The 72089-nt window shown below is 39.9% G+C and overlaps 5 protein-coding genes and 2 long non-coding RNA genes across 7 annotated transcripts in view; 3 read left to right on the top strand and 4 right to left on the bottom strand.

Moving 5' to 3' along the window:
• Positions 1–3425, top strand: part of LOC109188722 — a 5002-nt gene extending 1577 nt beyond the window's left edge. Inside the window, exon 3 of the long non-coding RNA XR_002055481.1 lies at positions 3415–3425. This is a non-coding gene — a long non-coding RNA (uncharacterized LOC109188722). The remainder of the gene's footprint in view (positions 1–3414) is intronic.
• A 3716-nt stretch (positions 3426–7141) lies between these two features.
• On the top strand, positions 7142–9064 carry LOC109188707. Its single transcript, XM_019339336.1, has 3 exons — positions 7142–7151; positions 8483–8940; positions 9029–9064. Exons 1-3 carry the CDS (start codon positions 7142–7144, stop codon positions 9062–9064), a joined length of 504 nt encoding a protein of 167 aa, XP_019194881.1.
• Positions 9065–17541: 8477 nt separating this feature from the next.
• Positions 17542–20197, bottom strand: LOC109188675. The gene is made up of 5 exons (XM_019339301.1): positions 20089–20197; positions 19306–19887; positions 18402–19145; positions 18144–18311; positions 17542–17961 (listed from the first exon to the last, which is right to left on the bottom strand). Exons 3-5 carry the CDS (start codon positions 18939–18941, stop codon positions 17689–17691), a joined length of 981 nt encoding a protein of 326 aa, XP_019194846.1. The 5' UTR covers positions 18942–19145; positions 19306–19887; positions 20089–20197; the 3' UTR covers positions 17542–17688.
• A 4652-nt stretch (positions 20198–24849) lies between these two features.
• LOC109188676 lies at positions 24850–41651 on the top strand. Its single transcript, XR_002055472.1, has 3 exons — positions 24850–25093; positions 28764–28765; positions 41641–41651. It is a non-coding gene; the product is annotated as an uncharacterized LOC109188676 (long non-coding RNA).
• A 169-nt stretch (positions 41652–41820) lies between these two features.
• Positions 41821–42363, bottom strand: LOC109188706. The gene has a single exon (XM_019339335.1). It carries the CDS (start codon positions 42361–42363, stop codon positions 41821–41823), a length of 543 nt encoding a protein of 180 aa, XP_019194880.1.
• Positions 42364–46458: 4095 nt separating this feature from the next.
• LOC109188704 lies at positions 46459–50328 on the bottom strand. The gene is made up of 5 exons (XM_019339334.1): positions 50112–50328; positions 49644–49874; positions 48135–49517; positions 47230–47996; positions 46459–46662 (listed from the first exon to the last, which is right to left on the bottom strand). The coding sequence occupies exons 1-5, from the start codon at positions 50326–50328 to the stop codon at positions 46459–46461; spliced, it is 2802 nt and encodes a 933-aa protein (XP_019194879.1).
• Positions 50329–66555: 16227 nt separating this feature from the next.
• LOC109188703 (putative late blight resistance protein homolog R1A-10) lies at positions 66556–67344 on the bottom strand. Its single transcript, XM_019339333.1, has one exon. The coding sequence runs from the start codon at positions 67342–67344 to the stop codon at positions 66556–66558; it is 789 nt and encodes a 262-aa protein (XP_019194878.1).
• Positions 67345–72089: the final 4745 nt, after the last annotated feature.

Here is a 72089-nt window from a genome sequence, read left to right as displayed (position 1 = left end):
TTAGGCAAAAACTTAGGTAAAAACAACTTAGCAGTTGTTAAAGTCAATATAGCACATTATTAGGGTAACATAGATCCATGAACTACAGAATGTAGGTAACACACAGATAAGTGTATATTAAACTGCCCAAATGTATTCTGCTACAAATGTATAATTCATTTCCAAAACAGATAAGTTAAACTAACATGCATCACAAAATAAAACAATGATATGACAAAAAAAATTACGAAAATGGACAAAAAAATATAGCTGATGAACTCATCTGTTAGGGATTTCTTGAGCTAGGGTTTTTAACCAACATCGCGAAATCACGTAGACGAAGAATCGTAGATGACAACCCAGTTTTAGAGTCTTCTGTAACAAAAAATGGGTAAATAATCTGAGATTAGAGGTTGGATCAATGGATTAGAGGCTTTGAACAAATGTTCGCGATAACGGAATTATAAGGTTTAACAAAGAGTATAACAAGGATAACGGTTGAATAGACGGATTTTAGAATCATTCTACAACCAAAAATTGGACAAAGAGCTGGAATACTAGAGTAGAGAGCAAGAGAGAGGGGAGGGCTGCAAGTGATGACAACATATGACTTTTATACTCCAGTCTGTTGGGTGGGTTGCATCTGTGCATTTGGATCAGTCAGCATCATCTCGGTTATGGGCTTGAATCTGTTCTTCTAATTTGGGCTGTAGAGATGAATATATATAAGCCTAGAATAATTAGTTATGTTATGTGGATTGGAATGATTTTTTTAACTTACAAAGTTAGATTGTCTAATAATAGGATAATTACTTATGTTATGTGGATTGGATCATAGTATAAAATGTATATCAGCTGTAAAACTTTATTATTATTATTATTGGTGATGTTACTATTGTATTATTTTTAGTTTTATTATTATTAGTATTAACATGTACTGTATTATTCATAATTTATACATTTTAGTTAATATTATATAGTTTATTCAAGCTATACAATGTTTTTAATATTATAAAATTAATGTATAGAACAATTGTTGATAAAACAGTTGTTTTTTGTGGCGATTTCAGTCAAATTTTACCAGTCATTCCAAAGGGTACCTGACAGGATATAGTTCGAGCGAGCATTAGCTCATCATATCTCTGGAAATCCTGTAAAGTTTTAAGGCTTACTAAGAATCTACGATTGAGAAGTGTTCAATCAGAAAACGAGGGTAAGGAGATCGAGGAATTTGCAAAATGGATAGCTAATATAGGTGACAGAATAATTGGTAGTCAACGTGATGGTGAGTCCGAGATTACTGTTCCAGAACATTTGTTGTTGAAGTGCGAGGATGACCCTATTGCTACAATTGTTGATAGCACATTCCCTAATTTTTGACTGGGAATTGGCGATTTGTCATATCTTAATGATAGTGCAATTTTAGCTCCAACATTGGATGTGGTAGATGCCGTTAACCAATATATGAATGATCATAATCCGGCTGAGGGTAAGACATACTTGAGTTGTGATTCTGTGTGTAAGTCAGATTCAAATGTTAACATGTTAGCGGATTTGCACACTTCGGAATTCTTGAATGCCTTGAGATGTTCTGGAGTACCAAATCATGCTTTTACCTTGAAAGTTGGATCACCTGTTATGCTATTGCGAAATATTGATCACACACTAGGATTATGCAACGGTACAAGGTTGATTGTTACAAGGTTAGCTGACCACGTGCTGGAAGGCCAGATCATGTGCGGTATAAATGCAGGAACCAGAGTATTGATTCCTAGAATGTCACTTACACCGTCAGATCCAAGATTGTCTTTCAAATTTCAACGAAAGCAATTTCCTTTGATGCTATCCTATGTCATGACAATCAACAAAAGTCAAGGACAAACACTTGCTAAAGTGGGATTGTTGTTGAAAAAACATGTCTTTAACCATGGACAACTGTACGTAGCTGTTTCAAGAGTTAGTAACCCCAGGGGTTTGAAAATTTTGATTTGCGGGGAAAGTGTACCATGTCTTAATACGACTAAAAATGTTGTGTACGTACAAAGAAGCCTTCAGTAATGTATAATAACATTCAAGAATTTATTATTTAAAATTTAGTATTTTTTTAAATACTATGTTTCTTATTCTTATTATATTATACGTAATATTCTATGTATTATATAAGTAGCCATGCATCACATTATTTCAACAATAAAGTCTTCAACAATGTATAATAAAATTACTATATTCATCAATGTGTAATAAAATCACAAGTTTTCATTTCACATTTTGTCAGGTTCAAATAACTATATTCTATACTGTATATATATCATACTATATATATAGCCGCGCATCGCGCGGGTTCACCTACTAGTTCAGTTAAATACCAAAAAATTAAAATATTTTTTGAAAAAATAAGTCATTTTCTAGAAAATATTTTTTAAGGACCCCATTGTATATATAGTTAGGTACGGTGAAGGTCACATTTAAAAAAAAAAAAAATTTAACTTCAAAGAAATTCTTTTTATTTTTTACTTTTTCACAACACATGAAACATGTAGAGAAAAAACTATCACTACTAAATATCAATAGGTGTTTGTAAGATAAAGATTTCATATTACGACTAAAATCTCAGTCATATACACAACAAGAAAAATCTAAAGCTTCCTACACCATAATCTCATTGCATGATGTATCCCTCTGCCACCAGTAACCTAATTGAACATGACACACTACAAATAAAAAAAAAAAGAGGACATGTACTGAAGATGAAAACAATGATAATGCTACCCAAAAGAGAATTAAGAAGAATTAAAAAAAATTTTAAACCAAAAAAGTCGTATTTATTTAGACTATCGCTTTAAGACTAAGTATTTAGACTAGCGTTATTACAAAGTTGTAAACATTTATTTTAGTAACAATTATAATCAATCTCTCATATATAATCTTGAATTTATATACTTTAAATTTCCGATTTAAATAAACAAATTCAACATTTATTTACCTGCATAAACATCTGCTATATAATATTGTATTGATATACTTTGAAATACTTATTTAAAAATAATCATTGGACATTATCCCATTCGCGCAAAGCGCGTAAAAAAACTAATGATGTAATAAAGGCCAATAGTGCGCTAATTTGAAATTTGAATACACAAATACACAATGTTCTTGGTTAACCTCGACTGACAAAGAACCTATGTTTGCTCCTATAGTTATTTAGATCCTAAGTTACAACAATCCGATTTAGATAAGTGGTTTCTTCTTCTATTAATGGTATACTGCTAAAACAAACATCTTTTTATTATTATATCATACATATAAGTTGCATGCTAGTTTGTATTATCTTGTGCACAACAATATAATTAAGACACATAAGCTCGATAGTTTTCTTTTTGACTTCTTGATAAATATTGAATGTATATTTCCTAGATCACTTTATTAGTTCTCGAGCATGTTTGGTTTGAAAGTGATGCTAAAGGTTTTTTTATTTTTTATTATTTTTTTTTTTGATGCATGACAAGAGAAACGTGTCACCATTTTTATGTGTCTATGCATACCTTAGGCCATGCATTGCTACTATTATCTCTCTTAAGAGTGAAAATGTTGAAGTAGATGCAATTGGTTTAGTAAATCTACAACCCAAATACTCTTTGTAAAAATGTTGCTCTTAAAATCTCCTACTGTAGAGAGAGTTGTGGATCTACTAGTTTCTATAGTCTCTTGCCCAACGAAAACTTTGAGGTTTCCTCTTAATTTAAGTTGTCAGCGGTAATTGCTTGTTGTACCTTTATGGGCATTGCATTGTCATCATCATTATTGTGTCGTCGTCGTCAGCATGTTGTTGCATCTTTTGCAAAACATTTTAGAATACATTATTATACCACACTAAAAAAAAAATACTCCATTCGTCTCATTTTATGTGTCTGGTTTGGTTAACGAGGCTTGGCTGAAGTTATTTGTAATCCAATATTTCATAATATTAAGTTTAGTATTAGTATAAAAAATTTATATATTTAGAAACTACACTAAAATTATGTACTATTAAACACAACAAATTAAATTTAAAAATAAGTAAAAAATACGAAAGAAAATAAACAAAGAATAAAGAGTTGGTTTGACCAATGAATAGTAGGTAGGACAAATGAAATGAGACAGAGGGAGTAATACATTATTATAATTTAATATTTTATTGCCAGCATTTGTCACATATACTGTCAATTCAAAATACAAAACAATCACAATCAATAGTGATTGCAAATTTCTTTTGTCAAAACAACAACAACAACGACAACGATGACGACGACGATGACAAGAAGAAGAAGAAGTATCACAATGCTACTACTCCAATCTCAATTATCTAATAAATAATAATATCCCCTAAGAAAGAAAATAATAGGACAAACTACTCCTTAACCTTTTTTTTTTGAAAGTAACTACTCCTTAACCTTAATTACCCCATTAAATTAAAGAAGCGAAAAGCTTGCATATGTTACTTCGATCTAATGGCTAGTTGTTGTTGAAGAAAATCTGTATGAATTTCAAGAAGTGATTTTATAAGTGAACTGCGTGCTAACAGATATAAAGGAATGAAAATTGGATCGGAGTGGTTTCCCTCTCGAGATGCTACTAGAACTCGAGAGGGATGTTTTGATATAAAGCAAAGCTAGCTTATGAACTTATTTTGATATAATTGATTAGTTGAGTTGTGCTTCGGGAGCATAATATATTATTTATAATTCGAAGGAAAAGTTCTCAAAATAACCTTGAAGTGTGATGAACTTAGCATGAACTCATGAAATCAGATGGCTAAGCAGTAAGGAAAAGGAGTGTATTGAAGATGAATGATGAGAAGAACTGTTGTGTTTGTTACAAGAGAAGAAAGAGCACACAGCTTAGGCTATATACGCAGGAGGCAGTTATAACTGCTAAACACAAGGGGAAAAGACCATAAAGCCCTTCCTTAATAACTAACTTCAACTACCACACTGTTGACAATATGTAGACTGCTCCTGCTTCATCAACTGCTTCTAGATTCCTTCATCACCCACCGGTAAGCTGGAGCATGAAGATCCTAAAGGCCCAGCTTAACATGAAAGTGATCAAAGAAAGGCTTAGCTAAAGCTTTAGTAAAACCATCAGCCACTTGATTGTTTTAGGCAACAGATAATAGCTTAACTATTCCATCATGCACTTTTTGTCTCACAACATGGCAGTCTATTTCAATATGCTTAGTGCGTTCATGAAAAACATAGTTCTCCCCTATAGCTATAGCAGATTTGTTGTCACAAAACAAAGCAACAGGGGTGTCAAAGTTGATCTGCAAGTCTGCCATCAAATACAGAAGCCACTGAATCTCACAAGTGGTGGAAGCCAAAGCTCTATATTCAGCCTCAGAAGAGGACCTTGAGACTGTGACTTGCTTTTTAGCCTTCCAAGATATCAAAGATTGTCCAAGGTAGATACAATAACCAGTGATGGATTTCCTTGTTTCTATACAGGAAGCCTAATCTTAATCAGAAAATGCCTGCAGCCTTATAGTGGAATCTGCTGGATAGAACAAACATGTTCCAGGTGATCCCTTGAGATATCTTAGGACTCTATGAGCAGCAACCAGATGAGTGTCCTTAGGCTTATCCACAAATTGACTTAGTTGTTGAACAGCAAAGGATATATCAGGCCTGGTGTTTGTGAGATATAGAAGTTTTCCAATCAATCTTCTAAAAACTTCAGGTTTGTCAAGAGGCTTTCCTTCCAAAGAAGTTAATCTCTGTCCAGTGTTGAAAGGTGTCCTTGCTGGTTTAGCTTCCAAGAAGCCATTCTCTTTCAGAATCTCCAAAGTGTATTTTCTCTGGCAGAGATTGAGACCACTGGCTGTTTTGTATGCTTCTATTCCTAAAAAGAAATTAAGATGGCCTAGATCCTTGATTTTGAAAGATCTATCTAGGAAAAGCTTTAAATCATCAATCTGTTTAGAACTTGGCCCTGCCACTAGGATGTCATCCACATAAACTAATAAAGCTGTGAATGATGAACCTGAGCCTCTAATGAATAGTGAAGGATCAGCAGAAGACTGGGAAAAACCAACTTCCAGCAGAGCTTTGGTTAGTTTGGCATTCCACTGCCTACTAGCCTGTTTAAAACCATATAGGGATCTTGACAACCTGCATACTTGTCCAGGCTTGTTACTCTGAAACCCTGGTGGCAATAGCATATAAACTTCCTCATCTAAATCACCATGAAGAAAAGCATTATTGATATCTAACTGTTGAATATCCCATTTCCTTGCAACAACTATGGCTAGAAAAGTTCTGATTGTGGTCATTCTTGCCACAGGAGAAAATGTCTCCAAGTAATCCACTCCCAATTGTTGTGTGTAGCCCTTAGCAACCAGTCTTGCCTTATACCTCTCTATTGAACCATCATCTCTATGCTTCACTTGATAGACCCATCTGCAGCCAATAGGGACTTTCCCAATTGGCAAATCTGTTATGGTCCAAGTGTTATTCTCTACTAAGGCTTTTATCTCAGCATTCATTGCTTCCCTCCATGGTTTGTGTTGTACAGCCTCAGTATAAGACTCAAAACTTTTTTATTTCCAAGGCTACATTGAGACCTTCTAAATTGACCAAAAAATTCAATTGAATCGTAATATTAAACAAATTAGGTGTTATTATTGATTGATTTGGCTAACAAATGACCTCCAAATTCTCTTGCACGGTGATGGTCCAGGCCAATCGGTTAAGAAATTTACTTTGCACATTTCCTGCTGGAAAGATCCTAAACTGCAGCAATCTGAGGGGCTTGTGTATGCACAAGATTGGATGAGGTTGGCCATGTTAGAATAATAATAATAATAATTATTATTATTATTATTATTATTATTATTATTATTATTATTATTATTCTATGGCTCATAATTAAATATTTATTAATATTTAATAATGAAGATAATTTCTGTGATTGGCCAGTTAAGAAGATAAGAATGCAGTTTCAACTGCATATCATCAGGTTTACGTTGATGGAACGTATTATTTATATTTCATATATATATGAGACTCTGGTCCTCTCCCCAACCTATCTAAGAACTAAAACTCTTCATCAGAGAATTAGATTAAGTGAATGCTAAAGGTTTGGAGAGAGAAACCAAGTTTCTAACTCAAGCAACTACGGGAAAACAATGGAGCCAGGTATGTTCCCTGAAAACTATTTTACTGTATGTGAAAAACATGTGTCCTGAAGATCTTGTATTAAGTAGGTATGACTTACATGTGGTATCATGAGCCTGGTTGTAGAACATATATTTTTCCATATATTATGATGAAACAACTTATTTACCCAGGTGAAATATGCAGTGATAATTACAGTGATGATTACGTATGTGGTGAAGCATTTTCGTATATGTTTGTTGTAAGCATGTATGTACTTGCCAAATCTTTCACCTGATGGATTAGAGTTACATACTGCATATGCATTTGCCGCATGGTTTTCTAAAGAAAAGAGGGTGTCATTCGTTGTTTTTTATGCTTATATATATTATGAATTTCCTACTGTAATTTGATGATGTTAAGTTTTTCGTATGGTGCAGTATATGTTTCCTCATAAATATTAATTAATTTGTTTACAGTATCATGTTTTCTAATTAGATAGATTAGAGCATAAATGATTAAACAATATTAGAATTTAAGGCACCTTAATGAAGTATCTTATACTGCACATGTTTATAATTATTGTGTTTGCAGCATGGTTTTTAAAAGGATGAGAAATCATGGTGCATGTGTTTATGGCTTCCGCAATATTATTGCAGATTAATTTGTTAATTAATTATGTGTTAATTGTGTATGTAGATTAATTTTCTAATTCTCTGTAGCTAACATGATTGGTTTGTATGGTGGTTTGGAACCTTGTCCTTTAAATTTGAGATGAGGGGTTCAATCCCCACCCGTGTAAATGAAGTAAATCATTTGGCTTGCATTTTAGTTATAATTATGTATGTGGATATTTTATGATATTATTTATTATATCATATCCACTTAACTTGGTATCTAATTATGATTAATTTGTTAGTCACCAAAGTGGCCAAATTATAAAGTTTTAATAGATATCAAATTTAAATAAAATTCAATTACCCATGATTATGTGATGCTTATAATGAGATAACATGATTTTATTTTCTATAGTATTGGGTAAATTGAAGTTTAATAATTTTGAAATATTTAAGAGTCGCCCAAAGGTGATCAATTATTTCATAATTATAAACATAATAGTGGTTAATTATTTATATTTGATTGGGTTATGCAGCATATCCAAAGATAGCAAACAAGTCCAGTCATAATATATTTAATAGCCAATTATATGAATTTTTTTTTTGCATCGGATTATGTTTAAAGTTATATGTTGTTGGATCACCCAAAGGAGACCTTCAATGTACTTAATTGTTTATGATTATGTTGATTAAATCTGTTTATCTGTTTATGTATTGAAATATAATTAATGTTTGAGTATTTTATATTCATTGCAGCATCTAGTTGTGTTTCAATTCATTCGCAAGCTGCGTCTATTGTTAAGTATAATGGGCTGAATTTTGTTGAGTGGCATGAACAAATCCAGTTTCACCTCGGTGTTTTGGATCTTGATCTAGCACTCTTGAATGACAAGCCCGCTGCTATTAATGATAATAGCAGTGATGATGATGTTGCTTTCCATCAAGCATGGGAAAAATCGAATAAACTCAGCTTAATGCTTATGCGAATGACACTTGGAAACAACATTAAGTCCACAATTCCCAAATTTGACAGTGCTAAGGATATGTTGAAACATGTGGAGGAAAATTCACATTCTGAATGTGCTGATAAGGCCCAAGCAGGCACTCTTATGAGTAAACTAACCAACATGAAATTTGATGGTTCGTGCTCCATGCATGATCATGTTACTGAGATGTTGAGCTTAGCAGCAAAATTAAAGTCCATGGGAATGGACGTGAATGACACTTTCCTTGTACAATTTATTTTAAACTCTTTGCCTCTTGAGTATGAGACATTCCAAGTGAATTATAATTCCATTAAAGATAAGTGGAATGTGTTCGAATTGCATGAAATGCTAACTCGAGAGGAAAAGAGGCTTAAGAGACAAGGAATCCACTCAATCAATCTCATGGGTCAGTCAAGGGCTGGTAAAAAGTTTGGAAAGAAGAATCAAAAGGGTAAGAAAGGACCAATGAAGGTTAATGAGTCCTCTTCTCAAATCCACAAAAAGGAACATAAAAATGACAAGTGTCATTTCTGCAAGAAATCTGGACATTTTCAGAAAGATTGCCTTAAGCGTAAGGCATGGTTCGAAAAGAAAGGTATACATTATATATCAGTATGTTTCGAATCAAATTTAACTGAAGTTCCCTATAATACTTGGTGGATAGATTCTGGTTCCACTACTCATGTTTCGAATACTATGCAGGGATTCCTTATGACCCAAACCATAAAGCCAAATGAAAAATTTGTGTTCATGGGGAATCGTGTCAAAGCTCCAGTAGAAGCCATTGGAACTTACCGTTTAATTTTAGATACCGGAAATCATTTGGATTTGTTTGAAACTCTTTATGTTCCTTCAGTTTCTAGGAATTTAATTTCCTTGTCAAAACTGGATTATTATGGTTTTTCCTTTAAATTTGGAAATGCATATTTTAGTTTATTCAAACAAAATCATTTCATTGGTTCTGGTATTCTTTCCGATGGCTTGTACAAACTAAAGCTTGACAATCTTTTTGCTGAAACTCTATTAACCCTGCATCATTGTATTGGAACTAAACGAAGTTTAGTGGATGAAAGATCAGCTTACTTGTGGCATGAACGTTTGGGTCACATATCTAAGGAAAGGATTCAAAGACTTGTAAAGAATGAAATCCTTCCCGAATTAGATTTTACTGATCTAGGTATTTGTGTGGACTGTATTAAAGGAAAACATTCAAACCACACAAATAAGAATGCAGCCACAAGAAGCACACAGCTCCTTGAAATTATACACACTGATATATGTGGACCTTTTGATGTCCCAACCTTCGGAAAGGAAAAATATGTCATCACATTTATTGATGATTTTTCACGTTATGGTTATGTCTATTTGTTGCATGAAAAGTCTCAATCAATAAATGCCTTAGAGGTATTTGTGGATGAGGTTGAAAGACAATTGGACAAAAAGGTGAAAATTATAAGATCCGATAGGGGTGGTGAATATTATGGAAGGTATACTGAAAATGGACAATGCCCAGGTCCATTTGCTAAGTTTCTTGAAAAACGTAGCATTTGTGCTCAATACACAATGCCCGGTACGCCACAACAAAATGGCGTTGCAGAAAGGCGTAATCGTACATTGATGGAAATGGTTAGGAGTATGCTGAGTTATTCTTCTTTACCCTTATCATTGTGGACATATGCTTTAAAAACCGCTGCCTATTTATTAAACAGGGTTCCTAGTAAGGCAGTTTCAAAAACACCATTTGAACTGTGGACAGGAAGGAAACCTGGTTTAAGGCACCTTCATGTTTGGGGATGCCCAGCGGAGATACGCATTTATAATCCACATGAAAAGAAACTGGACTCAAGAACAACTAGTGGGTTTTTCATTGATTATCCAGATAAATCTAAAGGGTATAGATTCTACTGTCCTAGCCATACTACTAGAATTGTTGAGACTGGAAATGCCAAGTTCATTGAGAATGTTAACCTAAGTGAGAGCGTTGAACCACGAAAAGTGGAACTTAAAGAAGTTACAGTGCAAGATTCTCTGATATCTTCTTCTCAAATTGTTGTTCCTGTGCGAAAAATTACTCTACCTAGAGTTACTAATATTGCTCATCCTGCAACGGTTGAACAATTTAGTCACTTGCCTGAACAACAAATTAATGATCAAAAGATTAATGATCAACCACTCCATGATGAAGTTGACAATGAACCCACAAATGATATTCCTACAGACGTAGCATTAAGAAGATCTCAAAGACAAAGGAGATCTGCTATATCTGATGATTATGTGGTTTATCTTCAAGAATCAGATTTTGACATTGGTATTGATGAAGATCCAGTTTCATTTTCACATGCTATAAATAGTCCTAATTCTTCTAAATGGGTCGAAGCCATGAAAGATGAGTTAAAATCAATGGAACATAATGAAGTGTGGGATCTTGTTGAATTGCCTAAAGGTTGTAAGCCAGTTGGCTGTAAATGGGTTTTTAAGACCAAACACGACTCAAATGGCAATGTCGAACGATACAAGGCCAGACTTGTTGCCAAAGGTTTTACTCAAAAGGATGGTATTGATTTTAATGAAACATTTTCACCTGTTTCGAAGAAAGATTCATTTAGAATAATTATGGCATTAGTAGCTCATTATGACTTAGAGCTACAACAAATGGATGTGAAAACCGCCTTTCTGAATGGAAATTTGGAAGAAGAAATTTACATGAACCAACCTGAGGGTTTTTCAATTGAAGGAAAGGAACACATGGTGTGTAAACTTAACAGATCGATATATGGACTTAGACAAGCTTCCCGACAATGGTATCTTAAGTTTAATGATACTGTAACGACCTTTGGATTTAAGGAAAACACCGTTGATCAGTGTATATATCTGAAGGTCAGTGGGAGCAAGTTTATATTTTTGATTCTGTATGTCGATGACATTTTGCTTGCTACTAATGATCTTGGTTTAATGCATGAGACCAAGCAATTTCTTTCTAAGCACTTTGAAATGAAAGATATGGGTGAGGCATCCTTTGTGATTGGAATTGAAATATTTCGTAATAGATCACAAGGAGTGTTAGGATTGTCTCAGAGAACATATATTAACAAAGTCTTAGAAAGATTTAGAATGGAAAAATACTCTGCATCAGTTGCTCCAATTCAGAAGGGAGATAAGTTCAGCCTTATGCAATGCCCTAAGAATGAATTGGAGCGTAAAGAAATGGAAAATATTCCTTATGCATCTGTCGTTGGGAGTTTGATGTATGCTCAAACATGTACCCGACCAGACATTAGCTTTGCTGTTGGGATGCTTGGTCGTTATCAAAGTAATACTGGTATGGATCACTGGAAGGTTGCAAAGAAGGTATTAAGGTACTTGCAAGGTACAAAGGAGCACATGCTCACTTATAAGCGATCTGATCACCTTGAGGTGATAGGATACACAGATTCAGATTTTGCCGGGTGTTTGGACACAAGGAAGTCCACATTTGGTTATCTATTCCTTTTAGCCGAGGGAGCTATTTCTTGGAAAAGTGCGAAGCAGACTGTCATTGTTGCATCCACTATGGAAGCTGAGTTTGTGGCATGTTTTATGGCCACAAATCATGGATTATGGCTGCGAAATTTTATTTCGGGACTTGGAATTGTCGACAGAATTGCCAAGCCGCTGAAAATTTATTGTGATAATGCCGCAGCAGTCTTCTTTTCTAAAAACGACAAGTATACTAGTGGTGCTAAACATATTGATCTGAAGTATCTTGCCGTTAAAGAAGATGTTCGGGAACGAAGGGTATCAATTGAACACGTAAGCACTAGATTAATGATTGCAAACCCATTAACTAAAACATTGCCACCGAAGGCATTTTGTGAGCATGTTGAAAGAATGGGCGTTATTGGAAACTGTTAACATTATGTTAAGATTGTGTTTTAAAATATTTGATACTTAGAGCTCAAATATAGTTTCGTTTCTGTATTAAAGTATCTTGTTTAGTTTATGAAGTATATATACATGAATGTTTTATTATGTTAATATAAACAGGATTTGTCTTTGATAAAGACATTATCGTGGACCATTATGAAAAGTTCATTATAAATCATATTGAGTTTGAAATTAATATTGTGATACATGGAAGGGACTGCGTTAAATTAGTGACGTATTACCGCCATGATTCTTATTAATTTCTAACTTAACGATGACTTATGTTCTGACCAATATAACGAAGGAATTAACTTATACTGTGCATATTATGTTTCAAGTTCATTATTAAATTTATGACTTATGAGCCAAGTGGGAGAATGTTAGAATAATTATTATTATTATTATTATTATTATTATTCTATGGCTCATAATTAAATATTTATTAATATTTAATAATGAAGATAATTTCTGTGATTGGCCAGTTAAGAAGATAAGAATGCAGTTTCAACTGCATATCATCAGGTTTACGTTGATGGAACGTATTATTTATATTTCATATATATATGAGACTCTGGTCCTCTCCCCAACCTATCTAAGAACTAAAACTCTTCATCAGAGAATTAGATTAAGTGAATGCTAAAGGTTTGGAGAGAGAAACCAAGTTTCTAACTCAAGCAACTACGGAAAAACAATGGAGCCAGGTATGTTCCCTGAAAACTATTTTACTGTATGTGAAAAACATGTGTTCTGAAGATCTTGTATTAAGTAGGTATGACTTACAGGCCAATCAACCAATCTCAACTTAAGAGAATATAGATTAATTGAAAGTGAAAGATTAGAAAGAGGTAAACTAAAGTGTAAATTTGTATATTCCATTTTGCATGTTTGTAATTGTAGTTGTAAGTTATAACTAAACTAGTATGTCACCTATGCGATGCATGGACTAAATATTTGAAATATTAAAATTATGTATGTTATTAAAAATATATTATTAAATTTCATATATAAAAAAGTGAATACGAAATTTATTCTTTTATAAATTTTTGTATTTAAAATAAAAATTGATATTTAAGCTAGATAATTACTAATAAGAATTAATGTAATATTTGGTCATTTGTGGTCATTCGAGTATATTGATTTTGCTGCGTTTAGTTCTAAACTTTCAAATTGATGACCCGTGATCTTTCGACTTTCAAATTGTATTGATATGTGATCCACGACATAAATTTTAAATATGAAAAAACGACACTTTTAGCCCCTGAATTGTTTTACTTTTTGAAATTTGATCCCTATCAATTGATTTGAACAAATTTAATCCTTCAATTGTCCAAAGTATGTCACATTTTATCCCTGAAATTATATAATTACAAATTCTATTAATAAATATTTTTATGAAGCTATATTTGTCAATTTAGAAGCTTCCCTCTCTATAGCTACTGCTACCCAGAATGTTTTACATGAATTCAAACACCATCACTATACTGGTGTACGACCCAGTTGTTGGTTCTTGAAAAACACAACAAAATTTATTTTTTATCAAATAAATATTCTTACTGTGGTGTATCTATTCCATTCATGGGAAGAGATTAGATGCATTGCATACATGCAAATCACTTTCTGCATTGGTGCATAGATAGGATTCTTAGTTCCTGCCACTCCATCTCTAAGCTGCTTTCTATATAGAAAGGAGTTCCGGGGCACAACCTATAGATATTTCATAAATATTGAATCATCATTTAAATTTATATTCATTGAATCACCTGTGAAACATTGAAACTCCACCAAAATAGCTCCTGTAATTTATCCTTCTTTTTTATTTAGTTTAGTTTCATCACTTTATACTTTCTATTGTTTTACACCTAAATAATAGTGTTTCACATCTCTTGGCACATGATGAAATTGAATTCTGATGCTATCTACAGACTACTGATGAAGTTCTCTCTACCGAAAAGCAGAATGCTTACCTTGATTTTTGAAGGAGTAGTGTGTATCACCTGCACATTTTTGCTCATTTATTGTCTTGATCTCAACGTTCGCAATAGGTTTTTCATAGTGTTAGAGACTTAGTGGCTGCAAACAAATTGAAATATATATAAGCGTAGCACACAGTGATGTTGAAACTGACGTTGTAACACAAACGATCTGTAATGCAGTTCGGGCAAACAATCCTAATCTGCGAGGCACTTCTCAATTTGAGAATTTGCCTAAATTCACTAAAAGCTTAATATTTAAAGTACACTATTTGGAACCTGAGACTACACAATAGAATGATCTATCTTTCCTACCAAACTATTGAAACCTAAACACATGTACTACTTTCTAGGGGAATTTAGTATCCTATTCTCAAAGACTCTCGTATCTCACATGTTGAATGCTTGGGTTCTGTGATAAAAGGACAACCCTATTTATAGTAGCTACTTCTAACAGATTTGTGAATAATAATGCTATTCCTAATCAAACTAGAACTAGAAGATCTTCAATAACAATTCCTCTTAGAACTAGTATTCTTCCATATCAATTCCTTTTAGGACAGTATTCCTTCATAGAACTGGAATCCTTTTTGCACATAAATTTGACAAGGTCTTTGAGTCAACACAAATGATTTCAAAATCTTACCAAGACAAAGTGACAAATAAGAATTTTGTATTTTGATTTCTACTTTTGCATCAAAGTCCATACTATTATTTTTTGGTGGATTCCCTGTAGATAATTACATAGCATTGGATATCAATTTTGGTATATACTGACCATTAAAATATAATTTTTTTTTTATGCAGAATAATGTAGAGAATGACATGTACCTCTTCATCACGGAAGGTTTACAACTTCTCTTCTTTTGATTTCAGAGGAACCTTTCCTCGCTTTTATTTTTGAAGGTTGATAAATCACCGACAAGAACGTACAAACTCAATCTGGAAAAGAACTCTTAAGTTCAAAGGAATTTTTGGATTTGCTATTCATTCCTTCGCTAATTATCTCTGTTTTATATATGCAGAATTGAAGTTGATTTAGCATAATTGAAGTTAGGATATTTGATGAAATTAATTATTATAATATTATATTTGGTAAATTGGCAATGATTTTTTATAATTGATTTAACATTTTTGTAATTATGTATATAAAGTAAAGTATATGTAAAATAAATTAGCAGAATTGAACTAATTTGAATTAATTATTATAATATTATATTTGATAAATTGGCAATGATTTTTGTATAATTGATTTAGTATTTTTGTAATTATGTATATAAAGTATAAGTAAAATAAATTAGCAGAATTGAAAGAATTGAACTAATTTGAATTTTTGGGGTGAAAATTTTTGGGAATGAAATTAATTATTATAATATTATATTTGGTAAATTGGCAATGATTTTTGTATAATTGATTTAGCATTTTTGTAATTATGTATATAAAGTATATGTAAAATAAATTAGTAGAATTCAACTAAATTTTTGGGATGAAAATTTTTGGGGAGAAACTCATTTTGCTTTAATATATATAGAGATAGATATAGAGATTAGTAAATTGTCAATTTGCTATGTATGCAGTATGCTCGAGAAAATTACCGATTTGGTCCTTCGACTATGAGGATTTCACCAATTTGGTCCTCGACTACCAAAATTACTCAATTTGGTCCTCGATTATGACATTTTTACCCGATTTGGTCCTAAAGTCAAACCAGTGTGATTAAGGCAATAAATTTGAGGATATTTTTGTAATTGCACATTATGTCATTTTTTGGCTATCCAAGTTTATCCCACACTTTACCTTCAGACAAACATAAAAAACTTCTTAGTGTAAATAAAAAACCCTAATCGCACAATCCAGTCAAAAATTGGAATAATGAGTTGAGAAATCATCTGGAATGCTTCAATATTTAAATCCACTACACAGTGGTCAAAGTCTCATTTCTCTAGTGTAGCGGATTTAGATGTTGAAGCATTCCAGATGATTTCTCAACTCATTATTCAAATTTTTGACTGGATTGTGCGATTAGGGTTTTTTGTTTACACTAAGAAGTTTTTTGTTTGTCTGAAGGCAAAGGAAGGCAAAACGTGTGATAAACTTGGACAACCGAAAAAGGACATAATGTGCAATTACAAAAATATCCTCATATTTATTACCTCAATCACACTGGTTTGACTTTAGGACCAAATCGGGTAAAAATGTCATAGTCGAGGACCAAATCAGGTAAAATGTCATAGTCGAGGATCAAATTGAGTAATTTTGATAGTCGAGGACCAAATTGGTGAAATCCTCATAGTCGAGGGACCAAATCGGTAATTTTCTCCAGTATGCTTGTAGTAGTCAGTAACTTGGAATTTGTTTCAAAATTTGTAATTTCAAATTTTCTTTTTCCAAATTTTAATTATCCAATCTATTTTCGAATATACGACGAATTTACAAAAATAATTTCACAAATTAGGAGTTCAAAACACAAACCAAAATTTGATCAAACAGTCTTTCCGTCCGCCTGAATTGTTAGAACCAGACCGATGCTCTAGCCTAATCATATGTAATAATATTATCATACACTATGTTCATAATATTTGTTATATATATATATATATATATATATATATATATATATATATATATATATATATTATATTCATAGATCTAAACCTTAATATCCATAAATATTAAATTGAATGCATTTCATATGTATTTACATTCACTCTAGCTATAATAGGTTCAATTCATAACGTTCCTTCTACGTCTTATTCTGCAATTCAATCCTTACTATGTTCAATTGTAGCATTGGCGACTTGTGTTCGATCAATTAGGACTTCTTCTATGTTTCCAAATATGCAAAGCTAATAACCACAAAGCTACCTTTGAACTAAATAAATAATATTCTCTTGCATATTAAAAGATTGGCAGTCTGATATAGACCAATGTTGTCTTTCTCTACCAACAAATGTTGTTCAGTAACTTAATATATCACAGGGGAACAAACAATTAATTAACCTTAAATCCAAGTACAGTTGTGACAGTACCTTCAAACCTAGTAAGCAATCCCATAAACCATTACACACTACAGAACTTACATACTAAAGAGACATCTTAATTATTATATGTAAACAATTTCTGCTTTTGTAGAGGCACAAGGGAAACGTAAAAGTTCCTGCATAATTTCGAATTCTTTATCGGGGCTAATCCAACCTCGAGCAATGACAACCTTCTCAATTCTTGGAAAGCAAGCAAGTAACACCTTGATAGATTGCATTTCAGACCTCATCCCAATAAAATGGCTAAACTTCAAAGTGCGAAGCATTTTCTGTGTTTGAGCCACACTACTAAGTTCCTCCATAAGCACAAAATCCTCTGGATTTAACTTCAAAAACTAATAACAGAACATAAAATTAAATAATCAATCAGGTCATAATTTGCATAACAAATTTGCATTTAGAAATGCAACAATAATGGAATCAATCAGAATTTTACTGAGTAGTTCATCCATATATATATATATATATATATATGTGTGTGTGTGTGTGTGTGTGTGTGTGTGTGTGTGAAGATCACCTTCACACGCCGTATATCTAGTTCGCATAATTTCGGACATGCCCGCATCAGTTGTATGAATGGATTTATATCATCTCGCAAACAGCTAGCAGTTGATATACACAGCTTGAGGTGTTCAACGTTTAGTGCAAACGGTTGTCCCACTGTATTAAGTTCTTCAATAAACATCTTGGAAATCGAGAGAAACACAATTAGATCAATTCCTAAAAAATATTTTATAAAAACATAAGTACATAAAAAATGGTGAAGGTAATATACCTCAAGGTAACGAACGGGACATTTCAAATCAAGACTTGAGATACATCCCAAGTCGAAGTTAGGCAACATAACCTTGGGGTTATGCCAACTCCAGTAGTCAAATGATACAACTAAACTACAACGTTTAGGAGCAGCAACAATGTTAAAATAAAATATGTTTTCACAATTACGAAATGAGAGATCCTCTAGCATAGGAAGATAAACAACATAATCCGAACAATTTTCATGCACAAATTCAACATATTCAAGATTAAGTGATGTAACATTCGGAAGTACATAGGCATTTGCTAGTTCAACAACGACATTAGAAAGTTTCAATCTCTTCAGTGTTGGGCAAGAAAATATCCAATTCGGCACCAGGTATCCTGAATCTTCAAAACAAGAAATGTCAATTTCTTCAACACCATTCTGGTTGAGAAGAAGAAACCACTGATTCATGTTGTCCTCCAACAAATTATCTATATCCTCTGAGAAAGGGAAATCCACTATTTCTCTAGAGAAATCGAAGACAATTTTGTGAATAGATCCATTGTGCCGCATGAGAATTTTGTTGACTACTTCAAAAATAGGAGATTCCGAATCCGGACCTTCAGCATCGGAATATTTAAGACATATGTAAGCCAGAAGGAAGATAAAATTGCAGCTCTAGCAGCTTCTTGAATTGGCAAAAATCCCATAATATTGTCAAGTATATCGGCCAGGAGTTCACTAATTCTGTCTTTTTTCGCCATAATTCCGATAACTCTGACAAGCACAAAATGAAAAACGAAGAAATGAGAACATAGTTCTATAAAATCTGAATCGGCAAACCTAGTGCTTCTCTGAAATCAGAACATAATATGAATTGAAAACAAACCTAGTGCTTCTTGAATTGGCAAAAACGAAGAAATCAGATGTTACTCACAATTTACTTGTAATGAAGGGACAATTTGAGAGGAAAGGATTAAGGTAGTGTGTAGAGTGGGAGAGTGATAAGGGCGGCCAAGAATCAGCTGATAGATGCAATGGAATTGAAGCTTCAATTCTGCGGCTTTTAAAATCCCAAGGGATGGGAGTTATTGCGCTTAGCTTCCTTGTGCATCTCACAAATCACAACATGTCTTCACGGAGTACAATTCTTGTCCTTGTCACATGTATCATCTCATATGTTATCCTATGTATCTTCCGAACCGTAATTGATGATTCATGGTTTGCTAAAATAAAAAATCTTAACCATAACTGCTAGTTCAAACTTTAATTGTAATCTCTTATACAATTTAGAACTGGGTTGTAGGCCTGCAAACATGCCGAGCCAAGCTCAATAAAAATATGATGGATCAAGCTCAAGCTCAAGCTCGATCGAACCTTAAAATTGAAGCTTGAACTCGCCAAATTTTTATATAGCTAAGCTCGGCTCAATTGGCTCGAGTGTACGAGTTCGAACTATCTAATACAATCTGTCATTGCACTCAAACTCAAATTATTGAAAGATGCAACTTCAACATCCCTACACCACGCCACATCTAATCTCTCAGTAACAAAAATGCAGTAAATTAATAGATAAATTTTTTTTAAAAAAAAGGACAGTTAAGGATTGGGAATAAACAGAGAAAGAAAATGGCAGCTCTTCTGCACTACAGAGAAAGAAAATCGACGATGGAGTGAGGGAGGGAGGCAGCTATCCATAATTTCAACGAAAAAGACTTACCCAAATTCGCAGATTCGTAGGGTCGTCGGAGTGTTTGGCAGAGTCGCTCAGTCGTTCTTCTGGTCACTAGGGATTTAGGGATTTTAAAATTAAGATTTTAGAATTTAGGAATTTAGATTTTTAAGGATTCAGAGTTTGAGGGTTGAATTTTTAATTTTTAATTGTTAAAGGGTAGTTTTGTAAATATTATAAATGATCATTTGACTATTGGATTATTATTCTTTTTAGTCATGAACTCTTCATTCGTTAAAAACATGTGTTTTGACTTTTATTTTTATCACAAATTAGTATTTTTACTTGTGCATTGCGCGGAATGGATTTGTATTGTTATAATATTTTAAGAATATATGAAACGATATACAATTGTATAAATTATAACATCGAATATTATTATTATATAATGCAATTGAAAAATTGAGTTAGATCGATTATGTTTTCTGATGTTATCATTGCTTGAATTCAAGCAAATAATTGTTCAATTAATAGCTAACATGTAGATATACGCATCAGGTGCTTAAACTTTGAGATTTTATATATCAGTGTTTATGATTTGTATTAATTGGACTAATTAGCTCGTTGTCTAGCAACTCAGTTATACAAAATATTTGTACGGAAGATATATATTTTCTATGTAGATATATAACAATTTTATCACCTTTGTATAAAAAGAAAACATAATATCACTGGTTTGAATTACACATTATTAAAACATCTTTGTAGACGACATTGGTAGTAGTAACAGATTTTTGTCCATCCTCGTGTAGAGCTAAAACCTTCAAGCCATCAGGATGGGTGATTCGGGAAAAAGTCACGTACACCTAAAGGGTAATCTCGTATCAGAATGGGTGAGAAACATTCGAGGGATAAGAACTTTGGTTCCTTGATGTGTCTCATTAACCAAGAATCACTTGATTTGGACATTCCTAGGCTGAGATATGATAAAAAAATCGAACATTGTCCGAAATGAGCAAAAATTACAATGTCTTGATATTTTGCTCCCCTTTTGTTTTGATTTGCCTAAGTGACCAAAACCATTGAATAAACCACTCTTAGGATCCTTTGGAAGTGTTTTGTTCATCCTCTTAGCTTCAACTTGGCTCCCACGGACTCCTAATGCATCCTAAATGCTTCATTTGACTCTAATGTCCACCAAATAAAATGCCTGAAAATACTCATCTTTGTTTCTAAACTTGCAAAATAACATAATTTAATCATAATCTCATGAAATTTGGAATGATCTATAAGCAAAATGACTTAGTGAAAGTGGAGAAAATATAGACAAATAAGCACTTATCAATAATTTTTTTTTTTTTAAATAAGTGGGAAGATAGATGTTAAAGTATATATTTGTTAATCATGATTTTTTATCTTAATATGTTCTAAGTAGCAAAATTAGTAAATTCTAGTTCTAGTATCACCATATTAAGGTTTTTTTTTTTTTTTTTTAAGTAGTTACGGCAATAAAAAAATTCTATCTACCTTCTTCTCTCATTTTAAATAAACATCAAGATCTCTCTTACCCGTAAAGTTAAAAATAGGTGCGTTAATGTTCTCAATATCATCATCTTCCTCATCGATCTCTATCCCTCCTATATCCTCTATTACCTCTTCTTCTCCTCCATTCCCTCACTTGTACTACCCTCATCCCTTCTCCCATTAGTTCTCACATTCACCCTCTCAATTTGCCTCTATGTTGACCTTAATTTTAATGATTTGGTCTCCTATCTCCATCCATTCTCTCTATTCGTGTTCAACCCCTCAATCACATTGGTCATTTTAACAAATTGTCCCTTAATCACTCTCATCATGAGGCGCATGTCAGATTTAGAGTGTGTTTGGTTTGCACATGGGAATTGAAATTGAAATGAGAATGAAATACTTGATAATGGTAATGAATTTTGGTGAAAGTATTTTGTATGATTGATAGTAGTGTGCGTGAAATTTGAATGATTACCAATATTGATGTTTAGTTGTGTATGACCCTATGATGAGAATAAATATTTAAAAAACAAAAATATAAAAAATCAAGCTAAGGAAATTATTGATTGTGTTTATTTGTGTGCATTTCCAAGTGAACCTACCAAAACTATTCATGTATCGAAAAATGATTTATGTTCTACTTTGAAGTTCTCTTTAAAAACTCAAAAAATGATTTCTTGAGTTTTTCAATATTTAGATACATAAGGAAAATGAAGTCAAAGGAAAATATTTATTTTAGTCAATAAAAAGTTAAATTTAGCAGAAAATGTCTTTCTTTTTTTTTTTTTTTTTTTTTTTTTTTTGAATTCTTTATTTTTCATCTATCTTTCCTATCTTCTTTTTAAGTTAGTTTCTTAACTATTATTATTACCACTACAATCACAATTACCATCATACCACAACACAACCACACCATCACGGCAACCAACACCACCACCACCAAAACCATCACACCACGCCTTGTTGCAGATCATGGCAATAATACAGACGATCAAAGTTTAATTTTTTCAGCGTTGACAATTGATTGATTCATGCACACCCCGAGTCAATTAGCAGTGTCCAACGGCTACGACCACAGTTGCCATTGATTCGTCGTCCACAACAATTTATCACAAAATTCGGCGAGAAAATTTTTCCAGATCTAGCTTAAAGAAAATCAGGCCACACCCACCAAGAGAAAGGAGATGGCATGGAGGAGGACTATATGCGGAAGAACCCCTCTAAAATTCACAAATGGGTTGCTCAAATAAGTTGGCACGTGGGATTTGACCTTCCTACTGATCCAAAAAGGAAAAAAACAAACCAAAAAAAAAATAAAAAAAAAAAAAACAAACAAACATAGAGTTATATTTTGAAACCATATATATATTGGAGTAGATTTTTAGTATTAATAAAATACATTTAAAATTTTGCGTTATACACTCAAATATTTCAGTAGAAGGATTCTAAGTATTATATTCGAATAGAATGCGTGTACAGAGTAAATATAAAGAAAAGAGTTACAGTAGAGAAATATCAATATTACTAGTATATTTTATGCGCGATGTGCAAAAAATAGGTGCCCAATATTAATACATTATATTAAAATTTTAAATTTATTTAGATTTTAGATATTTAAATTATTCTAAATAATAATAATAATAATAATAATAATAATAATGTAAATCATTTTTATAAATTTGATATTTATATTTTATGTAATAATTAACATATAACTCAAATATATAATGGGTGGAAGATTGGGAGTTCGAGCCTCAGTGGAGGCGTTATTGGTTCTTTGTGTTTTAGTAGGTTGAGAAAGTATATGAACAGATACTACATTGTAATAGAGCCAGTAGCATTAAAAAAAACATATAACTCAAATATATAATGGGTATATATTATTATTACTGAAGAAGATAAGAAAATATATGGTGGATGCATGTGCATGATAACAATAGTGGAAAAGATAACGGAAGTTATAATGGTAGGGGTATGTTTGTCCAAAATATTTTAGTGTACAACCTTTATAGCATAATGTACAAAAAAAACTTAACGAAAAAAACGGACATAAATCAGGGGTATAACTTTCATTCACACTTATTATGTTTTTAGATTATTCAAATTTAAAACATAAAAGTAATATAATATCAAGTTGTGATTACTCGCTCTATGCATCACTTTGGTCACACTCCTACTCTCTTTCTCCTCCTTTCTCCTGATCTTTTTAGTTTAGCACACATGGCATCAAATTTCCTCATCCCGGCATGTACAACTAATTTGAATTTATTCCAAGTCTCATTCACAAAGTTAATTGGACTCACGCATACCATATGCCTCTGTCAATCATTTCAATAAACAAGAAAATGGATTTAGTAGGACGTACTCTTGACACACCAAAAGCATTTTGCATGTTTTGTCTAGAATGTGTTCAATGCAAACTAAGTAATAGAATATAACATTTTTCTTTAAAATATAATCCTAACTCTATTATGTTACCACCAAAAAAAAAAAAGTGATTTGTACACATATCATTAGAGAAACAATATGAAGGACACAAGATGTATAAACCCATGTTTTGATGAAAGGTTTTATATGACTGACTCATAATATAAATCAATCTTGTATTCATTATTGTACAAACATGCCAATTTAAACACCAAGTCAAAATGATAATGAGAAAATTAAAGTGAAGAATTAAGTAAGTTAATTTCAGTTACAATTTATCTCGACATTGAGTTGCTCGTTTCCTATATCCCGTGCAGATTCCTCAATGTCCTTCACCCAACTTTTAACAGTGGAATTGCAATACTTCACAACGATCCTTTTCAGTGTAAAAACATCATCAAAACTAGAACGCGTCAGCCGTAAGGTGTCACAGAATTCCAAATGCAATTGCTCAAGGCAAGGAAAGGACTCAGCAGCAGAACTAATATTCCAAATTTCAATATAAAAAAAAAAACTAATTGGAGGATTTTTGAGTTTGGGGAATTTGGTTTCCTCCTCCACAATCCATTCTAGTCTTCAAACTTGCAATGGACTAGTATTAGATTCTCAAGATTGGGAAGTTGTGCAATTGTTGAAATTGCAGACACCGAAAGAGTAATACCTTGCAAATATATTTCCTTAATACTTGATGGAAACTTGCTGAGTGGAAAACTTCCATAATCACCGCATAACTGAAGAGTTTCAAGATGATGGAGAAAGTCAATTTCAGGAAAGCCTTCATACCTTGAGACCACACAACTCAATTTTTTTTAGATATGGAAGCCTTCTCAATAAATCTTCATGCATTGTAGTAAGAATACATGACGATTCCCAGGTTTGCAATTCTTTTGAACAAGCAGAAATTGCTTCAATCATAACTGATCTTGTTTTCTCCATGCATGACTTATTGCAACTGCCACTACTAAAAATAATCATATGTCTCAATGTACTCATATTCCCAAAAAAAAAAAAAAAAAAAATTGGCAAATGCACCTTATTTGATTGCAACTTTAATGTTATGAGACACTTAAGATTCCGTAGTAATAATGGTGAGACATCTGTAAACACAAAAAAGCAAACTTTGTATATATTCACAAAATTCCGTGTACAGCGTGTGTATAATTTAATGCAGGTACAAAATCTCTGTCTAGTCCTCTGATTCTTCACTGACGTTATCTATCGAAGTGCCTCGGGATTCAAGTAGCGTAGCCTCCGGGATTCAATTGGCGCGTGCCTCCGGGATTCAAGTAGCGTAGCTTCCGGGATTCAAGTGGCGTAACTTCCAACAACGAGGGTCAAGAATTTAGAAGTAATCAACCCTGCAAAGTTTCAAAACACATGCAATGGATTCAAGCTGCTTTAAGATCCTCAAATGTCTTCAAAAGACGTCAAGATCTTCGAGACAATCAATTCTGCAAAGCTCCAAAGTACCTGCAATGGATTCAAATTGCCTGCAAAATCAACAAAAATACCTTCAAATCTTCAAGCGTTCTTCAATGCCTTCAAGCTCTTCAAATGCTCTCAACTCCTTAAGTCTTCAAGCTTTTCAAGCTTTCAAGTGTGTTTTGGAATGAAAACGAAGGCCCTATTTATACTAAAAGCTTAACCAAAATTCCTCAACCTACTCCCCTTTTTAGTTAATTAATTAATTAATTAATTAATTAGGAAAATGAACCTTGTCCAAGATCAAGTCTAGGTTCATTATCGTATAATCAAATTCAAATTCAAATTAAATTGTAATTATCTAATTCAAATATAATAAAATTAATATTATATTTAAATTATAATTATAATTTAAATTCAAATATGAAATGGGCTTGGGCCAACTAATTAATTAATTCAATGGCCCAAATCAAATCTAATTGGGTTAATTAAATTAAATTAATTTCCATGATCCACTTTCAAAAAAATTTCCATGATCCAATTAATCTGTTGGTCCCGATAGGGTGGTGAAAATCTAGAGGGGGGGGGGGTGAATAGACTTTCAAGCTTTTTCAAATTAAATAACTCTTTGGTAACTTTAACTCTAAGTAACAAGTAAATAGAGTAAGTTTGAACTGCACAGCGGAATAGTAGTAAAGAGTTATGCCCAACCAAGAAATTAAATGTGCATGTATAAGATAGATAGGTACATGTGATAAGTAAAGTGTCAGAGATATCTTGAATATATATAAAGGAGATGGTGCACTCAATATATAATAACAATATTCAAGATTGTAAATAAATATCGTGTCACGTCGTCCGTGTGACGAATGTTACATGCAACACGTCAAACTTGCTTAGAATAAATCAATATTTAAGCTCGAGAAGTTTGAGTCACATGCATACGTGAGAACACACTAAACCCGGATGATTAAGATTAACTGTGAATAGCAAACGGGTTAGTCGGATGAGATAGATAGATATAGCAAATAATGTAAGTGCGGTATGTAAATGAGAAAGGCAATTTATAGAGGTTCGGAAGTGGCGTAATCTTCCTAGTCCACTTTTCTCCTTTCACGTCTAGGAGAAATTCACTATTTTCCACACACAGTTACAATAGTGAACAAGTGCTACACAGGCACTTCTTCCGGATGTCTTGCACACAGCTACACCCTGCTCCGAGTGTCTCGCACACAGCTACACTCAACTCCGAGTATTTCGCACACAGCTATACTCAACGCCAACTAAGTGTCTTGCACACAGCTACACTTAGCAACTACGAGTGTTTTGCACACAGCTACACTCACTAGAGTATTTTGCACACAGCTATACTCTTTCTACAATTTACAAATACAAGGATTTGTATTTCTCTCTCCAACTAAATTTGAGACTATTCAGACTAAGTCTCTTAGAATATTTTGAGCACTAGCACTTTTGAGCTTTATCTCTTGATCTATCTTGTTCACTTGTATCTCTTTCTTCTGTCTTCAAGTCTTCATGGCTTTTTATAGTCAATCAAATATATCCGTTGGAGTAGGATAATTTGATATTTAAAATTTGAATCTTCATAGCTTGATATTTTGTTGACAGTAGTAGATCTTCAATCTTGATTTGATTTGTCAACTTGCCTGACAAAATAATATTTTATCACAACTTTGATTTTCTAGTTGTTTCTTAAAATATTATTTTAATTGTCAATTTGAATATCCAACGAATCTTTGAAATAAATTCATTTGATAGAATTTATTTCTAGGATAAGTTTTTATATTCATGCCTTCATAAATATTTTTCCGTTCTGATCAAATGTCTTTCAGGCAATTTTAGAGTCTCGTGGCATGTGGGTAGACTAAGAATAAATTCCTTCGAATTTATCCAATTTCTGATCATCTTGCTCTTTTGCCACATTGTGCTCCTTTGACTTGAACATCGTGCTCTTTTGACAGCATTGTGCTCCTTTCAGATTTGGTCACATTGTGCTTCTTTTGACACATCATGCTCCTCAGCACACATTGTGCTCCTTCGAAAATCTGCTTTATAAAAAATAGATCCTTGGGGGGGAATCAATCTCGGGTGTGATCGTTTAGAATAAGGACCTCTACCATTTCGCCGTTAGGCTCATCCAATCATTCCTTGCAGCGCCATTTCTTTATGCTTTTTTCACGGATGAATACTCGTAGGACCAAAATTAATTTCCCAAATTAATTTTGTTCTTCCTATGGTAGATTCCTTTTGATTTCAATATTATGATTTATGATGCTTGTACTAACAGACCTAAAAACTAGGGGATCTAAAGTACATTTGGCTCATCAAAACTTACAAAAATATTCCTATCATAATCAAATTGGCCCAATCATCAATCTCAACATTAGCCCAATAACACTTTAATCGGTCCATTTATCGGGTTCAAATTTTTGGTGTCTACAAATTGCCCCCTCGAGACTTGCCGGGACATGCCGCTTAATGTGCTTGGAGTGAGAAAGTCTCGAAATTTTAACACATGGCCATTCAAATCCATGGGAGTGTCTTATAACATCATGAGCCCAAAATTATTCATTGAGCCCAAAATTAATTTAGGATGAAGCTGGTGAAGGGATATTGGGCTCATACAACATTTATTGGCCTACGTTGGATACTCCACAACCCAAAATTGAATTAGCAATGCACTATGGTTAAATCCATCAGGACCATCTCAATATTCTAAATTTACTAAGATCAACTTCTCCTCTGGCAAAAAATTTGAGTCCTTCAAATTCTAAGCATACCAATCTCATCCGTAATCCCAGCATCACAGTTGAATTCAACCACACAACCATAATTATAATACCATTAGGATTCTAATCCAACTCTAACCTCCTTCCTCACAGTACACTATAAATATGGCCTAAACATACCCTCATCCACACCAATCAACGAGATAAAGATCAGGGAAGAACAACTCTACTTCTTAATCAGGTAATTTCTCAACTTCGTACCCTTCTTTTCCTGTATACATCTTTTATTTGCAGGAACGGGAATACAACCTGGGAGCAAGCATGAATGTAGGAAGCAATCCCACAGACTTCATAGAACAAGAAACAACGTAAAAGGTGCCAACAAGTAGAATGATCACCGGAGATTGCTGGAGCTGCCCGGTGGAATTTTTTTTGTTTTTGTTTTTTTTTTTTGAAGCCGCCAGAGTTGATGAAGACCGCCAGAGTTGATGAAGACCGCCGGACTGGCTTTTCCTCTTGTTTCTTTTGACTGTCGTAGGAGGCTCGTTGCTATGCTTCGCTGGAGAGTTTTTGTGTTTTTTTTTTTTTTTGTAGAAGTCGTCAAAAGGTAGAAATAAGGTTACCAGTCGTCGATGGCTTTGTCTTGTTCATCTTGAGGTGGAGGGAAGTTTTTAGCGATGGAGGTGTCTATGGACTGAACTTGTGGTGGATCCATATATGTACAAATGACTCTACAGGAAGTGAATGTCTTGGGTGGCCTTGTACTTCCAGTGTGGGGAACAATTCCAAGGAGGGAGGTATTGGCATAGTGAATAAACACAATCACACAGAGTTCTTCGTGGCCGGAGTTTTTTTTTTTTTGTTTTTTAGGAGGTCGCCGGACTGCTACCGTCGCTCAACTAGGACCACGCCGACGGAATCCTGACGCGGTCACCAAGGATTCTACTGCCGCTCAACTAGGACCATGCTGACGGAATCCTGATGCGATCACCAAGGATTCTACTGCCGCTCAACTAGGACCATGCCGACGGAAAGTCTTGCGCCGTTGGGTGTCGCCGAAGGTTTTTTTTTTTTTTTTTTTTTTTTTTGCAGACGTTGCCGGAGGCCGTCGGAGATCGGTCGCTGAACTGTTGATGTTCGCCGGAGGATTTTTTCTTCTTTGAATGCCGTGGGAGGTTCGTTGCTACTCTCGTCGGAGTTCCCCGCAGAACTCACCGGAGATCGTCGGAGTTGATGAAAACCGCCGGACTGCTGCGCCCTGAAGTCTTCCTTTTCTCTGTCAACGTTACTGGAGATTTCCAAGATGTCGCTGCATGCATGTTGACAGCAACAGCTTGCTGACCGTCGCGAATCGTTGGTACGGAGTTACTTTTGTTGTCGCAGGATCGCGTCACAAAGGCTTTGCTTCTCCTGACTCCCGTTGATGTCGCCACTGCAACTTAGGTAAAGCCTCATTCACGGACGCTACTCAGCCCCTCGCCGGAGACCGTTGCTGCCTTCACCGGAATTCGTCGCAGAGGGTCTGCTCCTGGAGATAGATTGAAGCTTACCACTAGAGCCTTTTTTTCATGCTACTGGGAATTGATGCTGCGAGACCAGGAACCATGTATGTTGATCTCTGCTGCCACCGCAGGTGGATCTTCGCACCACCGTCGTTGCCGACGAGAGATAAGTAAGAAAAAGGAGAAAACAGAGACCTGCAGAATGGACGATGTGGTGGTGCTTTAGGGTGGGAATGTGTCTTGAAAGTTAGGAAAAGCTTCAATATTGAATTATTGTGATGGTGACAACACAGCCTGCCACACAACACCAACACTTTACTTTTTTTCCTTTTGCTTTCTCGTGCTTTGTTTCTTTTTTTTTTTCCTTCCTGCTTTTTCCCTTGCTTTCTTTTGTTTTGTTTTTTGTTTTCCTTCTTTTCTTTCTTTCATTCTTTATTTTTATCCTTCCTTCTGTTTCGTTTTTTTTTTTTGTTTCTTTTTTACTTCGTTTTTTTTTTTTTTTTTGCAATATTCTAACAACAATTGTAATAATACCATATAATAATAATACTTTTTTTTTTGAAAGTAAAACCAATCAAATAATCAAAGCAAAAGCTGCAACACAAGGTGGTGGGATAGCCTCCCACACGGCAAGACCAGAGTGTGAACCTGTCGCCCGAGCTAACACGTGGGCTACTCGGTTCGCTGACCTCCTGACATGGCGAACTCGCACATTCCCAATGTCAGTCGCAATGTCTCTACATTGCTTAACTACCATACCAACATAAGACAAATCTAAACTTCTTGAATTAAAACCAACACATAAATTCAAACAATCTATCTCAACAAAATAAACATGTACGGGACGATTCTTCAACCAAGATAGAGCCTCCTTAAACGCGAGGGCCTCCGCAAGATAAGCGTCTATCACACCGGGCAAACTCCCAGCATATGCCGCTACAAAGTGACCATTATGATCCCTTAACACCACCCCAAACGTAGCAAAATGATCATGCAAAGCAGCATCTATATTACACTTCAAAGTACCCTCTGGTGGCGCCACCCATACATGTGACGTGATCTGTTGTGCTACTGCATTAGAACCTGCCAATCCCTCCCAAGCACTTGCCTCACTCACAACAAACTCACACATTTGAGTCAAAGTCCAGATTTTTCCATTCCACACTACATCATTCCTTACCCTGCACATAACCCAAAATCTACAAGCCATGAGAACTACTTGCGCCTCATCCTGGTGGTTTAACGCCATGTCCACAAATTGATCCAAGCTGCCGCCATTTAAAATATCAGCCACACCCCAGAGTTGTAGCGCCATTGGGCATTCGCACAAAATATGAGTAACGGTCTCTTCTCCAGCCAGAAACAACGGACATCCACCTCCAATGAACACTCTCTTTTGTTTCAAAACCTCCTTCACAGGCAGGATTCCCCTCATACACTGCCACAAAAACATCCTAACCTTCGGTGGCACCTTCAACCTCCACAACTTACGCCAAGACACATTACTCGGCTCTTGATGTACGGCATTGTGTTTAACTAAAAGCCTATACCCATGTTTCACTGTGTACTGCCCACGGAGATCATTCCTCCAGTACCACGCATCACTATGCTCCAAAGCGATCGGCGTACTCAGAACCCTTCTAACATCAGCAGGCAATAACAAATCCCTCAAAAGATCCTGGTCCCATGCACCATCAACAGTCATTAAACTCGACACCGTGGCATGTCTCAGCTCGTCATAACATTCAGTGCCCAAGCTTGGGTTCTCCACATCCGCCAACCAACTATCTCCCCAAACCAAAGTACCCCTTCCATCTCCAATCCTCCGACCTACCCCATCCCTCAACAATTGTTGTGCCGCCACAATGCTTATCCATAAATAGCTGGGATTATTGCCCAAAGGAGCCGAAAGAAAGCCCACATTAGGGAAATATTTCGCCTTTAAGATCCTGCAAACAAGAGAGTTAGGAGTGGTAAGTAAACGCTAGCCCTGCTTAGCCAACAACGCCACATTAAACTCATGCATCCTCTTGAAACCCATCCCCCCCAAGTGTTTTGGCTTTGCGAGCCGAGCCCAGCTTAACCAATGAATCCCCCTCCTATCCGACTCCCCATTCCCCCACCAAAAGCTGTTCATAGTACTCTCTATAGCATTACATGTGGCTTTAGGCAACAGAAAGACAGACATAGCGAAGATCAGCATTGATGAAGCTACACTCTTCAACAAAACCTCCTTCCCCGCTTTAGACAAAAGCGTTTTTTTGCCACGCAGAAACTCTATCCCTCACCCGCTGCTCTATATACTGGAACACTGCCCTATTATCACGCCCCAGGAAAGAAGGCAGCCCCAAGTAATTACCAAAATGCTGGACTGATTGGACACCGAAAATACCAGCTACGTAATCCCTCATCTGAGTAGCTGTATTATGACTAAACAAGATGTTGGACTTACCAGAATTGATAGCTTGGCCCGAAGCTGCGCAATAAGCTTGTAAGCAGTTCTTAACCTCCAAAGCCTCCACCCCATTCGCTCTGAAAAAAAACAGACTATCGTCCGCGAAAAATAGATGGGAGACTGATGGTGCCCCCCGTGCTACTCGGACTCCGTGTATTGATCCACTTGTGTAACACCCCAGATTTTCAAGACATTTAAAAACTTATATAATAATGGTAATATCTCATTACATCCCAAAGTATAGCATAAGTGTACGGGGTGCTATGCCACACCTGGGCTAGAGAACCCAGGTGCACAGGATGTCTAACTAATATCCTCTGAATATAAAGCATAACATGGAACGCAGGCCGAAAGGGGAAACTATTCTACTACTACGCTCCAGTTCTAGCGGCTCCAGTGCTCTAATCCTCTGTGCCTGAAAGCCAAATATATTTGTACAGCGAGAGATGCTGGTAACCCACTCCAACGCGTTGAAATACAATACATATAGATATATATATATATATATATATATATATATATATATATATATATATATATATATACGAAAACCATTTTGAGCATGAAGATACATCCTACGAACTCTAGCTTTTAAAACCGGGAATGACTCGACAGATAAGGTTGGGCACGAGTAGCAGTTATAACAAGCATATGCAGTTCACAACAGATAAGGCAGATAAGGCAAATTATAAACAATAATCATAACCCAACATAAACAGTCCCCAACATAAAACCCATAGTCACATCCCCCAAGACACTCATAACCACAACTCATCCATATCACAACACATAGCACACTTTGTTGGCGCCACAGGACCAATCGCATGCCCATACATGAGGGTCAGCGCATATAGCTCTGACACGGCCCCGCAGCACCCTGCCCCGTATCGCAACAGGGAGGGGTCGATCGCAACCGACCGATGAACTGCAGCTCATCATAGTGTTTGATCGCAACCAAACAGTGGACCGCAGCCCAAGAGAATGTCATCTGACCGCAGCCAGGAAAGAGGACGAACCGCAGCTCGTATAGAAACGTTTGATCGCAACCAAACGGTGGACCGCAGCCCAAGAGTATCAATCTGACCGCAGCCAGCTTCTGAACCGCAGCTCAGGATAACCAATCCGATCGCAACCGAATTGGGGTAACACACACACATAACACATAGCAAGCACATGCAACCCACATTACACATTGGGAAGGGGGAGAAAGCGTATAACAAAACCTATGCGTGATCCATCACATACTAAGAATAGTCCTAAGGGGGTCATACTTCTTCCACCTAGGTCAACGGGATACCAATTCAACTAGCATGCAATATAATAGACTCATAAACCTACGAACGGTACCCGAAACATCAAACTAGACATAGACACGATAAACGGAGTCCGTTGGGACACCACGGGGGTCGGGGGACATCAAACGGGGTAGTCGGGGTCCCGAAGTGGGATAAATTCCAGCGGGTAGCCGGTGGGTGGGGGGCCACCGGCCGGCTGCCCGCCGGAATGTACTATTCCGGGCAGCGGGTCGCCGGCGGGCAGCTGCCCGCCCGCCGGCTACCCGCTGCCGGGCGATGTTTCACGGCCGTGGGTTGGTGGCGGGCCCCTACCCCCCACCTACCCCCCACTGACTCTTTTCATAACTTTTACGCCCCGGGAACCATTGTGGAACCCGAAACCATGCTTAGACACTTTACAACGCAATTAACGATAACACGTAGACAATTAACGGATCAAATACGAGAAACGTACGGCACATAACCTATCATGCTTTTCTAAACATAATCAACACCCGAACATGCGATTTCCCACCCGATACACTAAGAATAATATCACACGATACAACCTAGGGTTCTAATCACTTTTATACCGACAAGAATACGATTCGTCTTCTAATTACAAGATTCGGTAAGAATAACACATAAACATCAAGAGCATCACACAATCATCAAGAACAACGCCTAATCATCAAGAATTCCATATAATCATCAAGAACACCATAATTATCAAGAATCTCCCAATATCAAGATTATCAAGATCCCTCATGGGATCATCACATCAAACATCAATAATAATCATCACATCTTGTCAATACACAATAATATGGGGGAAACCCTAAGGGGGAATCATAGCTATGAAAATAGGTTTTGTTGAGACATGGGTTACCTCTTAGCCTTAATTAATTCCTTGGCTATGAAGGATCTTTCTTTAAGCTTTCTTGATTTCTTGATTTCTCCTAGGGGAATTCTTGGAGCTCTTTGGGTGGTGAGAGATTATTGTGGTGGGTATTCTAGATGCCTCCTAAGTTCCCTATTTATAGATCTAAGGTCTTATCTAGGGTCTAATCCTATTGGGATTAGGGGTTGGGTTTAGAGGTGAGGGCCCACGGACTATGGTGGGCCTATTTCCCTAATTAATCATTATAATTTATTCTTCCTCTTGGGCTATTTTATTAATTAACCAATTGGTTTTAGGGGCCGTAACACGGGGTGTTACACTCTCCCCCCCTTACAAGGGGCTTTGTCCCCGAAGCCCGGTGTTATAGTCCATCCTTTCACCCCTAGACATCTCGTATCTCGGCCTCCTGATTAGGAATGCGGCCTTACGTTTGCCTTGGCTCGGGGTAGGCTGAACTTTTGGTGGTGTTGTGATAGAGGAGTTCCGGGTGTACCTCGGTTCCCTGCGCTGGAACTGGATGCCCCACGAGTGCCCAAGGCGGCCTCGATCGCTGCTACCCTCTGATCGAGTACGCGTGTGGTGCGAATCAAGGATGAGAATCCTTCTTCCATGATTTGGTTCTGTCGGTTGAGTTGTGCGAGAATGCGCTCATTGACCGAACCCTCGTTTTGTCCCCTCGGGTCCTCTCCTGACCGTGGGTGCACTGACGGATTAGGCCCGTCGTCCTCTTCCTGTTCCTCATTTCCCTCCGAGCCCCCACAATCTTGCATAGCTCTCTTGAGCTTCTTGTTGGAGATGTCCAACCGGTCAACCAATTCTCTCCGCTCTTCCTCGGGTTTTTGGCAAATTTCTTCGAGGGTGAGGTAATGTCCCCCTTCGGTGTAGTAGATGTCGTTGCGGCGGAGGTTTTGGGCATTGAAAACCATACCATTGGCGATTTTGACCTCGGTGTGGCTTAGGTCCACCCCTTTCTTTTCCATGATCCAGCTTAGGATCATCCCGTAGGGTAGACTAAGCCGGTTGTTTGTCTTGCAAAATTCCATGTGCTTTAGCATGAGGGCCGGCAGGTTGAACTTGATTTTATGTTTCAAGAGATAAGCAAAGGTGCACTCTAGGCTCCCCACATCCTTGCTTTTGTTATTGGTGGGCAAGAGGCTATCGGTTACAATCATAACCAATATCTTTTGCTCCGCCGATAGCCACTTTCGGTTTGGTCGAGTGGCCGAGGTGAATCCGTCCTCTTTCCCGAGTAAGTACCCGAGATAGTCCTTGTACCCCGTAGTTGGGGTGTCGATCCACCCTTTCCGGTCATAGTTAGACACACCCGTGGTGGTCAATTTCAAGAGTTTGGCCAAGCGGCCCTCGGAAAGCACAATTTCCTTGCCACGGACTTTGGTGGTGACTTCTACCTTGTCACCTCGTTTGGTGGCCACAAGGTGTTGGTAGAATTCTTTTACCAAGTCGGGGTATGTATCCCCTTTGATGGCGAGGTAAGTGTCTAAGAGTCCTTGATGTCTAAGCATGTCAACCAATTCTGGAGAGAATTGGTCGGGTTCAAGTGCTTTACCTCCGATTACGGTGTAATCGGCATTGCTCCACTCCGGGGTGCGGACTCCGAGGGGTTTCTTTGGCATTGTGATGTTCGTTTGTTGGTGACGTTTTCCGGCGATCTTCCGGCGAGGCGGCGGCGGGGCTCCGGCGTGTTTTTCCGGCGAGGTGAACGGCGCTCCGGCGCGTTTTTCCGGCGAGCTCCTAGGCGTGTGTTTTCCCGTTTGCGAGGGTGGACGACGATGCGGTGGCGGTTCGGCGTTGGTGTGGTGGGGGCGAGACGTCGAGGTGGCGTTGTTTGGGTAGCGGGGCAGCGGGTCGCCGCTGGGGGGTCTCCGGGCGGCGGGCGGTGGTCGGCTGGGACGGCAGCGCGACGGCGTGGCGTTGGCGGGTGGCGTTCGGCCGGCGGCGGCGATCGATCGGCGGCGGCGAGGGGTGGTTGTTGGTTTCGTTGGGGTGGGGCGGTGAGGTGTGTGAGAAAGAGTGGGGGACGAGTGGGAAGAAGAAGGGGAGGAAGAAGAAGAAGGGTTTTTGATTTGGGGGTTTTGTGGGTTTTAGGGTTTTGGAGGGGTTTAACAAGGGGGTGTTCCCTTGAGGTTTCAAGAAATACTCATGGCTTAGTGGTTGGGATTTGGACTTGTAAATGTGAGGTCTAGAGTTCAATTCCTAATGGTGGCATTAGGCATTTCTTTGTGGTATGGTTTTTGTCCTTTTCCCTGTTTCGTCCTTTAGTGGGGAAAGGGTTGGGTTGATGGTATAACTTGTGCTTTACCCTCGTAGTGGAATCGAAATTCAATCAAAAATCTTTTTTCCCTGTTTCGTCCTTTAGTGGGGGAAGGGTTGGGTTGATGGTATAACTTGTGCTTTACCCTCGTAGTGGAATTGAAATTCAATCAAAAATCTTTTTTCCCTGTTTCGTCCTTTAGTGGGGGAAGGGTTGGGTTGATGGTATAACTTGTGCTTTACCCTCGTAGTGGAATCGAAATTCGATCAAAAATCTTTATTCATAATACTTTCGAAATAGCTAAGTTAAGTAATGGTCTAAACGATACGGGGGGATGGTTACAAGGGGTGTGACGGTTTATCCTAGACAAAATTCGTTTTCTGGATTTTCTTCTGTGGGATCCGTATGGTCCTCGTCTTCCAGGATCGGGTTTCCCCCTTCTAGGTCTTCTTCGTTTCCGAGGTTGGCTTGAGTGTGGCTCATAACGAATACTTTTCCGGGAGCGCCGTAACCCCCTTGGTGACCGGTGCCCCCGTGTTGACCCACGGTGGCGGGGCGTGGTCTTTGGGGTCGAGTGCACTGGAAGGCCTTGTGTCCCTCCTCTCCGTAGTTGAAGCATCGCCAGGGGTTAACCGCGCAATCCTTGCCTCTGTGGCTTTTGTTGCACCTCGGGCAAGGGAAGCTTCTTGGATTAACTTCATTGTTTTCCAGGGGCGGTCTTTGGTTGGTCGGGTTGTTCGACCTCGTGCTGGTGTCGTTCCTAGTTCTTTTTACTGGCGGTGCCCCACTTCTGGTGTTTCTTCTTCGTATTTATTCCTGAACTCCGCGTTGGAGCAGTTGGATTCGGTAGAGATTCGCGGCACTGCAGTAAGCCTCGTTGAGGGTCCGAGGTCTGCTTACCACTAGCGCCTTCCGAGCTTCGAAGTTGAGGCCCGATACGAATCTCTCTATCTTGGTTACCTCGGTGGGGACTAGCTCTGGCGCGAAGCGTGCCAGTTCGAGGAATCATTTATGGTATTCTACGACGGTGGCCGTTCCTTGTTTTAGATGAAGGAACTCTTCGTACATGGATGCTTTTACGTAGGTTGGATAGAACCTCTCTCGCAGTCGTGTCTTGAGGTTCTCCCAATTGAACCCCGGTTCTTGTTGATAAGTGGGCCCCTCGTGGATCCACCAGAGATCGGCCTCGTGTCCGAAGTAGAACGAGGCTATCTCTACGCGGCGCTCCTCCGGGTATTCTACTACTCTAAAAATCTTATCAAGGGTTCGGATCCATTCTTCTAAGACCGCGGGATCTTCTTCTCCCGAAAACGTGGGTGGTCGGTGCCTTGAAACTTGTCGGGCGACGTCCGAGTTTGCATTTGATGGAGGCGGTGGGGGCCTGTTGTTGCGAAGGGCCGCATCACTTAGTGCCTGTGCGACTTGTGTTAGTTGCTGTAGAGTTTGGGTCAAGGGGTCGTCAGTGGCGGGTTCTGGAGTTCTTGATTGCCTTCTGTTCGGTGCCATGCTATCGTCTTTCTGGTCAGTGTTTATAAGAACGTTAAGTTAGAGTTCGATGCACTTCTTGTGAAGTGATAAGTGGGGAAGGGCTTTAGAATGGGGAAGGGTAAGGTGTAGGGAAGTTATGTGTAGGTTTCACAATCTCACCGCGCGTCCTAAGATTCCTGAGTCCTATGTTCCTAGGTACCTAGAGTTCAAGCCTAACGTCCTAAAGACCGGTCTTCAGAGTCTTTCCCTAGGGTCAAACTTAGGCTCTGATACCAACTGTAACACCCCAGATTTTCAAGACATTTAAAAACTTATATAATAAAGGTAATATCTCATTACATCCCAAAGTATAGCATAAGTGTACGGGGTGCTATGCCACACCTGGGCTAGAGAACCCAGGTGCACAGGCTGTCTAACTAATATCCTCTGAATATAAAGCATAACATGGCACGCAGGCCGAAAGGGGAAACTATTCTACTACTACGCTCCAGTTCTAGCGTGCTCCAGTGCTCTAATCCTCTGTGCCTGAAAGCCAAATATATCTGTTCAGCGAGAGATGCTGGTAACCCACTCCAACGCGTTGAAATACAATACATATAGAGATATATATAGATATACGAAAACCATTTTGAGCATGAAGATACATCCTACGAACTCTAGCTTTTAAAACCGGGAATGACTCGACAGATAAGGCTGGACACTAGTAGCAATTATAACAAGCATATGCAGTTCACAACAGATAAGGCAGATAAGGCAAATTATAAACAATAATCATAACCCAACATAAACAGTCCCCAACATAAAACCCATAGTCACATCCCCCAAGACACTCATAACCACAACTCATCCATATCACAACACATAGCACACTTTGTTGGCGCCAAAGGACCAATCGCATGCCCATACATGAGGGTCAGCGCATATAGCTCTGACACGGCCCCGCAGCACCCTGCCCCGTATCGCAACACGGAGGGTCGATCGCAACTGACCGATGAACCGCAGCTCATCATAGTGTTTGATCGAAACCAAACAGTGGACCGCAACCCAAGAGAATGTCATCTGACCGCAGCTAGGAAAGAGGATGAACCGCAGCTCGTATAGAAACGTTTGATCGCAACCAAACGGTGGACCGCAGCCCAAGAGTATCAATCTGACAGTAGCCAGCTTCTGAACCGCAGCTCAGGATAACCAATCCGATCGCAACCGAATTGGGGTAACACACACACATAACACATAGCAAGCACATGCAACCCACATTACACATTGGGAAGGGGGAGAAAGCGTATAACAAAACCTATGCGTGATCCATCACATACTAAGAATAGTCCTAAGGGGTTCATACTTCTTCCACCTAGGTCAACGGGATACCAATTCAACTAGCATGCAATATAATAGACTCATAAACCTACGAACGGTACCCGAAACATCAAACTAGACATAGACACGATAAACGGAGTCCGTTGGGACACCACGGGGGTCGGGGGACATCAAACGGGGAAGCCGGGGTCCCGAAGTGGGATAAATTCCAGCGGGTAGCTGGTGGGTGGGGGGCCACCCGTCGGCTGCCCGCCGGAATGTACTGTTCCGGGCAGCGGGTCGCCGGCGGGCAGCTGCCCACCCGCCGGCTACCCGCTGCCGGGCGGTGTTTCACGGCCGTGGGTAGGTGGCGGGTCCCCTACCCCCCACTGACTCTTTTCATCACTTTTACGCCCCGGGAACCATTGTGGAACCCGAAACCATGCTTAGACACTTTACAACGCAATTAACGACAACACGTAGACAATTAACGGATCAAATACGAGAAACGTACGACACATAACCTATCATGCTTTTCTAAACATAATCAAGACCCGAACATGCGATTTCCCCACCCGATACACTAAGAATAATATCACACGATACAACCTAGGGTTCTAATCACTTTTATACCGACAAGAATACGATTCGTCTTCTAATCACAAGATTCGGTAAGAATAACACATAAACATCAAGAGCATCACACAATCATCAAGAACAACACCTAATCATCAAGAATTCCATATAATCATCAAGAACACCATAATTATCAAGAATCTCCCAATATCAAGATTATCAAGATCCCTCATGGGATCATCACATCAAACATCAATAATAATCATCACATCTTGTCAATACACAATAATATGGGGGAAACCCTAAGGGGGAATCATAGCTATGAAAATAGGTTTTGCTGAGACATGTGTTACCTCTTAGCCTTAATTAATTCCTTGGCTATGAAGGATCTTTCTTTAAGCTTTCTTGATTTCTTGATTTCTCCTAGGGGAATTCTTGGAGCTCTTTGGGTGGTGAGAGATTATTGTGGTGGGGATTCTAGATGCCTCCTAAGTTCCCTATTTATAGATCTAGGGTCTTATCTAGGGTCTAATCCTATTGGGATTAGGGGTTGGGTTTAGAGGTGAGGGCCCACGGACTATGGTGGGCCTATTTCCCTAATTAATCATTATAATTTATTCTTCCTCTTGGGCTATTTGATTAATTAACCAATTGGTTTTAGGGGCCATAACACGGGGTGTTACAACTTGCCTCGACATGCTGCAAGATCAAAGACAAACCCTCAGCACACACAATAAATAAGTATGGCGATATTGGATCACCTTGCCTAATACCCCTGGATGGAACCACCGTACCCACATCCTCTCCATTCAACAAGATATTATACCGAACTGAACTAACGCATAGCATTACAAGGTCAACCCACCCACGGGCGAACCCTAATGCCAGCAACATACCCTCCAAATAACCCCACTCCATCCGGTCATAGGCTTTCGCCATGTCTAGTTTCAAAGCTGCCCAGCCCACTACCCCTTCCCTCTTGCGTCTTAAATAATGGCCTATCTCCCCCACCACTATTATATTATCCGTTAATAGCCTAGTAGGCACAAAAGCACTCTGACTGGGAGAGATAACCTGATCAAGCACTGTTTTCATTCGGTTTGCGACCACTTTTGCAATGACCTTATAGGCCACGTTGCACAAGGCAATAGGCCGGAGATCCGCTACGGTCTCGGGAATTTTCTTCTTTGGGATAAGAACCACATTGGTGTTATTTAGATTTGGCGGCAAATAACAGCCATCTATACAGCTTATCACAAACTCCGTCAGGTCCCTTTCGGTTATAGACCAAAAACTCTGAAAAAAAGAGGGGCACATACCATCCGGGCCTGGAGCTTTTTCCGGGGCCATAGAAAAGATTGCATCCTTCACTTCATCGGGAGTTACGGGCTCCAAGAGATGCCCATTCATCTCAACTGTGACACGGCCCGCCACACGTTGCAACAGATTACCAGTCGTAGCAGAAGCCCGGAAAATATCAGTATAGTATCTCATAACTTCCGGCGCCATTGCCGAACCCTCTAACCACACGCCCTGGGGATCCCGCAACCTTCTCAACACATTGACACGGTGCCTAGTGGAAGCAGACTTATGAAAGTAACGGGTGTTACTATCACCATCTTTAAGCAACAACTGCTTCGCTCTTTATCTCCAGTAAACCTCCTCCTATGCCAACAACCGACACAACTCCTTCTCCAGCCGCACATAAAGAACCACATCATGCAGCACACGGCTACTTCGCAGCCGTTCCAACTTAGCCCTCAACTGCTGTATCTTCCGTCCAAACTTCACAAAATATTCCCCACCCCAACGCAATAAATCCGCACCACACTGCTCTAAGCGTTGCATAAAGGACCTTCCCCCCGTCACAGCCCAGGACTGCTCCACCACCTATCGACACTCCCCATCTAATAACCAAGCAGACTCAAACTTAAATCTCCTGGTTACTCGCCGGACAGGCCTTACTTCTAAATCCAAAATTATAGCACTATGATCCGAGTTAACAGTAATAAGATTTCTGACCAATGCCTCGGAAAACATAGCACACCAATCTGTCGTTGCCACAACCCTGTCTAACCATTCCTGCACCCAACGTGCCGAGCCCTTCCCCTTCTCCCAAGTAAACTCGTGCCCTTCCATCCCCAGGTCATTTGGCCCACAGTCATGCAGCGCTGCATTAAAGCCCTGGATTAATCTGTCTGAATGTACTCTACCACCCCACTTCTCCGTATGACTTGCTAAGTCATTGAAATCCCCAATGACTGCCCATGGCAACCGCGAGCGCCTCTTAAGCCCCCTTAATAAGTCCCATGATAACTGTCTGTCTGCTTGGTCAGGGTAGCCGTAAAAACAGGTAAGACGCCACGGCTCCTGCCCCGGAAGATTTACCAACACGTCAATATGGTTCCTCGAATATCCCAGTAACGTTGCCATGTCACGCTCCCTCCATAACAAAGCCAGGCCACCCCCCCCCCTTCCGACCTTATCCACCACAAACAAGCCTTCGAACCCCATCCTTATTCTCACCCTCTCCAGGGCCGTAGTTATTGATTTAGTTTCTGAAATAAAAACAAACATAGGCAGCTGCTTGACAACCAAGCTCAGTAACTCACGAACCGTCGGTTTGCTGCCCATACCCCGACAGTTCTAGCTTAGCACACTCATCTTTGCTGGCGAGCCTGGCACTCCAGACCCACCGTAGTGATATTCTCCACAACCTCAGACATATGAGAATCTCCTCCCCCGTTGTGACTACCATCCCCGGGCTCCTCCCGACGCCGCTTCAACTCCCCATGTAACACCACCGCGTTTTCAACTTGATCTGGGGACACACTAGGCACGTCCACTGTCCCTGCCACGAAGGTCGGCTGAGCTGGTAAGTCAGACAATAGCCATTGAGCCCCTACCGGTTGCTGCTGACGTCTCCCACCAGCCCTCAACCATCCCCCATAAGGATAATCCACCGGCAATATGTTCTCAGTGTAAGCCTTCTTACAGAACTTCTCTGAGTGGCCAAGCAGGCCACAACAAAAACAGAATGTTGTGAGCCTCTCGTACTTGAACACTATCCACGTAAAGGTCCCATCACGCTGACGCACTTTCATCCGCCTCCTCAACGGCTCGGCCACCTTAACAGCCACCTGAACCCTCAAGAAACTCCGCCAGTTGCCTCCAAAATTATTCTGATCAAGCGCTATGAAAGTGCCAACGTGGTTAGCAATTTGTTTCAGAAAATCTGGCGTTGCATGGCGCCCTGGCAGGTCATGAACCTGCACCCAATAATCAACCGTATCCAACACGACCTCCTCCGGCCGAACCTGGGACGTGATCTCCTTGCACACGAACATGTTATTTTCAAAAGACCAGGGACCGTCGTCGATGACCCGCTGCAAGTCCTTATGATGAGGGAACTGGAACAAGAACAAGTTTTCATTCATCTGGAGAACCCTGACACCCATCATAGGTTTCCACACGGACGCCATGATCTGTTGCATCTGATCAAATTTGATCTGCCTCGTCGTCAAAAAACGGCCTACCAACTCATAGCGGACGGCACTGCAACCCTCCCCATCCTGGACTGGGGCGTCCAACCCCCCGGTCTCCTCCTCCTCTAGCGCAAGATCGGCCCAGCTTTTCTGCAGCTGCTCGACATCCATGGATCCTCCGTTAAAACACGATTGACAGTCTCACAAAGAAGAGATGATCGAACGGAAAAAAAAACCCTAGAAAAGACTAGGAGAAAACTCTCTAAGAAACCATAGAGAGAGAACCGCTTTTGATTTTTTATATAATAATAATACTAATATAATAATAAAAATGATAATAATAATAATAATAATTATATAATATTGTGTATGTATATGTATACAATGTATTAGTTAACATATGTAGTCCACATGTAGTATAAGTATTCAATCATTATTGCATAGATATATAACTCGTCAATTTAATTTTGTGTTATGTATATGCTATACATTTGTGCATAACATATCATAGTTATTGTTCCTTTTTTTTTTTTTTTTTTTTTTTTTTTTTTTTTTTTTTTTTTTTGCAGCGAATTTTCGACTTTGACACGTTCAAGATGGTATACTTTCAAGATCAACGACGTAACGGGCAAGAGGTCATGGTGATATCGAGCAAAAATAGCAATCATCAAGTCACACTGACGGTTAACCCACCCATAGTAATACTTGACCCGCCAAAGCTCACGGTGTCGTATCATGAGAGCAACTGGACCCCAGAGTACGAATGCCCGCCATCCATGGTTTGGACCTTGCTACCCGGAATGCAGCACCAACCTTCCAACGTCGCCCTTCCTACACTGGGGCATCGTATACTTAATGCTGAGGTCTCGTGGGGCCAAGACATAGACTTCGAGGGCGAATTCACTTTTTTAAAAGGATATTAGGAATGGGTTGAAGAAATGCTTCACTTCTCCCACGACACCTTAAAGGAGGGGAAGATATATGATGCTGTGTACGCATCATTGTTTACATATGACTGCAACATCAACATTATCAAAGCCTTCTGCGAAGCATGGTGCCCTCGAACCAACACCCTGGTCACCTCGTCTGGTGAGGTGAGCATATCACCTCGGGATTTGCACGTTCTTGGGGGACTACCACTGTCCGGTGGCATCTATGACGAACACATCCCGAGTGTCCTGGACCTAAAAATGGGCCCAAACAAGTGTTGTGAAAGCATATTCGAGGCATTTTATCTCTTAAACCAGCAAGAGGGTGGCACCCCCTACGTTCAAGCATCGCGATGGATTGACTTCTGGTGCAGAAAACCGCGAACACATCCAGCTCCTCCACCTGCATCTCAAAAGGACAGGAAATCCTGGCCAAAGAATACCCACAACCCAAGCGGAGAACTTAACAAATCCATCAGGTGGTTAGATGTGAGCAGGACGCCCTTTCTTAAACTAGGCATCTCCCAGCGTTTCGAAAAGGAAGCTTACTTGGTCGCGTTTTTATCTTGTTGGCTTTGCGTGTTTGTCCTACCAGGTACACCAACAAGAACCATTCGCCCAGAGACTTTCAAAATAGCATGCATGATGGCTAGAGGAGATAAGATATGTCTTGCGGCTCCAGTACTTGCTAGTATTTATTCTGGTTTAAACTGAATCTCAGAATCCCACTCTCCTGGTCAAATATGAGATCCTTTTCCAATCCATTACGTGTAAGGCTGGCTAGCAACTTACTACCAAACCCACTTTAAGACCCCCAGCTTCACGTTATCAAATCCAAAGATGGTCACTAATTCTGGAGAAGGTGGTGCAAGGTATTACACCGAGATGGATGCCCGTAAGAAGATATTCAAAGGGGACGTTTCTTGGATCTGCAACTCCCGCAAGGATAATAGAGATTTTATCTTTTACGACGACCATAGAGGGAGTAGGGAAAACTTTGAGTACTTCATATGTTTGCGCCCCAGCTTCCTCGTTTTGCGCCGAGGGTCTCAATGCAAAGCTAAGCCTTACATGCCGCATCGCTTCAGTCGTCAATTTGGATTCTATCAAGCATATGCCCTCGGCCTGTTGGCGAAGGATGTCCGTTATGTTTCACTCACCGAAGGATTTCGACTTCACCGCCAATATGATAATGTCAACTCCCAATCTAGGGCGACATTTCCCATGAGCCCGGCTGCTCCAAGGAAGCATTTTTCGAACGAGTACAAGGCCTGGTTGATCGATGTGAGTGAAAACCTTCTCGAGAATCATTTCACAGACATAGCCGTTAACGGAAACCCAAACGTACCTGTTGGCGAGGAAGGAACTCTAGAACAAAGAGACCAATTGACCACCTCCAGGAACAAAAAAACACCTGCACAAGAGGACATGACATCTCGGGATAGAGCCTCAGGACATGCTGTTCGAAGGAGCAGGGAGGAGCAAGTGAGGCAGCGAAGCTTGGACGAGAATGCTGGTAGTGATGACGATCAAGATCGCTGTTGGAAACGGCCTAGAGGGAGACCATTGAACCAGGTTAAGATACTTCCCCCAAACTCTTCCGTTTCGTATATCGTTGAACTTTGGCCTTTGTTAACGTACATGCACCACTTCTTACAGGATCTTGTCGAGCCACATGTTAGCAACGATGTCCAGTCATCAAATCACCAATCTTCAATGGGACAAAGTGGCGGACGCTCTAATACCCTTGAGCTCGAGGTAGAATCCCACCAGTCGACGCCGCCCTTAAACACAACTCCTCAGGAGACGCAGCCAGAGCCGTCCCAAGCCTCTATCTTCCCCGGCGAGGAGTCGTTTATATCACAATGCATGGCTTTCATTGCAGGAGTTTGGAGTAGTATCTACAGGAAGCTTAATGAGATTCCAGCTGAAAGAATTTCTTCTTTCCAAGGAAGCGTTGAAAGACAACTCCAAGAAATGGGACGGGACGGGGTGGACCTATCAATATTGAAGCGACGAGTGGCCGAGTTCTTTAACAAAGCCAAAGATTACGATCGGGCGCGGTCGCAGCTCTCGAATGCACTGCCCGTTGAAACCAAGCCGCGAAGCAAGTTCTAACGCAAGGTGTCCTTATAGAAGCTCAACAGAAATTTTCTCAAACCGAAGAGCATTTTCTTGACGAACAGAAAACCCTCAAAGACGCCGCCGATCGAAAAACCCTCCTGGAGAAAACGATAAAGGATGCGCAGGAAGAGTTGAAGGAGATTGAAGCCAAGAACACGGAACTCTAAGACCGTGTGACAAGTAGCGTACACACTCTATGCAAGTCATTATTCAATGCAATATACAGAAATATACACGGAAAAAAAGTATACTCGGAGGAAAGTAATTGAACTTGAGCATGAACAGAAGCAACTAAGTCTAAACCCGAACGAGTCACTCTAATAGAAATCTAACAAAAGAATTCACCCATAATTACAACCTGAACAGAGATGACCCATCTCCAATACATCTACATTATTCGAACAAACGTGACATAAAGGGGACACAAAGGGGTTTATTTTAATTATGACTGAACTTAGAAGAGGAAGTGTTTCTAAGCTGCCTACGTACTCCTGCAAAGGAGATCAAGTCAAACGTAGTTCAAAAGACCATTTGAATAGGTAGGGCCGTTCACAGCTTAAACTCATGTGGGCCAGGAGTTTACTGTACATAGTTTAAGCTCGTGCGGGTCAGGAGCGTCTATGACTTGGGCCTACCTATAGACAAGCGAGATGCATTAGCAGTTTAACCACGTGTTGCATTTTTGGTGGATATCATTCATTATGTAGTCCGTGAGCTTAGGGGTGATAGATCTTTAAGAATTTCCCGTTAATAGGGCCAACTCGCACACCATCTTCATCAATTAGCTTGTAAGCACCTCCTGAGTATGCTTCTTGTACCACGTAAGGTCCATCCCATTTTGGAGTAAACTTGTGCCCAGTTTTCCTTGTAATAATGATAGGTCTACGAACCGCCAACACCTTGTCACCAACCTGAAATGAGCGAATTCTCACCCTCTTGTTGAAAGCTCTAGAAATTCGAGCTTGATAGCATTCTAGACTTTGTTGAGCCTGTAACCTTTTCTCGTCGAGAGCTTCTAACTCTGCCAACCGCAACTTTACATTATCCTCGTCTGTAAGGCCTTCTAGGATAGCTAACCTTAGAGGAGGTATTTGGCTTTCAAGAGGCAAAACTGCTTCAACCCCATAAACCAGCGAGTATGGAGTGCTTTGTGTTGGTGTACGGTATGTAGTTCTATATGCCCACAGTGCTTCTTCCATCCTGTCTTGCCAATCACGTTTTGACTTCGACACCACCTTTTTTAGTAGATTGCATAGAGTTTTGTTAAAAGCCTCGGCAAGTCCATTTGCAGCTGCATAATAAGCTGATGAATTTCTTTGCTTGAACTCAAAAAGTTTGCAGATTTTATCCATCAATTTATTATCGAATGGTTTCCCATTGTCGGTTAGGATATACCGAGGGATGCCAAAACGATAGATAATGTGCACTCGGATGAAGTCTGCAACATTTTCCTTCTTCACCTCTTTTAAAGCCACTGCTTCAGCCCACTTTGAGAAATAATCGGTGGCTGCTAATATATACGAATGCCCTGCTGATAACTTGGGTGTAATAGGACCAACCACATCGAGCCCCCATGCATCAAATGGCTACGATGCTACTGTCGGATGTAGCGGTTCAGGAGGTTGATGGATAAAGTTCACATGGAATTGACATGCTTGACATCTACGTGCATAGTTTATGCAATCCTTCACCATCGTAGGCCAGTAATAACCCATCCTTTTGATGTGAAAATGTAACTGATGAGCACCGCACACTCTAGAGTGAGCTTCCTCCATCGCTTGTAAAGCTTCCTCTTCACCTAAACATCGAAGAAACACACCAACAAATGAGCGCCGGTATAGCGCGTCCTTGAAATATATGAAGCGAGGAGCTCGACGTCTTACATCTACCCTCCTACGAGGGTCTTGAGGTAACTTCCCGTCAACAAGGTAGTCAATCAATGATTGCCTCCAATCCTCTTTATCTACCTCATAGACAGAAGCAGTCGGGAGTTCAACAATGTCTTCAAGAGAGTCATCGTGTTTGAAGATTGGAGGGACCACCCATTTTTGGCACACGCGCAACCGAGCCTCATCTATAGGATGGGACACAGTTGAAGCTAAAGCAGCTAGGGCATCGGCTTGCTTATTCTGTTTCCTCGGGATGTGTTCAATCGTAGCATCTCCTAGCCAATGCAGGAGCATCTTTGCGTAACTGTTGTATGGAATCAACTCTGGCTTTTTTACTTCATAAACCCCAAGTACTTGGTTGACAATCAATTTGGAGTCCCCATATATATTAACCCTTAGCTGCTTCATATCAGCTGCAATTTCAAGTCCCAAAATGAGTGCTTGATACTCGGCAACATTGTTCGAGCAGCGTTCCGTCAAGGTAAATGAATAAGGAAGCACTTCTGCTTCAGGCGTAACAAAGACAACTCCAGCGCCTGCCCCCTCTTTGTGTGCCGCTCCATCAATGTACATCTTCCATGGAGGTAAAACTTCAACCACAAGCACATCCTCTTCAGGTAGGTCACTGGACAGCTCCCATTCGGCAGGAATTGGATGATCAGCTAGGAAATCCGCTAAGGCTTGCTCCTTGATGGACTTCTGTGGTACATAAATGATCTCAAACTGTTGAAGTAATAAATACCACCTCGCAAGTCGATCGGAAAGAACAACCTTTGCCATGACATACTTCATTGGGTTTGCCCTGGAAACTAGTCGAATTGTATGTGCTTCGAAATAATGCTTGAGCTTCCTGATGGAGAATACAAGGGCCAGACACAACTTCTCAATTGGCAGATATTTGAGCTCATTTGGCGTCATCATTCTACTTAAATAATAAAGGGCATTTTCTTTCCCATTATCATTCTCTTGTGCAAGTAAAGCACCCACAGAGCTTTCTTGGGTGGAGATGTAAAGGATCAGCGAGCGTCCTGGAATTGGAGCAGTCAGCACAGGCGGCTTCATTAAATAGGACTTGATGCTTTGGAATGCATTCTTGCAGGCCTCATCCCATACAAACGGGACACCCTTCTTCATTAATCGGCTAAAGGGCTGACATCTTCCTGATAGGTTTGATATGAATCTTCTTATATAAGCCAACTTCCCTTGCAAGCTTTTAAGCTCATGAAGGTTCCTTGGCTCAGGCATCTTCATTATAGCGTCGATCTTTGCTTGTTCGATCTCAATGCCCCTATGTCGAACAGTAAACCCAAGGAATTTTCGAGCAGCAACCCCGAAATCACACTTCAGGGGGTTCATTTTGAGTTGAAACTTCCGCAAGCGGTTAAAGACTTGTCTTAGATGCATCATGTGATCTGTGCAAAGTTTCGACTTCACAACCAGGTCGTCTACGTAACATTCCACCATTTTATGCAACATGTCGTCAAATATAGTCTGCATAGCCCTTTGGTATGTAGCACCTGCATTTTTCAAACCAAAGGGCATCACTTTGTAGCAGTAGATACCTTTTGGCGTACGAAACGCTGTAAATTCCTCATCTTCTGGCGCCATGCGGATTTGATTATAACCGGATGAGCCATCCATAAATGACATGATCTCGTGTCCAGTTACGACATCTATCATTAACTCTGTGATAGGGAGCGGGAAGTCATCTTTCGGGCATGCAACGTTAAGATCTCGAAATAGTACGCACACACGGATCTGGCCATTCTTCTTGCACACAGGAACAATGCTGGATATCCAGGTTGGGTATTTAACTTCGCGAATGAAACCAGCCTCTATAAGCTTGTTGAGTTCTGCTTCAATTGAGGGAATGAGCTCGGGGCGAAAGCGCCGTTGAGCTTGCTTAATAGGGCGACACCCCTTTTTCACTACCAAGCGGTGCACGGCTACCTTTGGGTCCAACCCTGGCATCTCTTTGTATGTCCACGCAAATACATCAATGTATTCTTTCAAAAGTGTGACATATGTTTCTTAATCTTCGTTGGAAAGGAGTGAACTAATGAAGATAGGTTGAGGACTTTCAGGAGTTCCTAGATCTACCTCTTTTAGTTCGTCCACTGCGGCTTGTACCCCTTCTTCTAGCTCTTGAGGCGCATCCTCTGCGTCTTCACCTTCGGTTGGAGTCTCATCATATAATGTTATATGAAATGACGATGCCATCTCATCTTGACTTGGTGTTGCCTCACGACTTGAATCAATGTTTTCTTGATTCCTTCCTTGCACTTGGGTGTGTACAATGGTTCTTGGTTGGACTTTCAAAACTTCACCATACGAGACATGAATATCAACTTCTCGTCTCATACGAGACGGAACGGCACTCTTGAGCCTTTTTGAGGGTTCTATTTCAGTAGGAGGGTTGGTCTGCTCTTTTGAACTCTGAGTAGGCCCGATTCTGTCATGTACTGATTTTCTCTTAGCCGGTTTGGGATTCGGCCCAAGTCTACGGAAGACTGATTGTCTTGATTCTACATCTCCGATTCTATAAAAAACAGACTGCTTCTTGTCTCTTTCTTCCTCATCTATAGAAGTGATGTAATTACTTGTGGCTCTGTTTATGAATATTCGCACTGGCTTAGGGGGAACATAACCCAACCCTTTCCGTTCATGCGGCTCCTGCTGATTTGACTTGCCTTTACCACCAGCTTCTGGGATGAGTTTCCCCAGCTTTTGTGGCTCTTTGGGATCATATCCAGCTTTGAATAGAAGTTTATATGCATTATGGTCGAAGCCGCCAGTGCGCTTAGCGGGCACTGTTTGACTTGCCCCAACTTGAGCTTCATCTTCAAGCGGTTTAACTGGAGCTGCTGTTTTTAACGTTTCAATCCTTGCGAGTGGGAAAACAAGTTCCTTGTCGCAATGAGCTTGGACTACAACTTGCTTGCCTTTCCACTTCGGATCAAGAGGTGTGTCAACATTGCGTTGCTCAGCCTCCTCTACAACTTGTTTCTTGAAGTAAAACTTTGCATCTGCAAAGTATGATTCTGCTTCAATGAAGGGAGTTTCATCAGCGACTACTTTTTCTATCACCCGCCTTTTTCAAACATGAGGCATTGGTGCCAGGACGAGGGAACTACTCCATTCTCATGTATCCAAGGCCGGCCCAACAGCAAGTTGTACGACGTCCTCGCATCTATCACATAACATATATAGTGTACTTGAGTTTAGTGTTCCGATCCTGAGGTCGAGTCTAATGGTACCCAGTCCTCTTTGTCCGCCTTGATTAAATCCTTGAATCATTAAGCGGCTTTGAGAAAGCTCATCAGTGGAAATGTCGAGTTCCTTCATCGCCCGGAGTGACAGAATGTTCACAGCCGACCCTTGATTAATCAAAATCCTTTTAACCTTTTGCTCGCAGGCATAACCTTCAACAAACAATGGACGATTATGTGGTGTACCACCAAGCAATAGATCCTCATCTTTAAAAGTTATCTCGGCAGTATAAGACGCGGCTTTGTGGACTTGAACCTCGTCACCTCCCTCAATCACGGGGAATGAACATTCCTCCTCTTCAACATGTCTCTCTTTAATATTCAAGCGAGTTCCACGAATATTTGTTCCATGCAGAGGAAGCGCCTTCGGCATGTATTGAGCCAGGGCTACTGGTGTTCGAGACGTGCCGGGACGTCCTCTCATCTTTGTGTCATAGGCGAGGTCCCTTGCTGGCTTTCTCTCAACCCATTGCTTCGCTATTCTCTTCAAAGATCTAACATGTCCAACATTGTTCCTTTGTTTTTTGTGGGTAACATTTACCCAATCCTTTTCGCATACCGGATTGACCTGTGGTAACTCCGGCTGTTGCCTAGTAGCATGTTTCACAATAAATGGAAGCGGGCATTTGTATTGCTTGCCCCCATCCTCTTCATCACTCTCCACAACTAACGGAGCGAACCTTCCGCATGAAATTTGGTTGGTGCTGGCAGTTGCATCAGCCAGCTCAATCTTTCCATCACGAGCAAGTCTCATCACCTTATCTTTAAAGACGAAGCATTTTTCAATCGGGTGTCCGAAGAGACGATGATACTTGCAATAGTCGGGGTCGTCCACCTTAGAAGCTTCTTCGGGACGCTTCATCTCCGGTAATTCAATCAACTTAAGCTTTAACAATTCATCAAACATGGGTGACACATCAGAGTCCAAGAGCGGATACTGTTTTTGCTGCATCTCTTCAATGATTCTAGTACCCCGAGATGGGCGGGAAAATGACCTTAGCCTGGGATTTTCAGTTACTTTGGCGAAAACCCGCATTGGTGCTGTTTTTACGTTCATGGCCTATTTCTTTTCTGGTTTCGGGAAGGGCTTGCCGCCTTTCTTGAATTCTTGTTTTACAGGTGCCTTGGATGAGCTAGGGATACTTGACATGCCGAGCCCTCCATTGGCTTCGATGCTCAACTCCATGTCGTGAGCACGACTGGATAGTTCTTCAAATGTTCTAGGCTTGATTCCCTGCAAGATATAAGAGAGCTCGAAGTGCATCCCTTGGATGCACATTTCGATTGCGGAGCTTTGTGATATCTTCTCTTTACAGTTAAGGCATAAATCCCTCCATCTCTCGATGTAAGCGTCCGCACGCTCACCCTTCCATTGGTGGATAGTGGTGAGTTCCAAGAAGCTGACAGTCCTCCTGGTGCTGTAGAAGCGGGTCAAAAACTCGCGCTCCATATCATTCTAGACGTCAATGCAACCGTGCTCCAGGTCTGTGTACCAATCAAAGGCAGTGCCTTTCAGAGAGCAGACGAACTGCTTGACAAGGAGATCTCCGTATGTTCCTGCATCATTACAGGTTTCAACGAAGTGGGCGATGTGCTGCCTCAGGTTGCCTTTTCCATCAAACTGCTGGAACTTGGGAGGTTGATAGATCATCTGTAACACCCCCCAAAAAAAACAAAAACAACAAGACTTAAAACGAGTCTTAACACCTGCAGATCAAGCACAAAACTAGCACAACGGAAGATAAAAGATAACTTGGATATAAGAAATCCAAAACCGGGCTGTTATGCCACGTATACCACACTTGGCATACGCTAAGGCGACAATATGCAAGAGTAACTACAATCCCAAAACATCCAACTACAACTAACTAAAAACATGGGCACACAGGCCTCAAAACACGGTCTAACGAAACAGGAACTAATCTACCGGCTCTAGACATCGCGCTCAACACCTGAAAGATACAAAGATAAACATCGGGGCGACGCCCGGTCAGCGAAAGATGCTGGTAACCCACCAATACCGTTAAGTATCATAAATAGGTAGATATATAATATGAAAACCATTTTCAAAACGGAATACATATATATAAGTCAAAAGCCAAGATCAAAAGACAACGCAAGACTCACCACTCACAAGGACAACACCGGGAACACGTCCCAACCACAAAGGACAACCACACACAACGATAAAGACTCACGCAACGGCAACACATGCCAAAACACCACAAGCCTCCATGACTACACACGTCACGAGAGAAGAGAACTCACCACACACCGGCTTTACAAGCCCTCGTGACATCACCCATCACGAGTTGATATGCCTTCCTTATGCCCTGTTCCAACCTTATGGCTACCCCCCATCCTTGTACCTTCTGTGCCACCCATTACCTCCGGAAAACCCCTGTACAGCCAAGTCCAACCTTATTCCTCCGGGACCGTCGTCCCCCACCTATAACCACCAACGAAAACCCACCAATTCACGGCAACACATGCCCGGATAACACAATGTTATCCCCCAATCACGTGGACTCAGCCACCTCCATAAATTCACGTCACGGCCACCACGACGACCGCTTCAATACCTTGGTGACTAGTGTCCCATACCACTAATCATGCAATCCAGGTAGAGCCACACACGCACCACCACTCACTCGAAACAATCAACGAATTGCAAGAAAAGGTACGAAACATACTCACAAGAGAAGGGTCATCACCCAACGACAACAACGACGCTAGCATTACGATAATAACTAGCAAGCTCAACAAAGAGGAACCTCAAGATAGTTCCGAGGAACACACAAGACACCACATGGTTCAACGAAACACAAGGTTGAACACTTAGCACGATACAAAACACCAAAGATCCTACATGGATACCTATCGAGAAGCTCTAGACCTACGAAACATCAAGAAGACGCTCAAATAGATCCACAAAAGAACAACGGGAGGTCAAAAGATCAAAGACCGAGACAAACAAAACACGGGAACAAATCCCATCACCACACCAACCATGTACCCCGCGGGTGGACCCACGGGTAGTGCCCCACCCGTGGTTCTGCCCGCGGGTACATAACCCACAAGGCAACGCTCCCCGCGGGTAGGCCGGCGGGTGGTGCCCCGCCCGCCGTTCCGCTCACGGGTACGACCCTGTACCACAACAAATCCCTTCGGGGATTTTCTCCTCCAACCACAAATTCAAGTCCAAAACATGCCAAATCTCACCAAGCACAACAAAATGACTTGAACCAAGGAATATGCCAAGCAATGGCACAAAGGAAACCTAAACACAAGCTCTAGATATGCAATATCACAAGATAAATGCATATCTCACATTTCACAACAAAACACAAGTAGAAGCCAAGAAATCATATATAGGTAAGCAAAATAGGTTTTGTAGATCATGGGTTACCTCTTGAAGACCAAAAGACTCTTCTTACACCACAACAAGCTCACTAGCCAAACCCACTTCAAGATCAAACCAAAAGATCATAAAGATCCAACCTTTAACAAAAAGACAACTAAGAAGGAACCAAAAAGACTAGACAAGCTTAGATCTTACCCCTCTAGATGCTAAAATAGAGGAAAGATTGAATCTTGGAAACAAAACTTGGAATCTTGACAAAGGCTTTTTTTGGCTTGAAGAACAAGCTACTCTTGTTTTCTAGAGAGAAGATGGAGATATTTTCTAGGAAATGTAAGGCATGAAATGAAGAAGTCTTATAGGTTTAGGTTACAAAGAACTAGCTCATGGTGAAAAGACAAGGTTACCCTTACTAACTCTCAAAAAGTGTAAGGAACAAGGGAACTCCTCTCAAAGCACAAGGTACAACACCACTTAAAGATTGACTAGTCAAATTCTAGTCCTTGAGTATCAAAAATCAGGATTTTAGGAATCAATTCCTCAAAAGAAATAGAATTAATTACTAAATTAATTCATGGCTTGGAATGTGGATTTTTGGGGTGTCACATCCTCTCCCCCTTCAAAGAAGTTTCGTCCCCGAAACTTCGGTACAACGAATTGAAACGAAAGGTAGCAAGGAAACAAAATTGTGACAAGAGGTTCAAGAATATCCCTTTTGGTCAAAAATTCCAAAAGTTCTCACAAGGGTTCCAAAGCAAAGGAAAAGGAATTACGAAACAAGAATAGGCAAGAGGTCAACAAACGAAGATAGATTGGCATCAAGAACTCTAACCTCAACACAACAACCAACTTCTAGCCTATAACCAAGAACTCAACCACTAACCCAAACACCAACTAACAAGCTAACTAAACGACAAGGCAACAAGCAAAGCAAGCAAGCACACAAAGCACACAACAACCTAACACCAAGCTACAACAACCAAGAAAACAACAAAGAAGAAACAAACGGGGTTACCAAAACACAACTAGAACTCTTCACTCTATGACTCTTCGGCCTCTTCAGACTCTTCCTCTTCGGCTTCAACTCTGTGACTAGAACTAGCTTTAAACCGATCCAACCTCTGATGCACTGCGGCAAACTGCGACCTCACAAACGCAAAGCCTTCGGCGATCAAACTATTCTGCTGACGAAGAAAAGAAGCGACATCCTGATCTCTCTTGGTGCGGACTTCTCTCCTTCTCCGACTTTCCTCACTATCTGATTCACTTACTTCAGCTTCAGCAGTCTCCGGTGCTCCTCCCTCTTCTTCCTGATCTGCTTCTTCCTCAACTTCTTCGTCACCACCCAAACTCTGGACTGCAAGGCTCAACTTCCTAGCATGGATCCCAAGATCAGCAGCTAACTCTGCTCTCTCAACAGGTGCTTTCCTAGCAACCTCTTCAAGCGTGATGTACTCACCACTATCCAACTGAAAAAGATTACAACTCCGGAGATTGGCGGTATCTAACACCATCTTTCCCACAACCTTCGGGAGACAACCATCCACACTAACACCTTTCTTAACCAAGATCCAACTTAGCACCATTCCATACGGCAAACTCTTCCGATTGTGATCCCGGCAAAACACCATGTGTTGCATCATCAAAGCAGGCAGATTGAACTTAACCATGTTCTTCAGACAGAAAAGCAAAGGTACACTCCAACTTACCCAACAAACTGCTCTTGTTGTTATTGGGCAACAAGCAATCTGACACCAACATAACCAAGATCCTTTGCTCCGCAGACAACCACTTCTTTTCCGGCCTCGAAGCTTGAGTGAAACCACTCGTACGGCCAAACAGATAACTCAAATAGTCACGGTACCCCATGGTATCCGTACTAATCCAAGAGTGACCACTGTACTGAGCTACTCCGGTAGCAGACAAACTTAACAACTGAGCTAACCTCTTCTCAGACAACACAACCTTCACACCTCTCACCTTAGAGGTGATCTCAAGCCTTTCACCTTCGTTTGTCACAACCATGTGACGATAAAACTCTTTCACCAAACTCGGGTAAGTCTCGGCCCTTATGGCGAGACATCCATCCAAAAAACCTTGAAACTTAAGCAAATCCAACAAAGAACTTGAAAAAGATTCCGGATCAAAAGCTTTACCTTCAAGCACAAGGTAGTGGGTATCCACCCATTCTGCTTTTTTAGCCAAACTTGACCTTCTAGGCATGGTGAAAGATGATCCAAAGCTCAACCAACAAAGCCCACAACTTCTTCTTCCATAACACTCACGACTCTCTCTCTCTCGCTGCACTCTCTCTCTCTCGGCTGCTCGGCGGCACGGCACACAGCAGATCGGCGGCGACGGACTCCGGCGAACTCCGACGGCGGCGAGGCGATGGTGCGACGGGCAGGTGGCGCTGGTGACGGGGTGGGGTGGCTCGGGTAGCTCACGGGTAGGGAGAAAGAAGAAGAGAATTTTGGGGAAAAACTAGGGATTTGGGTGAGATTGGGGAAAAAGATGATTAAATTGGGGATTTTGAACAAAGAGGGAATTCAAGGCTTAAAAGGAATTAAAATGGGTTAGGTTCCAAGAAAGATAATTAGCTCAAATGGTTTGGAGGTTGGCTAGAAAAGAAATTGGCTAAGGTTCGAAACTCAAAGGCTATAAAGAAACATTAGGCTACACAAGGAAAAATTTTGGCAAGGATTGGCTATTTTTCCAAATCAAAGAATACTTGGAAAATTTAGGGAAAAGCACAAGGAATTGTTGTAAGAACAACCACGTGCAAAGGTGAAAGAATTGGGTTAAGCACAAGATAACTCAAGGATAGATGGCTACCACAAAACAAGATGAAAACACTTAGCAAGAAAAGAGTCTACACTAAGCAGATGGCTACCACAAAACAAGATGAAAACACTTAGCAAGAAAAGAAAAGAGTCTACGCTAAGCATCCAACGAAAAACAAGCAAGGAAAGCAAGCCAAGGATTGCCAAACGAAGACAACCACGAAGCACAAGATAACACCCAAGGCAACAAAGAACAAAACGCAACTGCGAAGCCAAGGATTGCCAAACGAAGACAACCACGAAGCACAAGATAACACCCAAGGCAACAAAGAACAAAACGCAACTGCGAAACTCAAGATAACACCCAAGGCAACAAAGAACAAAAGGACAACTGCGAAACTCAAGATAACACCCAAGGCAACAAACTCAAGATAACACCCAAGGCAACAAAGAACAAAAGGACAACTGTGAAACTAAAGATAACACCCAAGGCAACAAAGAACAAAACGCACTCGGGGACACAAGGATAGGCCCAAAAATAAGGGTTACCTGCTAACTCCTCCTCCACCAAACCCTCCGACTCCGCCTGCGAACGCGCCATCATGAAAACTCTCCCCGGCGGCCTAGCTCCAACAACTCCACGACTCGAACTCCCTCCTGGTGCTCCTCCTACTCCCTGGGGTGGCAGCAACACTCTCTGACCGACAAGCTAAGGACACTCCGCAACTCTATGACCAACAACCCCACAGCGAAAACACTTAAACGCTTGGCCAAAGCAAACTTGACCCGGGTGCACCTTCCCACACTTGCGGCAAACAATCGACTTAGCTTGAACCGGAGGCTCCATCCTAACGGGCCCTTGAGAAGAAGAAGACACAACTCTAGCCGGAAAACTCTAACGGGACTTCTTGAAAGCAAAAGAACCACCACTCTCAACTCTCTTCCTAGCCAACTCAAGCGACTGAAGCTGCTGAACATGAAACAGATCCGCGGCACACAGATACGCATCCTTGAGGGAACTGGGTCTACTCACCGTCAACGCTTTTCGTGCCTCATAATTCAGACCGGCAACGAAACGCTCAACTTTGGCAAGCTCTGTACGCACCAACATCCTCGCGAAGCGTGCTAACTCTAGGAACTTCTTGTGGTACTCCACCACAGATAAAGGTCCTTGCTGAAGATGAAGGAACTCATCAAACATAGCTGTAACACCCCGAGATTTTTAAAACTTTTAAAGACAATATAATAAAGGTAGATAACCATAAATCCCAAATACGTCTACAGGAGTACGGGGTGTTATGCCACACCTGAGCTGGAGAACTCAGGTGCACGGGCTAGATTCTAACAATCTCAATCAGTATCAGTACAAACGTGGCACATAGGCCGAAAGGGAAGAACTATCTAATCTACGCTCCACACCACTAGCGCGCTCCAGTGATCTACACATCCGTGCCTGAAAGCCAAATATATCTATTCAGCGAGAGATGCTGGTAACCCACTCCAACGCGTTGAAATACAATACATATAGAGATATATATAGATATACGAAAACCATTTTAAGCATGAAGATATATCGTACGAACTCTAGCTTTCAAAACCGGGAATGACTCGACAGGCAGAGCTAAGCATAGGCAATAGTTATATCAAGCATATACAGTTCGCAACAGGAAAGACAGATAAAGCTGAGCACAATTAATAACCATAACCCAACGTGTGTAATTCCCAATATAAATCCCATAATCACATCCCCAAGACACTCATAACACAACTTGTCCATATCACATCACACAAGCACACTTTGTTGGCGCCACAGGACCAATCGCATGCCCATACATGAGGGTCAGCGCATATAGCTCTGACACGGCCCCGCAGCACCCTGCCCCGTATCGCAACACGGAGGGGTCGATCGCAACCGACCGATGAACCGCAACTCATCATAATGTTTGATCGCAACCAAACAGTGGACCGCAGCCCAAGAGAATGTCATCTGATCGCAGCCAGGAAATATGAACCGCAGCTCATGTAGAAACGTTTGATCGCAACCAAACGGTGGACTGCAGCCCAAGAGTGTAAATCTGACCGCAGCCAGCTTCTGAACCGCAGCTCAGGAATAACCAATCCGATCACAACCGAATTGGGGTATCATGCACACATAACACATAACAGGCACATGCAACCCACATTACACATTGGGAAGGGGGAGAAAGCGTATAACAAAACCTATGCGTGATCCTTCACATACTATGGATAGTCCTACGGGTGCATACTTCTTCCACCTAGGTCAACGGGATACCAATTCAACTAGCATGCAATATACAAGACTCATAAACCTACGAACGGTACCCGAAATATCAAACTAGACACGGCACGATAGACGGAGTCCGTTGGGACACCACGGGGATCGAGGAAACATCAAACGGGGAAGCCGGGTTCCCGAAGTGGGGGAAATTCCAGCGGGTAGCCGGTGGGTGGGGGGCCACCCGCTGCCGGGACTGCCCAAACCGGCGGTGGGTAGGTGGCGGGTCACCTACCCCCACCTACCCCCCACTGACTCCTTTTCATCACACGAACGTCCCGGGAACCTTTGTGGAACCCGAAACCATGCTTAGACACTTTTAAACGTAATTAATAGCAACACGTAGACAATTAACGGATCAAAAGCGAGAAATATACGGCACATAACATATCATGCTTTTCTAAACATAATCAACACCCAAACATGCGATTTCCCACCCAATATACCAAGAATAATATCATACGACACGACCTAGGGTTCTAATCACTTTTATATCAGCAAGAATACGATTCGTCTTCTAATATCAAGATTCGGTAAGAATAACACATAAACATCAAGAACGCCATACAATTATCAAGAACAACATACAATCATCAAGAACTCCACATAATCATCAAGAACACCATAATTATCAAGAATCTCTCAACATCAAGATTATCAAGATCCCCCATGGGATCATCACACCGATTATCAATAACAACATCACAAATCATCAATACGCAATCATATGGGGAAACCCTAAGGGGGGAATCATAGCTATGAAAATAGGTTTTGTTGAGACATGGGTTACCTCTTAGCCTTAATTAATTCCTTGGCTATGAAGGGTCTTTCTTTAAGCTTTCTTGCTTTCTTGATTTCTCCTAGGGGAATTCTTGGAACTCTTTGGATGGTGAGAGATTATTGTGGTGGGAATTCTAGGTGCCTTCTATGTTCCCTATTTATATATCTAAGGGTCTTATTTAGGGTCTAATCCTTTTAGGACTAGGGGTTGGGTTTAGAGATGAGGGCCCACGGACTATGGTGGGCCTTTTTCCCTAATTAGTTATTATAATTTATTCTTTCTCTTGGGCTATTGATTAATTAATTAATCGGTTTTAGGGGTCGTAACACGGGGTGTTACAATAGCGGCTCTCACATGCGCCGGGTAGAACCTTTCGCGCATCTTATCCTTGAGCGCTGTCCAATCAAACCCAGGCTCTTCAAGAAAGGCTGAACTCTCGTGAACCCACCACAGATTGGCTTCTTGGCAGAAGTAGAACGTTGCCAGTTCTACTCTCCTTTCTTCAGGACAACCTACCACTGTGAAAATCTTATCAAACGCCCGTACCCACTCTTCAAGGACTACAGGGTCTTCTTCACCAGCAAAGGAAGGCGGCCGACGTCCGGACACTAAACGACCCACGTCGCGGTGCCCAACCGGAGGCGGAGGCGGCACAGCTTGATTGTTGTTCAACAGAGCTTCACTGAGAGACTGCATCGTCTGCGTCAACTGATGGAGATTCTGGGCAAGCTGCTCGTTGGTCAGAGTCTCTGGGGTGCGGGCGCGAGGACGAGGAGGCATCGCACAGCTACTACAGCAACAAGGTTACCATAAAAAGCAAGCAAGCAAGCAAAACAGAAATCAACACACATCTCACCGCGCAACCTAGCGTCCTAAGCCTAGCACTTAGCTTCTTAAGGTCGCTTAGAGGTCTCAAAACACACTTAAACACTTAGAAAGTCTAGACTTAACCCTTCCTAGGCTCTAAACCTAGGCTCTGATACCAACTGTAACACCCCCCAAAAAAAACAAAAACAACAAGACTTAAAACGAGTCTTAACACCAGCAGATCAAGCACAAAACTAGCACAACGGAAGATAAAAGATAACTTGGATATAAGAAATCCAAAACCGGGGTGTTATGCCACGTATACCACACTTGGCATACGCTAAGGCGACAATCTGCAAGCGTAACTACAATCCCAAAACATCCAACTACAACTAACTAAAAACATGGGCACACAGGCCTCAAAACACGGTCTAACGAAACAGGAGCTATTCTACCGGCTCTAGACATCGCGCTCAACACCTGAAAGATACAAAGATAAACATCGGGGCGATGCCCCGTCAGCGAAAGATGCTGGTAACCCACCAATACCGTTAAGTATCATAAATAGGCAGATATATAATATGAAAACCATTTTCGAAACGGAATACATATATATAAGTCAAAAGCCAAGATCAAAAGACAACGCAAGACTCACCACTCACAACGACAACACCGGGAACACGTCCCAACCACAAAGGACAACCACACACAACGATAAAGACTCATGCAACGGCAACACATGTCAAAACACCACAAGCCTCCATGACTAAACACGTCACGAGAGAAGAGAACTCACCACACACCGGCTTTACAAGCCCTCGTGCCATCACCCATCACGAGTTGATATGCCTTCCTTATGCCCTGTTCCAACCTTATGGCTACCCCCATCCTTGTACCTTCTGTGCCACCCATTTCCTCCGGAAAACCCTTATACAGCCAAGTCCAACCTTATTCCTCCGGGACCGTCGTCCCCCACCTATAACCACCAACGAAAACCCACCAATTCACGGCAACACATGCCCGGATAACACAATGTTATCCCCCAATCACGTGGACTCAGCCACCTCCATAAATTCACGGCACGGCCACCACGACGACCGCTGCAATATCTTGGTGACTATTGTCCCATACCACTAATCGTGCAATCCAGGTAGAGCCACACACGCACCACCACTCACTCGAAACAATCAACGGATTGCAAGAAAAGGTACGAAACATACTCACAAGAGAAGGGTCATCACCCAACGACAACAACGACGCTAGCATTACGATAATAACTAGCAAGCTCAACAAAGAGGAACCTCAAGATAGTTCCGAGGAACACACAAGACACCACACGGTTCAACGAAACACAAGGTTGAACACTTAGCACGATACAAAACACCAAAGATCCTACATGGATACCTATCGAGAAGCTCTAGACCTACGAAACATCAAGAAGACGCTCAAATAGATCCACTAAAGAACAACGGGAGGTCAAAAGATCAAAGACCGAGACAAACAAAACACGGGAACAAATCCCATCACCACACCAACCATGTACCCCGCGGGTGGACCCACGGGTAGTGCCCCACCCGTGGTTCTGCCCGCGGGTACATAACCCACAAGGCAACGCTCCCCGCGGGTAGGCCGGCGGGTGGTGCCCCGCCCGCCGTTCCGCTCACAGGTACGACCCTGTACCACAACAAATCCCTTCGGGGATTTTCTCCTCCAACCACAAATTCAAGTCCAAAACATGCCAAATCTCACCAAGCACAACAAAATGACTTGAACCAAGGAATATGCCAAGCAATGGCACAAAGGAAACCTAAACACAAGCTCTAGATATGCAATATCACAAGATAAATGCATATCTCACATTTCACAACAAAACACAAGTAGAAGCCAAGAAATCATATATAGGTAAGCAAAATAGGTTTTGTAGATCATGGGTTACCTCTTGAAGACCAAAAGACTCTTCTTACACCACAACAAGCTCACTAGCCAAACCCACTTCAAGATCAAACCAAAAGATCATAAAGATCCAACCTTTAACAAAAAGACAACTAAGAAGGAACCAAAAAGACTAGACAAGCTTAGATCTTACCCTTCTAGATGCCAAAATAGAGGAAAGCTTGAATCTTGGAAGCAAAACTTGGAATCTTGACAAAGGCTTCTTTTGGCTTGAAGAACAAGCTACTCTTGTTTTCTAGAGAGAAGATGGAGATATTTTCTAGGAAATGTAAGGCATGAAATGAAGAAGTCTTCTAGGTTTATGTTACAAAGAACTAGCTCATGGTGAAAAGACAAGGTTACCCTTACTAACTTTCAAAAAGTGTAAGGAACAAGGGAACTCCTCTCAAAGCACAAGGTACAACACCACTTAAAGATTGACTAGTCAAATTCTAGTCCTTGAGTATCAAAAATCTGGATTTTAGGAATCAATTCCTCAAAAGAAATAGAATTAATTACTAAATTAATTCATGGCTTGGAATGTGGATTTTTGGGGTGTCACACCATCGGCATTTTCATTTCTTCAATTCTCTGAGTATATGGCTTAGTGTAGGTATATGAAGATTGTCTTCCCTCGAGCTTCCCTTTAATTGCTCCCATGATGTAGTCGTTCAACTGCTCGACGGGTTTCATGCCCTCAGAAATTGGAATACTCTTCTCGGCGGGTGGTGGACGAGAGATTGTCTCTTCCATTCCTGGCCTACTTTGATGGTGCGGGGACTCGACATCAATCTCATCTCCTTGGGTTTGGGGCTACTTCCCGAAAGCCCGACTTGTTTCGCCGTTTCTTCCGCTTTCAACCTTTTCGCTGAGCTCATTGATCCACCTTTCTTGGTTATGCATGAGTGCAGCTATCCCCTCGAGAGATTTAGTGATGTTTGCGAGTTGTTCCTCCACCGAAGCCGCGTTTGTTGTCGTAGCGGGCATAATTGTGTATATGTGATTCCATTCCGGTGAGGTTCTCCGCAGAAGTGACGACCGTGATGAACTTCCACTGCTCGGAGTTTTATTCGAGGGGATAGGGCTCACAGGACTCTTGTTGCTTGGAGCTCTCTCACTTGTAGGATTCTGGTCAGCAACAGTTTCCTTTGTAGAGGATGATCCTTTGTCATGTGCAGCTCTCCGTGACATAGTGGAGTTTCTGTCAATCCTTTGGACGATGTGGCGGGCAATGTCCTGGGCCTCGTGGAGCTGCACCCCCCTAGGTTCTTCACTCGGCATCGAGTCATTGCTCCTCCCACGCCTTGGCTATCACCGGAACCGGCCGCAGATGATGCCCTGGAGCGGGTAGCCTGAGCATATGTCATCTTGGAGGAGGGATTTCTTGATGCCATTTAGATTCCTTCCTTGTAGAGCTCGCGAATCAACAGTGAAGAGATGAGAGGCAGAGTTGTCCCACTGGGTGTGCCAAAATCTGTAAACACAAAAATGCAAACTTTGTATATATTCACAAAATTCCGTGTACAGCGTGTGTATAATTCAATGCAGGTACAAAATCTCTGTCTAGTCCTCTGATTCTTCACTGACGTTATCTATGGAAGTGCCTCCGGGATTCAAGTAGTGTAGCCTCCGGGATTCAATTGGCGCGTGCCTCCGGGATTCAAGTAGCGTAGCTTTCGGGATTCAAGTGGCGTAACTTCCAACAACGAGCGTCAAGAATTTAGAAGTAATCAACCCTGCAAAGTTTCAAAACACATGCAATGGATTCAAGCTGCTTTAAGATCCTCAAATGCCTTCAAAAGACGTCAAGATCTTCGAGACAATCAATTCTGCAAAGCTCCAAAGTACCTGCAATGGATTCAAATTGCCTGCAAAATCAACAAAAATGCCTTCAAATCTTCAAGCGTTCTTCAATGCCTTCAAGCTCTTCAAATGCTCTCAACTCCTTAAGTCTTCAAGCTCTTCAAGCTTTCAAGTGTGTTTTGGAATGAAAACGAAGGCCCTATTTATACTAAAAACTTAACCAAAATTCCTCAACCAACTCCCCTTTTTAGTTAACTAATTAATTAATTAATTAATTAGGAAAATGAACCTTGTCCAAGATCAAGTCTAGGTTCATTATCGTATAATCAAATTCAAATTCAAATTAAATCATAATTATCTAATTCAAATATAATAAAATTAATATTATATTTAAATTATAATTATAATTTAAATTCAAATATGAAATGGGCTTGGGCCAACTAATTAATTAATTCAATGGCCCAAATCAAATCTAATTGGGCTAATTAGATTAAATTAATTTCCATGATCCAATTAATCAAATTGGCCCAATCATCAATCTCAACATTAGCCCAATAACACTTTAGTCGGTCCATTTATCGGGTTCAAATTTTTGGTGTCTACAACATCATCTGCATCATCATATCTAGGTCCACCTACTTGGAGAGCTAGATACCTTAGATGAGTTAGTAAGCTAACTTCAGACAAAAATGATTGGTACACCCTGATTCCTTCTAAATCCAAGATTGTGAGATGTTCAAATATTTTTGCAATCCATGAGGCATTATAAATAAAGGGTGTAAAATGATGGAAAACCAAAACTGTGTGAATAGAAGAATTTCGTGGTACCAATTCAAAAGCATTATCTGATGTCGAATGCATATGAAAACATATTCGATGTGGGATAAAATTCAGAGTTGGATCCCACTTCTTTTTCATATTAATTATCTTCAAGGAAATTTCTTCTCTAGCTTTTGTTAAGCAAAAGTCACGTACCAAATCATGAACCGTGCATGATACGATGCGACCATCATAATTCTCTCCAGACACCATAATTAGGTTACTACTAACTAGATGGTTTAAGTAATCCTCTGCCTCATCTTCTACTCTCCCTTTATCTGTCATTCCTATGATGAATCCTTCATATATCCACAGTTCTATTAATTAGTTTCGGAACTTCAATTTTTTCATCCTTTGGGAATGCAGTAAAGTAAGCATGGTTTCAAATGATCTGATAAATACTTATAACTAAGCTCTATCGCATCATTGCTTTGTATTCCGTCTCCAAATGCAACATGTGAGTTTAGAGTAAGAAGAAATTCATGCCACATTTGCTCACACTTTTCAACTTTTTCAAGAACACCCGCTATCAAACCAATTGTCAAAGGTAATCCCCCACATTTTTTAGATATTTTTCTTCCAACATTTTCAAGACCTTCAGGACATCCCTTCCCTTTAAATAACTTCACATGCAATAATTTCAAACTCTCATCAATAGTGAAGAAAGGAAGACGACAAATATGTTTGGCATCAGAAACCACACTTTCTTGTCTGCTTGTTAAAACAATTCTACTTCCATTGTCACATGAGGGAAAAACTCTATTCAACTCTTCCCATGCTTCCTCACTCCAAATATCATCCAACACTATGAGGTATCTCCTTCCCATAAGGCTTTTGCGAAGCTCTTCAGCTACATTGTCAATCTCTGTCTTGTCGCCACAAACATCATTATATATTTTATTCAACAAGTTCTTACAATCATATTCTTGAGAAACAATACACCACGCACGCTTGTCAAAGTGGTTGGCTACATTTTTCTCCTCATAAACTTTCTTGGCCAGAGTTGTCTTTCCCAACCCACCCATGCCTATAATTAAAACAACTTCTCTCTCCTTCGACCCATAAATCAGTTGTTTTATGATTGTTTCTGCTTCCTTCTTGAAACCCACAACTTTTGGAATAGAGATTCTTGGCATCTTTCTGATCTCAAAAAGGTTACTTTACGGTGTATTGTGTCTAGAATTATATTATAAGGTTTGGTTAGAAATATATTCAAATTTTTCTTCAATCGTAATAAAAGAACAAAGTAAGAAAGTGTTACATTATGAGAGGCAAAACCCTTGATTAAGGACATGATGAAAAGAGATCATAGCACAGCAACAGTTATACACCCAAGTTCTTGCAAGGTGGATTCGAGTCCAATATACACAATTTATATACTGAATGTTTACAATTTATATATTGAATTTGAATCGTGAACATTTAGTATGTAAAATTGTGAACATTCAGTATGCAAATTGTGAACATTCATTATGTTAATTGGTTATTTTTGGACCGGGGTCCACAAAATAATTTGTCATAGCACAGAGAGTATTTAAATTAATACGGAGTATTAAAGTTTTTACTTCTTATGATATATAATCTATCTTTAAGCAATATATTGGGGGACTTTAGTGAGAATTACCCTTGTAGTGTGGATATTTATTCTTGTGATAGATACAGTACTGAAAATTATGAAATTTTTGACCACCTGAAAGTGATCTTAAATTGAGTTAATACCAAAAAGTGGTCGGAAATAGCAACAAAGGTTTTTCCGGATACCAAAAGTGGTCGGAACAAGACTTTTGACTTGATTTAAGTTCACTTTCAGGTGGTCGGAAATTTCATAATTTCCAGTAGTGATAATAAAATACTTTAATTAATTTCACTAAAATTCATAGCAACAAGAGCTTACCAACTAACATTTTGTAACTTGTAAGTGCGCACAAACTTTAATCTCAAGATGAACACTTTGATCGAGTTGATTGAAAGAACTAACTTGTCAAAGATTACAATTTGCATATATAAATTTACATATATAAATTTAATTTAATTAATAAATATAAATTTAATAAATTTGATAACAATAATAACTTAAAAATTAAATTAATAATTTAAAATAAAAACAAGATTTTTAAAAAGTTAAACTAAAAATAGAAAAAAAAAATTAAAAAAGAACCTGGCCGTTGCCAAAGTTAAAATGATTTCAGAGTGGTCGCCACTCCGCCAGTTGGAGGCCACTCTGAAACGTCATGGCGAACACGTGTAACACACGCGCCCGCTAGGCAGAAGGGTGAGACGCACTTACGCGTCTCACCCCTTGTTTATTATTATTTTTTTTAAATAAAAAAATTTATGACAAAATTTTTTATATTGCAGGGGAAAGATTCACCTTAAATTTTGTCTTCCCATTTGTTAAAAAGTCATCCATGTGCATTTTACTGTTCTAAAATTAGGGAATGAATCTCCTATTGGGAATGAATCTCAAAAGCTGAGTTTGAAAATTGATGTGAGATAGCCGAGTTTTGCCTTTATCCCTGCGTGCGGTAGATGTAGCCCACTTAGAGCATCCCGACAAATTATGTTGTGCATCCGTATGCACCATGCATGGTGCATACGTGCACCATGCATGGTGCATACGAATGCAAAAACGACGTCGTTTTGCATCAAAACGCGCGTCCTACTTAAAAAAATCAGTTTCGATTCCCAGCAACAACATTATGTTATTCATTTTTTAGTTCATTCATTCTGGATGTATAGTTATGCAATTCTGTATGTATAGTTATGAAATTCTGGATGTGTAGTTATGAAATTATGGATGCGTAGTTATGCAATTCTGAATTTATAGTTATGAAGTTATGGATGTGTAGTTATGCAATTATGGATGTATAGTTATGCAATTACGGATGTGTAGTTATGCAATTCTGGATTTATAGTTATGAAATTATGGATGTGTAGTTATGTAATTCTGGATTTATAGTTATGAAATTATGGATGTGTAGTTATGCAATTCTGATTTTTTTTTTAAAGTTAGACGTCAAAACGACGTCGTTTTTGTATCCGAATGCACCATGTATGGTGCATACGGATGCACAGCATAACGACCCCATTAGCAACTTTTGGATCATATTTTGAGAAAAAAAGTGTGAGTTGGTGGAGAGAGAGGAAGGGAGGTTCTCCTGCAAGGTGGAGATTTTTGTGGGCCCCACTATGAGAGAGAAAATTATGGAAAAGCAAAAGAAACGCGTGTTTCGCGGACAGATGCTGTCAGCCAGGCGCGTGTGGCACATGTGCCAGCAGTTTACAAGTCTCACTTTTTTAATTTATTTTTTGTTTCCTGCCACTAGCAGTTTATTTTGCTTTTTTTTTTTTTTCTTTTTCTTCTCTCCCTCATCTCTATCCTACATGGCTTCTTAATTCTTGTGCAAGAAAACAATCTATGGAGGATTCCGTTAGAGCATCCGCATTAGTTTGGGAGATTTGGGGGATAATGTAAGAGTGATTATGAAAGAGAATGTGGGAGGCGAGAGAAAAAAAAAAGAAATAATAATAACAAAAACTGAAATTAAAATACAAATTAATAAAAAACTGTTTCCGCGCCACACGGGCGCGTGGAGTGCACGCGCCCGTGTAGCCATGGCTGTGTGCAAACGCGCACAACCATTGTTAACTTTTTATTTTTACTTTTTATTTTTTTCCTGACATTATCTTCATATTTGCAGGACAAATATCTTCAAAAATAACCCCACCCCACATTTGTTATTAACCCCATCCAAGATAATTCATCTGACAATAACTCCATAATAACGACTGATGTGGATGCTCTTAGAGCATCTCCATCATAGAAGCATTCACAATATACAAGAAATGTTTGCCTACATGGAAGAGAGAGCCAATAGAGAGAAAGGAAAAGTCATCCCTGCAAGGGGTTGAGATATTTTTCTTCCAGAGAAGCATTGGTCGCTGTGCGCGTCAAGCATGCCTGACCAAGCTTTATATATATATATATATATATATATATATATATATATATATATATATATATATATATATATATATATATATATATATATATATATATATAGAATCCAGATCAGGTGAGGACCTAATCTTAGGTGAGGACGTGAGGACTAATCTTGTGCGTTTGTTATTTTTATTTGGATGGCCCAGATTTGAGTTCTTAAGATGACATGGATTGATCTTTTTTGGTAAAGTGGGGTAGTAGTGTCTTTTTCTATTTTTTTAAAGTGTGAACGCATGTGTAATCCTTGGCCAAATTGGTTTCCTATTTTCTTGGATCATCACCGTTGCAATTTGGAGCCGCGATTTCTTCATCTTTGATTGAGTGTTTGCCATGCAAACTAATCAGTATTTTGTATTTTTTTTCGCTCATTCTTTTGAGTATAATATTGTCTATATTCGGACTGTCGTGTATATGTACAAATGCCTGGGTAGTACGATTGTGCATTCGTGTGTGCTTGTTGTGCAACCTAGTGTTGTAAGTTGTGCACTTATAGGTTAGAGAGTTGTGCACTATAGCACATACTTCAGTGCATCGTAGGACATTGGGATGTCCACTGTATGAATTTTTTTTCGGGGATTGAATGCACAACAATAAAGTTATCGATGCACAACACTCAGTATAGGAATGCACATCTTTTAATAAGACTGATTTACCCTAAATTTATATTTTTTAATATTTTAAAGAGATTTGTTTCCTTAATCCGTGTGATTTGTTCCTTTTTAATCTCAGCCGTACATCATTCGGATTTAATGGTCTAGATCAGTCCTCACGTCCTCACCTAAGATTAGGTCCTCACCTGATCCGGACCCTATATATATATATATATATATATATATATATATATATATATATATATATATATTAATAAAAAAATCAGTTTTTTTTTCTCTCCCCTCCACATTCTCTTTCCTAATCACACTTACAATAACCCCTAATATCCCCCAACTAATATTGATGCTCTTAGAGCATCCACACCAGGGGAGAAAGTGTGGAGAATGCACTACTTTTAATATATTTAATGCTTACATGGATGAGAGATAACAAGGTGAGAGAAAATTGGGAAGCATCTGCAATGGTTGGGAAAATGGCAGCATGGTGGGACCCAGCAGGAAAAGGAGCAAAACGTGACAGCCAATCGTGGTTGTCACGAGTGCATTCAGCGGGCACCGACGCACTTGACTATGATTATTATATATTTTTTTTTTAAATCAGCTTTTGCTTGTTTTTTTTTTTTCTCTCTCTCTGTGACACACCAAAAATCCACATTCAATCTATGGATTAATTAAGAAATGAGTTAGAGTAGTTGGTAGAGCATGTGTTTGAAAATAGTAAAGGTTAAGGGTTCAAATCTTGGTATCAACAATTAGTTTTGAAGTGTACAGATGGTAGAATGGCTTGTGGTTGTTGTGTAGGCAGTGGGTTCCACTCTGCTTGTGTTAGCATACTTTATAGGGATCGAATCCTAGATGGAGCATTTTGTTTAGGAATGGATTAAGCACTTTTTTTTTTAAATCCATGGATTAATTGAGTAATTAATCCTAGTTTATTTGAGAAATTAATCCCTAAAATCCTGATTTTTAATACTCAAGGACTAGTATTTGACTAGTCAATCTTAAAATTGTGTTGTACCTTGAGCTTTGAGGGGAGTTCCCTTGTTCCTTACACTTTCTAAAGGTTAGTAAGGGTATCCTTGACTTTTCACCAAGAGTTAGTATTGTAACCTAACCTAGAAGACTTCTTCATTTCATTCCTTACATTCCATAGAAATTAGCTCGACCTTCTCTCTAGAAAGAAGTGTAGCTTATTCTCCAAGCTAAGTTGAGACCCTTGTCAAGATTCCAAGTTTTGCTTCCAAGATTCAACCTTTCACCTATTTGG

Source organism: Ipomoea nil, unplaced genomic scaffold (genome assembly GCF_001879475.1).
Source record: "Ipomoea nil cultivar Tokyo-kokei standard unplaced genomic scaffold, Asagao_1.1 scaffold1474, whole genome shotgun sequence".
In the NCBI taxonomy this organism is placed as follows: Eukaryota; Viridiplantae; Streptophyta; class Magnoliopsida; order Solanales; family Convolvulaceae; genus Ipomoea; species Ipomoea nil.
This window is presented reverse-complemented; position numbering and strand designations above follow the sequence as displayed.

What these genes read in the sequence shown, in the direction of transcription:
- LOC109188707 (XM_019339336.1), top strand. An exon ending in TAAAGTCCATGGGAATGGAC is followed by an intron (nt 8,941 to 9,028) that starts GTGAATGACACT and finishes ATTCCATTAAAG; the next exon opens with ATAAGTGGAATGTGTTCGAA.
- LOC109188675 (XM_019339301.1), bottom strand. Translation starts at nt 18,941, where the DNA reads ATGCGGCACAATGGATCTATTCACAAAATTGTCTTCGATTTCTCTAGA. An exon ending in GTCCCGTTCGTTACCTTGAG is followed by an intron (nt 18,312 to 18,401) that starts GTATATTACCTT and finishes TCGATTTCCAAG; the next exon opens with ATGTTTATTGAAGAACTTAA. An exon ending in TAGATATACGGCGTGTGAAG is followed by an intron (nt 17,962 to 18,143) that starts GTGATCTTCACA and finishes TTCTGTTATTAG; the next exon opens with TTTTTGAAGTTAAATCCAGA.
- LOC109188704 (XM_019339334.1), bottom strand. Translation starts at nt 50,328, where the DNA reads ATGCCAGGGTTGGACCCAAAGGTAGCCGTGCACCGCTTGGTAGTGAAA. An exon ending in CAAGAAGAATGGCCAGATCC is followed by an intron (nt 49,875 to 50,111) that starts GTGTGTGCGTAC and finishes TGAAAAATGCAG; the next exon opens with GTGCTACATACCAAAGGGCT. An exon ending in GGATTGCATAAACTATGCAC is followed by an intron (nt 47,997 to 48,134) that starts GTAGATGTCAAG and finishes AGTTATCAGCAG; the next exon opens with GGCATTCGTATATATTAGCA.
- LOC109188706 (XM_019339335.1), bottom strand. Translation starts at nt 42,363, where the DNA reads ATGGCAACGTTACTGGGATATTCGAGGAACCATATTGACGTGTTGGTA.
- LOC109188703 (XM_019339333.1), bottom strand. Translation starts at nt 67,344, where the DNA reads ATGCCAAGAATCTCTATTCCAAAAGTTGTGGGTTTCAAGAAGGAAGCA.